At 36.4% G+C, this 72,089-nt stretch overlaps 2 protein-coding genes across 2 annotated transcripts; both read left to right on the forward strand.

Moving 5' to 3' along the window:
• Positions 1-5,299: 5,299 nt before the first annotated feature.
• LOC108217744 (inositol-3-phosphate synthase) lies at positions 5,300-59,171 on the forward strand. Its single transcript, XM_017390627.1, is given in 13 exon segments — positions 5,300-5,329; positions 5,511-5,571; positions 5,800-5,939; positions 6,057-6,087; positions 6,090-6,303; positions 56,609-56,835; positions 56,939-57,054; positions 57,156-57,332; positions 57,447-57,504; positions 57,507-57,634; positions 57,731-57,793; positions 58,111-58,178; positions 58,831-59,171. Coding segments are annotated over 13 exon segments (1,365 nt in total). The 3' UTR covers positions 58,883-59,171.
• A 2,636-nt stretch (positions 59,172-61,807) lies between these two features.
• LOC108195500 (type I inositol polyphosphate 5-phosphatase 5) lies at positions 61,808-64,829 on the forward strand. Its single transcript, XM_064091901.1, has 7 exons — positions 61,808-62,099; positions 62,238-62,342; positions 62,697-63,231; positions 63,343-63,536; positions 63,630-63,738; positions 64,183-64,331; positions 64,417-64,829. The coding sequence occupies exons 1-7, from the start codon at positions 62,068-62,070 to the stop codon at positions 64,637-64,639; spliced, it is 1,347 nt and encodes a 448-aa protein (XP_063947971.1). The 5' UTR covers positions 61,808-62,067; the 3' UTR covers positions 64,640-64,829.
• Positions 64,830-72,089: the final 7,260 nt, after the last annotated feature.

The raw sequence follows: 72,089 nt of genomic DNA on the forward strand, positions 1-72,089 counted from the left end.
ACACCGATCATAGGGTGTTTGTCTCCAGACATGCTACCTTCTTGGAAAAGCAGTTTATCCTTGAAGGGAACAGTGGGAGCAAAATTGAACTTAGTGAAGTTCAAGAAGCACAAACTACTACGGTTCAAGAGGAAACACCTGTTCAGACTGAACAGCCTTCTGTGGAACAGCCCCTTCGTAGGTCAGGGAGAGTGACTCGCCAACCTGAGAGGTATTATGGCCTTGTCATTGAGAATGACAATGGGTTGTCTTTCATTGATGATGACGACCCTATAACCTACAATGAGGCTATGAGTAGTGTCGACTCAGAGAAATGGCAAAGTGCCATGGAATCCGAAATGGAATCTATGTATACCAACCAAGTATGGACTTTGGTCGAAGCGCCTGAGGGCGTGAAGCCTATTGAGTGCAAATGGGTATACAAAAGAAAGATTGGAGCAGATGGCCAGGTGGAGACCTATAAGGCCAGGCTCGTGGCAAAAGGATTCAGACAAAGGCAAGGAATTGACTTTGATGAAACCTTTTCGCCTGTAGCCCTGTTAAAATCAATTCGGATTTTGCTTGCAATCGCTGCTTACTACGACTATGAGATCTGGCAAATGGACGTGAAAACGGCCTTCCTCAATGGGAAACTTGAAGAGGAAGTGTATATGACACAACCAGAGGGTTTTCTTTCCAAAGGAAATGAACACCTAGTGTGTAAGCTACTACAAACCATATATGGTTTGAGGCAAGCTTCTCGTAGATGGAACATCCGTTTTGATGAGACAATCAAAGAGTTTGATTTTATCAAAAACATAGATGAACCATGTGTCTACAAGAAGGTTAGTGGGAGCGCGGTAACATTTCTTGTATTGTATGTAGATGACATACTTCTTATAGGAAATGATATACCGATGCTGCAATCAGTCAAAGTGTGGCTATCAAAGAACTTCACTATGAAGGACTTGGGAGAAGCGTCCTACATTCTCGGTATGAAGATCTATAGGGATAGATCTAGAAGAATGATAGGTCTTACCCAGGGTACATACATCAAAAAGGTGCTTAAAAGGTTTAGCATGGAAAACTCCAAAAGAGGTCTCATACCGATGAGCCATGGAGTATCTCTTTCTGGAAAGATGTCTCCTAAGACACCTGAGGAAAGAGAGCGTATGAGTAAGATTCCTTATGCTTCAGCAATAGGATCTATCATGTACGCGATGTTGTGTACTAGGCCTGATGTTGCTTATTCAATTAGTGTGACGAGCAGATATCAGTCCGATCCAGGTGAAGACCACTGGAAAGCAGTGAAGAACATCCTTAAGTACTTGCGAAGGACTAAGGATATTTTTCTTGTTTTTGGTGGTGAATCTGAGTTGAAAATAGAGGGTTATACCGACTCTAGTTTTCAATCAGAAAGTGATGATAGTAAATCCATGTCAGGGTACGTGTTTACTCTAAATGGTGGTGCGATTAGTTGGAAGAGTTCCAAACAGTCTACTACAGCTGACTCCACAGCGGAAGCAGAATATATAGCTGCAAGTGAGGCTGCAAAAGAAGCCGTTTGGATGAGGAAATTTGTTTCTGAATTGGGAGTTGTTCCTAGCGTTGAGGAGCCTATTGTGTTGTATTGTGATAACAATGCAGCAATAGCACAAGCCAAGGAACCTAGGTCTCATAAAAATTCCAAACATGTTTTGCGACGCTTTCATTTGATTAGGGAAATCATTGAAAGAGGAGATGTCAAGATTGAGAGAGTTGACACACATAACAACGTAGCAGACCCACTCACAAAGTCATTATCTCAGATTCACTTTGATCGTCATAAAGAGAAGATGGGTATTAGATATCAGGGAGATTGGCTTTAGTTCAAGTGGGAGATTGAAAGTGTTTGTCCTAAATCCAATCATGTATGATGAGTTAGGAAATACTTTCTTGTATTCGTATTTGATTTCATTAATATTAATAAAAGACTAGTTTTGATTTTATTATGGGATTTATCTATTTAAAGTGTTTTAAATAAGATGTTCCATAGTTTGGAGTAAAGCTTCTAGAATTATAATGAGATTATAATAGTGAGATCTAGAAGATGATAACTCTGGACTTAAACAGTTCCTGATCATAGGATAACTAATCGGAAGTTAGTAAATCCGCAAAGATTGGTACATACTGTGCTTGCTCCCTTGAGGAGGATGTCTGTTCTCATAGGCATTTGTGTGGTGACACTATAGCCAGTATGTAGGTGCTTATTGGGGAATAAGTTCACTGAACATGACTCGATAAGTTGAATAACTAATGGAGATTACTCACGTGTCAATAGTTATTCACTGAGTGATAGTTGTACAAGTGTCCTAAGACTTGAGATCGTTAAAGTTATCTTATATATAAAGAACCGTGCTTTGGTTTAGTCCTTAGTCTCAAGGACAACCATTAGGACTATTCTGGGCATAGGGATTTATGTATAGAGATAGTTAACGTCAATAGAGGATCTACCCCTTCCAGTATAGGAAGAGAATATCCTATGTTATTCTTTCTATGCAAGTTCTGGAATCTCTGGCCAGAGTGTATGAAATTAGAAAGGAGTTTCTAATTTGCATTAATATGAACTTCGCATTAAGAACAAGAAATCATATGATTAAATTTGATAGGCTTGACACGAGATCCATGCCTTGTATTTAATCGGGATATTGTAAGGGTAGAAGGAATTAATTGTACGGTAACTAGTCACTGACAGGTTCTTGTTATTCTAAGCAGAGAATTCATATTATCCGGATAGTCGCGATATGTTGAGAAGCATCACTCACGATGTAGAATAAATATAATTAATCAGTTAATTATATTTAGTGAATTTTAGAATTCATATAAATAATTAATAAAAGGTTTATTATTATTTATTTCTACTACCGGCATAATATTGAACCTACAGGGTCACACCATAAAAAGATTAATTTATTGATGAAGGGATTTTTTGAGAGAGCAGGTTATTTTCTAAGGAGTTTAGAAAATAATAATAATTAAAATAGTTTTAATTATTATTTAAACATTTTATAAGATAAAGTGTGGGATTTATATATATTAATATATATTGATATAATAATTGTGTAAAACCTAGGAGGGCCCTATATAAAGAAAGAGATGAGAAGGCTTTAGATAACTGGGGTTTTGTGAAAACCTAGTAGCCTCCCTCACCTTCTTCATCTCTCTCTCTCTCTCAAAAGTAGAAGGGCTCCATCTTTATAAAAGCTTTATCGAAGGATTAATCTTGGTGGATACCGGTAGAGTGCTTCACGCATTGAGAAGCAACTGCTAGGACCTCTCTTTGTCTTCCTTGGATCGCTTTTAAAGGTTAGAATTCGATTCTAAAACTATTTCATAAATCGTATGTGTAATTTATGTGTCTTTCTATATGCGCGATTCATGATTTACGGATTGATAATTGTTATATCATGCTTCCGCTCTTCCGTAAATTCCTTCATGGACATCTTTTATTTCCTTGTGAATCTTTTCCCTTGAGTGCAAAATCGATAAATTTTTGCACACCGTCTTTGTATTCATCTGATATATTATTTCTTGCATCAAGCCTACGGTGCATCCAATTTTGATCCGATTCCATCTACAATACAAGAAATAGTTTAATAATCATCCCTAAATTTATAACTTGAGATGACTAAATTAATCAAGATATAATTAATACAAGATACAAAGGAGATATTACCTTTTTGGATGCTAAAGAACTGTAGCTTGAACAGAAAAAAGGAAGAGAGAATTTTAAAACAGGAGGCTTATAAAGAAAGAGTGGAAAAGGGGTATAGGGTTTTTAGGCCAATATATTATACTGTATTCCGTAATGACCAGCAATGGTCACAACTAATATTATAGTGTGACTGACTCTGGTCGCAATTACATAACCCAAGTGCAGTTGTTGTCACCGCATGCGGTTGTACTAATGCCCCAAAATGACTGATTATAGGTTTCAGTCGCATTTGCTTTAGTTGTGACTATAACCTGTTGCAATGAGAATTAATATAATTATTAAAAATTTATTTTATAAATGAAATTATTTTATCCTAAAATAAATATAATTATAATAATAAAATATCACGGATCAAAATTTTTAATATGTGATATTTTAAATCTTCTAATAATTGATTAGTTGAATAACTCATATTTTGTAAATATTTAAACTTGTAAAATGTCTTTAGAAATTATATTCGGGTTTGAACTGAATACGAATCATGGAGCCTAGAAGGATTCTATTACCAAAAATAATAATATCAAATGTAAATGTATGCGTGTATGTAAGTGTTCATATCCGGGTAGGATCATTTACAAAATATATATCATATTTTATATGAACAAGCTCACAGGCTCATAATTTATAATAATCATTCGTTACATTTTAACTGTTTTTGACTTTCTTACACGTATTTTAAAGTGTTAAAAAAATAACATCAACAATAATATCTATACTTCAATTTTTTTTAATTCTTATATCAAATAAAATTTTCTAATCTAAAATTTTATTTGATATAAGAATTAAAAAAATTTTGAAGTATAGATAATTTTTTTTTTATACTTTAATATGTGTGTTAAAAAATCAAACATCAGTCCCATTTTTAAAATGGGATTGAGGGAGTATTTAATTTTAAATTATATATATGGATTTTTGTTTTCATTTAAATCTTTTATAATATATTTGATTTTAATATATAATTTAAAAAATTTACGTAAGAGTTTTTCTTTATTTTGCCATATTTACATAATAGTTTTTTTAATTTAAAAATGAAAATATAATTTATTTGAAACTTTTGAGTAATAAACTAATTATAAAAAAATTCCCAAAACTTATATAACATTAAATAATAATTTCTCATAAAATATTAAACAAATAATACTCCCTCCGTCCCGTTGGATTGTTAACATCACTTTTTGGCACGCTTTTTAAGACCTCTATAAAATATAGTTGCATGAGGTTTTTTTTTATAAAAAAAATTCTGAATAAAAGTTTGATGTTTAAACTTTTATTCAGAAAAAAATAAATTAAAAAAACGTTATAGAACTATACTTTATAAGAGCCTCAAAATGCGTGCAAACAGTGAACGTTAACAACCCGGTGGGACGGAGGGAGTATTACTTTTTTTCAAAAGTAAATCAATATCTTATATGTAAAATTATCAATATCCCGCTATTATTCATATCCCGCCTTACTTTTTTATTATATCCCGCGCATAACTTGCAAATAACCTAATATTCACTCTCATAGTATCAGTGTATCACACCAAAGAGGCAAAAATTTTAGGGCTTGTTCTTGGAAGCTTGGATGGCTACGTTTCAACGTCCTTTCAAAAAGGTACCTTCCTTCTCCGTTTTATTTAGGATCCTGTGAGTTTGTATTTTAATTGAATTAGCACGTGGTTGTGGTTTTTGTAATCTGGGTTTTGTGTGTGCTGGGGTTATGTGTTGGGGTTTTGTGTGTTAAATTATATTCGGGTTTTGTATATGATTTGGGTTTATGTTTCATTTTGTTTCAGACTGTGGTGCCTGCTGCATTTGCGCAGCTTAGCAGCAAAGGAAATCGAGGCAAAGGAGATGGTAAGGGAATTTAAATTTGCATCAAGTATTTTTTATTACTAGCTAGGCCACAAATACAGCTCACACTTGTGCTTTGGTTATCAACAACGGTGTACGAGAATATTTGGTAAAATTTGTTCAATGGACGACTCCCTTAAAACCCTAAGATTTTAGAATTGTCGTTATGGATATGAGAATTTTTTGTGTTACTCGGGCATTGAATTTTTGACTTGTCTAGTTAAAATTTGTATAGAGGTATATCCTTGGCAACCAAGGACAAGGTTCAACAAGCAAACTATTTTGGATCACTTACCTAGGCTTCCACTATTCGAGTTGGATCGTTCAATGGGGAGGAGATTTATGCTCCTTTCAAGAGCTTACTTCCCATGGTAATTAATACTTGATATTTTGTAATTGTCTTTCTGTGTTTAAATCTGACTATACCAGTCATGCAATCTTACTTAACAGACTAACTTATGTTATTGGTGATTTGTTAACTGCGATAGGTGAACCCTGGAGACATTGTATTTGGAGGTTGGACATCAGTGACATGAATCTTGCAGATGCCATGACCAGGGGTAGGGTCTTGGACATTGATCTTCAGAAGCAACTGAGGTCCTTCATGGAATCCATGGTTCCACTACCTGCAATCTACGACCCTGATTTCATTGCTGCCAATCAAGGTTCTCGTGCTAACAATGTGATCAAAGGAACCAAGAAACAACAGCTTGAACATATCATCAAAGATATTAGGTCCCAAATATTAATACTATGCAAAGCTTTATTTATTAACTTAAAATAAATGGTTGGTCATTGTTAACGGAGGAATTTGGTAGTTAACAAAATTCGAAGTCCGTGGCCGGAATCAAGATTTATGACGGTGGTTGAGCGGTGGTGATGAAATTTTAGGGGTGGCTGAGATTAGGGCTTCGAGTTGCCTCTAGATGCTCCCAACTCGTGTCCCCCTAATTTGCCTACGTACCCCTATATTTATAGGGGATCAAACCAGTATGTAGTTCTTTTCTCCTAAGAAACCTAATAGGATTAGGTTTCCCCTTCTGTTGTCTTCCTCCTGAAAGGGGCCCAATACGATGAGGCCTAGTCTTGGGCCTTGTAGACTCTCGAGCACCCAAAACTTACCCCGAATGCAAGGACGCTTCTCTACTCCCCGACAGGGACAACCCGCCAGACTACAGAGATAGAGCCTTCCAGGGCATATCTTTGAGAAGGTTCCACAAGCTCCCCGACAAGGACAACTCGCCAGATACAGAGCAAGGCCTCCTCTAATCTTCATTCTCTATCTCCCAAGGAGGACATGTTAGGTCCCGATACGATTGTAGAAGGGGGGGGTTGAATACAATCGTCACAAAATTCGCGCGGAATAAATCTGTGTTAGGCCGAATAAACTCACTATATAAGATAATATAGTGAACACAATCAAAAACAGAACACCAGTATAAGAGAATAATTCAACTAAACTCTTATTCACAAATCACAGTAGCTTACAAATAATCTCTTAGTGATTTATATTTTATCACTAAGAGCTGCTAGGTTACACGAATGATATTCAATTGATAACTCATCTAGAGTAAACCCTAAGCTGTGTTTATATACACAGTTACATGATATCTACTGATTGATTTATAATTATCTGCTTCCTAAAATAATCTAATCAGTAGCTATCCTTCTGCTGTCCTGATCTGCACAATCTCTCTTGATCTTTATCTTCCTTACTTAGTCAGATACGCTCCTGAAAATCAGCCACCTGCAAACTCTGATTATTGTTTAAACTCTGATCCAGCTGGTAGTCGTTAAACTCTGATTTCTAGCTAAACTCTGATATTTGCTTCTGCACACTAAACAAGTTAGATACCTGTGCCATCATCAAATATGTAACAATCTCCCCCAACTTGTGCATTAGACAGAATGAACAAGTTCTAAATATATATTTACTGATGATGTCAAAAACAATCAAGGACAAATGCATGAAGTAACTAATCTGCACAAATTAATCATTACTTACAGAACAAGCAGAACTAATTACAACTTACAGAACTTAGCAAATGCTAACTAGCCAATCAGTCTATATCCATAGCTCTCCTTGACAAACTGAGTGATCAGATCTTCTTCAATTTGTCTCAGAGTCTGTATCATCTGAGCTTTGACAGTCTTTAGTTCTTCATTTTCTTCTCCTGTCTGGTATATAGCTGCTCTCAAGGCTCTTGCCTTGCATCTTTTCATGGCTTCCCCAAGTTGAATGGCTCCTGGTCTGTCAGCTTCATTATTATAACCCAGAATCCTGGTTCCATCTATAGTCTCCATGACAGAGCTATTTTTCTCCATGTTAATTTCTGAACCATCTTCTAGGGATATCTTAGGAACATACTCAGCATCAGAACTTATCCCATAAAATCTTCTCTTTTCTTGGATAGTTCTCTTGAACAGCTCAGACCATCTCCTGGTTGCTTCATTCTTTGTCTCAAGCATATAGTGAATATGCTCAAGTTCCCTCAGAGATTTTATCAATAGATCAGCTTCAGAAATTCTGTAAACTCTGCCAGATTCCAAATATATAGCAATTTTCTCTTTATCTTCTGGTCCATCATGAGTGTCCATCAGAATTTGTGCTGATTCTATTCTGTCAAGATCTTTCTGTGTAACAACTTCTCCAGCTTTTTCAGTAAAAGGATATGGATCTCTGAAGATAGTTGCTGCACTGGTCTGTATTTTCTCTTTTCTGTGTCCTAAACCAGTTGTGTCTCTTGCTTCTTTTCCTCTTGTTCCTTGAGCTCTGATTTGTGTGAATAAAAAGCTTTCCTTGTACTGTCTGTACCAAGGCTTCCAAATAAGCTCTTCTTCTTGGATCAACTGTATCAACTTTAGCCTTGTCAGAGGTTGACTTTATCCAGGTAGCTTTGACTTCAACTGGTTTCAGCTGTTCTTCCTTCATATCTTTAGCTTGAGCAATGTCAGAGGCTAAAGTCATGTCAGAGATTGATCTGTCATCACCCTTTCTTCTTCTGGTTAAACCAGCTTCCTTTTCTTCTGCTTGATCAGATACATCAGTAATTATATTTGCATTTCTGCTTAGCTTTAACATCCTCTGAGAAGGATTCTCTGATGCTATCTTGATCACTGATCTCTTTATCATAGGAGGAACTGAAGAAACTCCATCAACAGGTTTCTTCCCTTTGTCTGCTGCATCAGACTCAGATTGAGTTTGAGACCTGGTTCTTGGTCTGTCGATGTCAGTGTAGTTTACCTCACTGATTACTATTCCCTTTTGCTTTGGAATCTTCTGTTTTTGTGAGGGATCAGTAATCTGTATTTGCTCATCAGATTTTGTTTTGCTGATCTTCTTCTTCTCAGCAGCCAATCTTTCTTCTTCAAGTCTGATGGCCTCAATATCTACTCCTGGATTTTCTTTTTCAAATATTTTCCTTGCCATGGCTTCATCAATTGCTTGCAAGGAAGGAGATTTATAGAAAAGAGTTGTTTCTTTACCTCTGAATCTCAGAGTTTGGCAGAACTTCTGAGACTCAGGATCTCCAGCCTCAATTAGCTTGTCAGCTCCAGAAATTTGAACTTCTTTCTTCTTTTCAACCTCAGAATTTACAAGAGCTACTTCTTTGGATATGACATCTGAATCTCTGACTGCTTTACTTATGCTCTGAACTTGAGACATAACAGTCAGTTCCATAGACTTGTGTTTCTGAGATTCTCTGGGTTTCTCAGAGTTTGCATCCTTATTACTCCTTTGTTTTTCCTTGATTTGCAGCAGCTTTGGCTGTTTGTCAGTTATCTCCCCTTTCCCTTCTTCATCACCATCTGGCCTTTTCTTTTTCATTTGCTGATCAGGTTTGCATTTGTCTTTGGAAATTTTCTCCCCCTTTTTGACATTATCAGAGGTAAGAGCCTTAACCAGCTGAGCCACAGATGAACTCAAATCAGTCAGAATATGTTGCATAGACATCTGGGTGGCCTCAATAGAAGTGAGTCTGGCTTCAATTGTTGGAGGTGTAGCTCTGCACATCCTTGGATAATAAGATAAGCTGCAGACTTTCCTTCTGGCAGGCACAAAGGATGGAAGAGTAGAGTTTGGAACTGAGGGAGATCTGACAGGAGAAGATTCCCTAACTGGTGACAGTGCCTGAATTGGGGAATCAGCTTTTTCTGGTGTAATTGCCCTGACTGGCTCAGAGATTAGTAGATGAAGACCAGAAGGCTGAATGGGAGTGGATGTAACCTCTGCTGCATCTTCATCATCAATATCATCAGCAAAAATGCTCAGAGTATGGGACTCCAGAGCTTCAGTAGCTACATCAGAGTTTGCAGCTGTGGGAATCTCCTGAGCAGGATCTGCAACAAAAGCTTCAGGTTGAAACAAAGAGTCCTGAATCAGCTACAAGACCATCTCTATCTGTGCGTCTTCTGATTTACTTGGGTCATAAGAAGCTCTTTCTGAGACTTTAGCATCAGCTGCAAACATTTCTTCATGTTGAATCAGAGATTCCTGATTCAACTTCAACACTTCATCAGACTTAGTCCCTGCTGTTTGATTAGTGTGATCTGAGATTGCTTCTGACATTTGTTTGTCAGCTTCTGTTGTGTCAAGTGGCATTGCAGAAAGAGGTTCAATCAATATTGGCTTTGCAGATTGATCAGAGAATGTAATCAAGGCTTGTTCAGGATCCTCTAACTGAGGTGGCTCCACAGTCAGATCAGTAACAGTGGTTGGCTTGATTTTCTTTCTCAGTTTCTTTGCTGGTGGAGGAGGAGGAATTTCTTCATCTGATTCAGAGTCTGAAATTTTCTGTAGAAATCTTCTTTTTCTGGGAGGAGGTGAGGGTTTGGTTGGGGATTTGGTGGATCTGAGTATCCTTTTTGGTGAAGATTTTTCAACTGGTCCTTGTTTGGAAGAACCAGAGGTTGGTTTGGGGTCAGATTTTGCAACTGGTTCATGAGCGGGAGATGGAGGCTGTGGGATATTCTCATCAGAGAATAAAGCTTCATACTTGTCAGGTAAAGCTACTTTCAGTTTATCCTGTACAGTCACAGGAATAGCAAATACAGGTACATTGGTCTTCTTACTATCTTTCTTAATCAGATCAGTAAAAGCTCTTTTGGTGATCTTAAATGGGAGTTCATTTCCATTTTCAGGAATAGGCACATCAGGGAAGCAGTAAGAAAATATAAGCTGACAAAATCTTGCATAATAGACAATATTCATATTTTCATTTCTCCTATCACCAATAAATCTCAAGATAGATGTGGCAATATCAAATTTGAGATTGTGGATCAGAGAATACCCGATCTGCTGATTGAAGATGGGAATGGCATCAAAATTGCTGCACTTGTTACCAAAAGCCCTGGTTATGCAGTCATAGAAAAAGCTCCACTCCTTGCAGAGGTGTGGACGCTTAAGTTCCCCCATCTTGTCTGTGCTAGCAGAATACCCAAGAAAAATCATCATGTCTCGCAAAGTCTGAGTGGGTACTGAAGCATCATACTTCTTCTCTTCAGGAAGATGAAGAGCCTTCCTAACAGTCGCTGGTGAAACAACATACTCTTGGCCCTCATAATCGCAGGTCAGAGATGGAGAACCTTTTTCACCTCCATCATCGTAGTTTGCTGTCCTCCAGAAGGTGAGAACCTGAGAAGGAGAGATTAGCTCTGGCTGGGTTAGAGCATACATCAGTTCACTGTGAGCCAAGAAATCTTGAATAAGATGAAACTCTTTTGGGGCTTCATCGTTATCCAGAATAGCTGAGTAATTGTTGGTGACAAACTTTGCTCCATCAAAATCAAAAGCAGTTGTCGACATGATTTCTGAAAAGAAAATGAGAGTTTTAGGTAATGCAGGTAAGGTGTTCGACAGAATGCTGGTGAGAAAATGAGAAGAGGGTTTTAGAGAGAGAGAGTAAAAATCGTGTGTGAAAAGTGAAGAGTTAAAAATTCAAAATCGATATATATGAGTGTAAACACGAAATTCTGATCTCGGTGTTAGTGGGGCACGTGGCAGATGCACAGTGGTCAGAGTAAGCGGTAGTGGAGTGTAATCATGATAAGCGTGATAGTGGAGTGTAAGCGTGTATTACTGTGCACCAATTACCGAGAAAACACAATTATTCACCGTGTTTTTCTCCACTCAGGAATTCAAACGGATTTTGTACCGTTTGACAATTAAATCTAATATTCACCTGACCAAAATTCATTTATTTTAAACTCCGACTTGAATCAGAAGTTTGACTATTGACCAGAGTTTAAATAAATGGCAGATTATGAGACAAAACAACGATTAGTCATAAAATTTTGCACTGATTAGAGATAAGGAAAATCTGGCAACCAAATTTTCCTCAGAGTTTGCAAACAATTATTTGAACTTAATCAAAAATCACTCAATGTCATAAATTTTTGTTAATCACAGATATGGAATGTGAGGTGTGTGTTGTCATGATTATTCTAATTGTAACAGAGATTGACAAATTTCTTGAGAAAAATTAGAAAGAACCAGTTGTACAGAAGATGCTTTAACCATCTCATAAGCCGAGTGTCTCACATATCAGATCAGAGTTTAAAGTTTTTCTCGTTTGTAAGACAAGTATCTTCTGAAAGGAAACTTCTCAGGGTAAGTGAGTCATAACCTTCATCAGATTTTTGTTTCAGTGTATTTCTCCAGTAATCAGAGAATGTGAAGGGTCACCAAGAAAAATACAATTTTCTGATGCATTTTGCTTAATACCAGCAGTGCACATGGATCTTCCCTTTCACAGAATTTCTAAGATCTCAAAGGAGTACCTGAAATATCTTTCTTTTCTTTTCTTTTCTTTTCTCTTCTTTTCTTTTCTTTTCTTTTCTTTTCTTTTTCTTTTCTGAGAGGAACCAAATTTGTGATCCATGTCTAAGACCTAATTACTCTTAGCTCATGAGGGGAGTAAAGCAGATTCTTCACTGAGTACTTATCTAATTTTCAAGAAGTGAGGCAGTCTAAGTAACAAATTTAATCATGTTTTGTGTAACAAGGATTTCCACATATGTAATGTCCAAAAATTAGACTCCAGAGTTTTTCATGATCTAATTCAGGTATTTGCAACATATTATACACAGGAATATCCTTCATCAGTGAAAATTTAAGACATCAGAGTTTGTCGGGTCAGAGTTTAAATATCAGAGTTTGTCATATCAGTGCATAATCATCAGAATTTAGATCAGAGAGTAACAGATGCAGTTTCAGATCAAGTTTATAACAACAAATACTAACAGATATAATATCATGCAATGTATCAGAGTTTAGAGAGGACCAGAGATCATCCCTAATTCGTTTACAAGCCTTGTAAATGTTGCTTCAGCCAGTGGTTTGGTGAAGATATCTGCCAACTGCTGATCTGTTGGAACAAAGTGAAGCTCTACTGTTCCTTCCATCACATGTTCTCTGATAAAATGATATCTTATGCTGATATGCTTGGTCATGGAATGCTGTACTGGATTTCCTGTCATAGCAATAGCACTTTGGTTATCACAATAAATAGGAATTTTAGTCATAGTTAACCCATAGTCCAGTAGTTGATTCTTCATCCATAAAATCTGAGCACAGCAGCTTCCTGCATCAATATCCTCTGCTTCTGCAGTGGATGTGGAGATAGATTTTTGTTTCTTACTGAACCAAGAAACTAATCTTCCTCCTAGAAATTGACAGCTCCCATTTGTACTTTTTCTGTCTATTTTGCATCCTGCAAAATCTGCATCAGAGTAACCAATCAGTGTAAAGTCTGATTCTCTGGGATACCAGAGTCCCATCTCAACTGTTCCTTTGAGATATTTGAAAATCCTTTTGACTGCTACAAGGTGTGGTTCTCTTGGATCTGCTTGAAATCTTGCACAGAGACAGGTTGCAAACATGATATCAGGTCTACTAGCAGTCAGATATAGTAGTGAGCCTATTATACCTCTGTAGTTAGTAATTTCTACTGGTGAACCAGTATCTTTATCTAACTTAGTGGCAGTTGCCATTGGAGTGGTAGCAGCTGAGCTATCCTGCATGCCAAATTTCTTTAGCAGGTTCCTGGTATATTTAGACTGATTAATGAAAATACCCTCATCAGTCTGTTTGACTTGAAGTCCCAGAAAATAGCTCATTTCTCCCATCATGCTCATCTGATATCTGGACTGCATAAGCTTTGAGAATCTCTCACAGAGTTTAGGATTAGTAGATCCAAAAATGATATCATCTACATAAACTTGAACTAAAAGCAGATCATTACCATGGTTGAGATTGAATAAAGTTTTGTCAATTGTACCTCTGTTGAAACCACTGTCCAAAAGAAATTGAGCCAGAGTTTCATACCATGCTCTTGGTGCTTGCTTTAGTCCATACAGTGCTTTATCCAATCTGTAGACATGATCTGGAAATTTTGTGTCCACAAATCCTGGAGGTTGTTCAACATATACCTCTTCCTCCAGCTCCCCATTCAGAAAAGCACTCTTTACATCCATCTGAAAAACTTTGAATTTCTTGTGTGCTGCATAAGCCAAGAAAATTCTGATTGCTTCTAATCTATCAACTGGGGCAAAGGTCTCATCATAGTCAATTCCTTCTTGTTGAGAATATCCCTTAGCTACTAGTCTTGCTTTATTTCTTGTGATTACACCATCATTGTCTGTTTTGTTTCTGAAGACCCACTTAGTACCAACTATTGATCTGTTCTTTGGTCTTGGTACCAGTGTCCAGACTTTATTTCTCTCAAATTCATTTAACTCCTCCTGCATTGCTGTTACCCAATCAGCATCCTTCAATGCTTCTTCCACTTTCTTTGGTTCTGTCTGAGATAAGAATGAGTGGAATAAACATTCATTTGCTGTTGCAGTTCTGGTCTGTACTCCAGCATCTGGATCTCCAATAATCAAGTCTGGTGTGTGAGACTTTGTCCATTTTCTTTCATGTGGCAGTTGATTTCTGGAACTAGATCCTCCCCCATAATCCATGCCAGTTTCATTCTGATTCTCTGATGCCTCTCCCCCATTATTCATGCTATCTCCATGAGCATTCTGAGTTTCTGATGCTCCCCCTGAAGATGTGTTCTCATGATTCTCTGATGCAGAATGATCAGAGTTTGAGGAGTCAGAATCAGAGTTTATGGAATCGGAGAATGCATCTTCAAATCTCAGTTGCTCATGATCTTCAAAATCTTCCATTCCAGTAATTTTCTTATCATCAAAGGACACATGAATGGATTCCATGATTACCCTTGTTCTCAGATTGTAAACTCTGAAGGCTTTTGTTGATAAAGGATAACCAACAAAAATTCCTTCATCAGCTTTTAAATCAAATTTGGTTAGCTGTTCAGGATGATTTTTCAGAACAAAACATTTACATCCAAAAATATGGAAGTATTTGAGATTTGGTTTTCTGCCTTTGACCATTTCAAATGGAGTTTTTCCATGCTTGTTAATCAGAGTTGCATTCTGTGTGAAACAAGCAGATTGCACAGCTTCAGCCCAGAAGTAGGTTGGTAACTTTGCTTCCTCCAACATGGTTCTAGCAGCTTCAATCAGAGTTCTGTTCTTCCTTTCTACAACACCATTTTGTTGAGGTGTTCCAGGTGCTGAAAATTCCTGTTTAATGCCATTTTCTTTACAGAACTCCTCCATTTTAAAATTCTTGAACTCAGTGCCATTATCACTTCTGATGATCTTTACTGCATCTTTAGAGATTTTATTCAGCTGTCTGACATGCTCAATCAATAAAGATGGTGTCTCATCCTTGCTGTGTAGAAAATATACCCATGTATATCTGGTAAATTCATCAACAATGACCAGAGTATATCTCTTCTTTGCAATGGACATTATATTTACTGGTCCAAAAAGATCAACATGAAGCAGATGATATGGCTCAAGAATTGAGGACTCAGTTTTACTTTTAAATGAAGACTTCCTCTGTTTTGCTTTCTGACAGGAATCACAGAGTCCATCTGGAGTAAAAACTGATTTTGGAAGTCCTTTCACAAGATCTTTCTTCACAAGCTCATTTATATTATTGAAGTTCAGGTGAGATAATTTCTTGTGCCAGTTCCAGCTTTCTTCAATACTGGCTCTGCCAAGTAGACAGATTGCAGAGCTTTCAGAGTTTAAAGATAGCTTGGCTTCATAGATGTTCCCATGTCTATATCCTTTTAGAACAACTTTTCCAGTGGTTTTACTGATAACCTCACAGTGTTCCTCCAGGAAATCAACATGATATCCTCTGTCACAGATTTGACATATGCTCAGCAGATTGTGCTTAAGTCCTGAGACCAGAGCTACAGATTGAATGATGACATTTCCAAGATTGATATTGCCATATCCCAAAGTTTTCCCTATGTTGCCATCTCCATAAGAAACATTTGGGCCAGCCTTCTCCACAAAGTCTGATAGCAGGGCTTTATTTCCTGTCATATGTCCTGAGCATCCACTGTCCAGAACTAGGATGTTCTTCCTGTTGCCCTGCAATCACATACACAACTAATGATTAGTTTTAAGGACCCAGACTTGCTTGGATCCTTTGTTCTTGTTAAGTTTGTTAACACTAGCAGCGGAAGATTTATCAGAGTTTAAATCAGAGTTTGTGCTAACAGACTTTTTAACAGATGTTGAACTAAGAGAATCAATCTTTTTCTTCAAAGAAGGTTTCAATTCATAATAATCATAATATAAACTATGGTATTCCTTACAAGTGTAAATGGAATGCCATAAACTACCACAATGAAAACAAGGATTCTCTGGTCTAAATCTAGTATTCCTAGTCTTAACTTCTGATTTTGGAGACATAGCATTTATGTCCTTATTTTTCCTGCAAAAAGAAGCAAGATAGTTAGGATTACCACAATTATGACAAGTTTTCCTAGGAGCATTTGGAATAGGCATGTAACTGTTGCTTTTGTTTATTCCAACCTTTCCATTCCTATTTTTCCTAGGTTCCTTAACCCTGTTTTCTTTCTTAACCTCCTTTAGCTTATGCTTAAGCTGTTTCTGAGTCATCAAACCAATGTTAACCTGTTTAGGTATATCAGTCTTTGATTTGTCCTGAGTCTTTGATTCTGCAACAAATCTTACTGGAGCTACCCTAGGTTTTTCAATTTTAATGGTTTCTTGTTTATATGACTCAGCTTCATTTTTATCAGAGTAACCTAACCCTTTCTTCCAGTTTCCACTTTCTAAGATATTCTGAGTGGTCTTCCCTGAGTTAGTCCAAGTTCTGATTATCTCTCTTTCCTTAACAAGTTCTGATTCAAGAGAAGCATTTTTCTTTAAGAGTTCATTTCTAACAAAGATAGAATCATCTCTTTCCTTCTGAACTTCTAGCATTTGAACTAGTTCCTTTTCAAGATAATCATTCCTTTTCTTGACATCTAAGATCTCAGATTTTAGTCTGTCATTTTCTAAAGTCTGATCTCTATAACTAACATGCAGAGTTTTAAGAAACAATCTTAACTCAGTTATATCCTCAGTATCAAAAGCAAGAGTGGAATGAGGTACCTTAGTTTCAACAGTCTCAGTGCTGTTGTCCATGTTTGCCATCAAGGCATAGTTGACTTCTTCCTCTGATTCTGATGAGTCTGCCCAGCTTCCTTTCTTTGTGATAAAGGCCTGTTCCTTTTCTTTCTTAGCTTTCTCGCACTCAGTTGCAAAATGGCCTTTCTCTCCACAATTGAAGCAGGTGTATTTAGACTTATCAGATTTTCCAGATTTTTCTTCTTTGCCTTCATTCCTTTTGAAGACCTTCCTATCAGAGTTTCTGTCTTTCCTTGAGAACTTCTTCCCTTTGTTGAAGTTCTTGTAAGCCATCTTCTTGAAGCTTTTTACCATCAGTGCTGCCAGCTGCATCATCTCAATATCACTATCATCAGAGTCTGAAGATATATCAGAGTCTGAGTCATCATCAGAGTTTGATGACTCAGTATCAGACTTTTTGACATGAGCTTTTCCCTTGCTTTTCACAACTGTTTCTTCTTGAACTTTTAGAGCAACTGGTTTGGGTTTGCCACCATGTCGTTTGCTTCTTTGCTCCATTTCAAGTTCATGAGTTTTCAACCTACCAAAGATGTCATCCAGAGACATTTCTTCAAGGTCATGGTTGTCTCTTATAGTGGTTACCTTCAAATCCCACTTTTCAGGAAGAGCAAGTAGAAATTTGAGATTTGAATCTTCCAAATCATATTCTTTATCCACAAGAGACAAGTCATTCAGCAGCTTGACAAACCTGTCATACAGATCAGTCAGTGATTCACCAGATTTTGAATCAAAGTGTTCATACTCTTGAGTAAGTATGGTTCTTCTGTTCTTTTTGATGGCTTTGGTTCCTTGACATCTGACTTCCAAAGCATCCCATATCTCCTTTGCAGTTTTGCATCCAATCACCCTGTTAGACATGGCATTGTCTAGAGCACTATGCAACAGATGCTTCACCTTTGCATCCTTACTAATTGATGAGATGTCCTCTGGAGTATAGTCCTTCTTTTCTTTAGGGATCATCTTCTGGGGTTCATCTCCCACTGCAACAGAGAGCTTTGTTGGCATGTGTGGACCATCATAAATTCTGTCCAGATATTCTGGATCTGTAGATTCCAGAAACATGATCATTCTTACTCTCCAGACAGAGTATTCAGATGCCCTGAGGACCGGAACCCTAAGAGACTCATATCTACTGTTTTGTGATTTCTCAGACATGATTGTGTGATTAAGATCTCACTGTAGGTATATCAACAAACCTGGCTCTGATACCACTTGTTAGGCCGAATAAACTCACTATATAAGATAATATAGTGAACACAATCAAAAACAGAACACCAGTATAAGAGAATAATTCAACTAAACTCTTATTCACAAATCACAGTAGCTTACAAATAATCTCTTAGTGATTTATATTTTATCACTAAGAGCTGCTAGGTTACACGAATGATATTCAATTGATAACTCATCTAGAGTAAACCCTAAGCTGTGTTTATATACACAGTTACATGATATCTACTGATTGATTTATAATTATCTGCTTCCTAAAATAATCTAATCAGTAGCTATCCTTCTGCTGTCCCGATCTGCACAATCTCTCTTGATCTTTATCTTCCTTACTTAGTCAGATACGCTCATGAAAATCAGCCGCCTGCAAACTCTGATTATTGTTTAAACTCTGATCCAGCTGGCAGTCGTTAAACTCTGATTTCCAGCTAAACTCTGATATTTGCTTCTGCACACTAAACAAGTTAGATACCTGTGACATCATCAAATATGTAACAATCTGATTTAAATATAACTGGATAATCAGATTTTAATTAAATAAATAAACAAGGTTCAAGTAAAAAGTAATTTAAACTTGAAAGTCGTTATTAAATTAATTAAGGTTCAGTTTTAATGTCCACTAAATATTCTAGAATAAATTTGACAGGAAGTATTCTAATTTAGGGATTAAAACAATCGAGTGATCAAAGCACAGAAAACTGTGGATATAACAAGCAAGTTACGAACAACTTGAAAGCTTAACAATGCTTTGAAATCAAAGAGAATGAACACCTAAAAATGAAGAAACTAAGCCATATTTATAGGCAAAGCTTTGTACATGAAAGACAATCACTAGACAAGACAAATACAAGCTAGGAAAGACAAATACAAAGAGGGTATGACAATCTAGGCTTGGGCAAGACAATTCAAGGCAAGGAAAGACAATTTCAGATTGTCTACCAAGCCTTAAACAAGCCAGAATGACAATTTCTTGAAGGGCAAGACAATTTGAGGAAAGGAATGACAATTACATAAGCCAGCAAGACAAACTAGGACAGAAAGACAATCCATCCAAGGGCAAGACAATCCTGTCACAAGGTAAGACAATCTGATTGTCTTACAAACATTGTCTTGTCCACACATGAAGGAAACGGCAACACAATTAAATTGTCTTGCTGACCACCCTTGATTCGGTCAAACAATTTCCAAGGGATTGTCTGGGCAGTGGAGTGTAGCTTCGGTAGGACAATTCATTTGAATTGTCTTGCTGCTTCATTCAACATTCGGCAGTACGCTAGTTTATAAACTTTCGTCCTTTAGCCAGCCCTTAGAACTGCTTTTAATCCTGCACAGCTTATAATCTTTAATTAATAAATATTTAATTTAATCCAGAAATTATATAAATAAATATCTAATATTATTAGACATTTATAAATATAATTTTCTAATTAATTAAAATATTTATTAATATATATAAATCTTTACGGTCCAAGCTGCGGTCTCTAGAGGGCCAGGACCCGGACTCCTTTTGCCTTGCAAATAATATTTTAATTCCATCCGGGGTTCCAGCTTTAAGATTATATCACTTTCCATAGCGTTGGTGATAATTCTTTTTCCTTATAGTCAGACAAGTCTAAGATTCGGTCTCCTGTGGGTCTGGAACCGGATCCCTTTTGCTTTGAAAAATATAAATCAATTCCAACCGGGTTTCCAGCATTAAGAATATATCACACTCCATTGCGTTGGTGATAATTCTTTTTCCCATAGCTAGACAGGTCTGAGCGGCGGTCTCCTTGTCCTTCCTTTTGGCCTTCTTTCTTTTGCTTTCTTTTTGTAAATTAATTCTAAATCAATTAACTTATTAATAAACTTAATTATCAAATTAATTCTAATTGAATTAATTTAATAACTAAATAAATTAATAGAGATTAATTATTTAACAAAGAATTAATTAAAAACTCTATATTCCAGAAAGCAAATGTCTTGAGCCTTCATCTTGATTATCACTCGGCTTGAACGACCACCTTCCTTTGATGTTAAATATTTAATATAAATAGCTGACACACAAATGTACTGTCTGGTTCATCTGTGCCTAACTAAATTGAATATTCTCCATCAGTTAAACATTTGAGCTGTGGTCAGGTCTTCGAATCTTTGTCTTCTAGTTCTTCTTCATTTAAGTACACATATGGAATCTATGATGAAATAAATACTTGAATCTTTGTACCTTCTGAACTCCTTGAACTGCTACACAATTTATTTGACACCGAGGCTTGATCATATTAAATGAACTTCTTCCAGTGGCTTGTAGCTGATATCTTGGAATTCTTCTAACATTCTGATTCTTGTATCTACTAGACTTTCTTGAACTGATTCCAACTAAACTATCTACTATCTACTGACATAACTTATCAGAGACGATTCCAGGTTGAGTTACAAGTTGAGTGGTTATCAGACACTAGTTGAGTTATCACTGGTTGTACAAAATAAGATTAGAAATATACCTTTGAATAAGGCCTTTCAATCTCCCCCTATTTGTTTGTTGAACATTAACACACAAATTCTGATGAGGATAACTCAACTAACAACAACTAACAACTTTCTATGACTCAATAAACATTAATACGAACTCAACCTATTAGGAAACAATCCCAATTGATAAGAGAAACATAAAACATTAAAATGTACATAGTAGATGGTTTCTGGTAATACATATAACATTGTACCAGTCTCCATTTTTCTTCGGACAGCTACTTCTTCTAGAATGCCTTTCAATCATTCAAGACCTTTCAACCTCTCTAGAGGCCTTGCAATTTTCTTCCAAGATATAACATGTAATTCTCCCTCAATCTTCTCCCTCATAGGTTCATAATATTCTCCCTCTTAGATGATAGATTAGAATATGAATATTCTCCCCCTATGTGATTCTACACTCCCCCTAAGTGAGGCATAGAACATTCGTCCCTTAAGAGTTCTGACAATACTTTTCCCCCTTAGTTGAGGAATCCTCAATTGTTATCAATAATGATACCAACTGATTAGTTAAAACATTGAATGACAGAATCCAGTATGAAGAAGACAGGGCTTCGTAGAAGGTGCATCCAGTAGAAAAGTAACCATAGTAAGCATCCACTTTGATAAAACATTATAGATACCAATTTTGAACAATAAGGTTTAAATTTGGTAAACAGTGGGTGTCTCACAAAAACATTCTGTAGGTGTATCACTCGACACTTCAAATATCTCTCAGTTTACAGGTAAAGGTGTCACTCACAAGTTCTGTAAGTGTTTCACTCCACACAAATCCTGAGCTTCCATAGATGCTGTGATGTACCTGCAATTAAGATCACCTTTGCCTCCTCATGGAAGGTAATTGGTGGTGCAATGGGAGTTCATAATTCCCGGTCCTCGTAGACTCGTCGGATAAATCCAAGTCATAGTCCACAAGTTGCCTACTACTTTCAGAGAGTAGTAAATCCTTTAAAGGATCCAGAGTTTGATTCTGGGAGGGTAGACAATAGGCCTTTCAATGGCATGAAACCTATGTTTCCCTCAGATACCTATTAAGGCACTTGATCCTTAGAAGAATCCTGTACCGGAGTAGATTGCCTTTCACCTTCAAGGATGAAAGATCCCTTAGGGGATCCAGAAATGTTCCTTCCGGGAGGGTAGACAAGGACGTTTTTAGATGGCAACGTGTCCAAGTTTCCCTCGGATACCTATGAAGGCACTTGGTTCAATAAAGAACCAGCAATTCCAATGTCTATCCCTGATATGGACGACAAAGTTATTGCAACCATCAATTACTTGAATATTTACCAACCACAGAAATATTCACAATATTAGTATTCAAAACATAGATACCAATAAGAAATACTTTACAAGCATGCAACAAAATTAAAATGGAATTAAACATAAACATAAAAACTATTTACAAGAGCTCATGTCATGTTTAACATTCCAAGTCCATAAACCAATCTTGAGAAAGTGGATTCATCAAGTGGTTTAGTGAAGATGTCAGCAATCTGATTAGTTGATGGTACAAAAAGTAGCACCACAGTTCCATTCATGACATGTTCTCTAATAAAATGATACCTGATATTATGTGCTTGGTTCATGAATGTTGTACAAGATTGTTGGAAATGGCTATCGCACTTGTATCATCACAAAATATAGGGAATTTTGTTTAATACAAGTCCATAGTCATTAAGCTGATTCCTAATCCATAAGATCTGAGCACAACAGCTACCTGCCGCAATATATTCTGCTTCCGCTGTCGAGGTAGATACTGAGTGTTGTTTCTTGCTGTACCAGGAAACCAACCATCGTCCTAGAAACTGACAGCTTCCAGAAGTGCTTTTCCTATCAATCCTGCATCCTCTAATGCTTGAAATATCAACCTTCTTACCAGATATGTCCTGTTCAAGCTTAGTGGTAGTGGTCATGGGTGTCTTTGCCGGTGAAGAGTCTTCTAGATATTATTTCTTCAGAAGATCTCTGACATATTTTTATTGGCAAATGAAGATTCCATCATCTTTATGACTTACTTGAAGACCAAGAAAGAATGACAATTCACCCATCATACTCATCTCATAGTTACTCTGCATTAACTTAGCAAATCTCTTGCACGAGTTATCGTTAGTAGAACAAAATATAATATCATCAACATATACTTGAAAAAATATCATATTATTATCATGCAATTTGTGAAAGAGAGTTTTGTCTATGACACCACTAATGAAATTGTTTCCAACTAAAAACTCAGAGAGTGTGTCATACCAGGTTCTTGGCGACTACTTGAGGCCATAAACAGCTTTAAACAAGAAGTACGCAAAATCAGCAAATTTTGGATTTTAAAAGCCAGGGGCTGTTCTAGATATACTTCTTCTTCAAGCTTTCCATTCAGAAATGCACTTTTCACATCCATCTGATAGAATTTAAAGTTGGAATGTGCAACAAATGCAAGAAAAAAAATTCTGATCGCCTCAAGACGTGCAACTGGAGCATAGGTTTCATCATAATCAATTCCCTCTTCTTGGGAGTAACCTTTAGCAACCAGTCTGGCTTTGTTCCGTACAACAATGCCATCACCATCAAGCATATTCTGGTAGACCCATCCAATTCCAATAACAGACTTTATCTTTGGTCTTGGAACCATGGCCCAGACTTCTAGTCTCTCAAAATGATTGAGCTCTTCTTGCATGGAAAGAACCCATTCCGGATCGGCTAGTGCATCTTCAATTTTCTTCGGTTTTTCCTGATATAGAAAACCCAAATATAGACATTCATTCTGAGTTGCACTCCTAGTCTAAACACCAACATCTGGATCACCAATGATTAGTTCAAAGGGATGATCTCTACTCCAGATCATCTCCCTTGGAAGATATAATCTTGATGATTCGCCAGAATTATCATTGTGATGTTGTGTTTGTAGTTGATCCACCATCTCCCCCTGAGTTGCTGCCAGGTTGACTAGATGATCCACCACTGGCATTAGTAGAGTCCACAGTGTTTCCATTGTTTTCTCCACCAATACCTGGATCATTATCCGCATTGTTAGTCTCATTACTAGTTGCAGCATCAGGTTATTCATCGTCATCATCCGAGTCTGAGTCAGGATAATTATCAAACTTTAGTGACTCAGATGGATCTTCAATTTGGATACTTGGGAGTTTAGTGTCATCAAAAGTAACGTTGACACTTTCCTTGACTTGTAATTGATCAATGATAAACACCTTATATGCTTGATGAGAATAACCAACAAATAATTGCTTAAAGTGCTTTGGGTTCAAACTTGCCACGATGTACATTTCCATCCTTAAGCACAAAGCATTTAGCTCAAATACATGAAAGTACTTGACCGTTGGTTTCTTTTCGTTCATAAGTTCATAAGGAGTTTTCATGTGTTCCTTGTTGATCAGAGTTCGATTCTGAGTATAACAAGAAGTATTCACAGCTTCAGCCCAAAAGTAGATGAGCAACCTTGATTTGCTTAGCATTGTCCTTGTAGCTTTAATCAAGGTACGATTCTTCCTTTCTACTACTCCATTCTGTTGCGGAGTCCCTGGCGCTGAATATTGTCTTGTTATCCCTTGTCGGAGCAAAATATGTTGAGAGTTTCATTCTTAAACTCGGTTCTATTTTTTGACCTTATTTCTCTGACACAAAGTTTTTCACTCGAATCCAACTCGATCTCCTTGATAAGATCAATTACCAATTACGGAGTTTCATCCTTAAAATGTAGGAATAAAACCCATGTGAACTTAGAGAAGTCATTAACAATCACCAAGGCATATCTCTTTCTTGATAAAGACATCACATTGACTGGACCAAATAAATCCATTTGTAATAGTTGCAGTGGTTCAGTAATGTTACTGGTGTCTGTGCCTTTGTATGATGCTAACTTAGCCTTCCTATTCTGACATGCCTCACAAAGTCCTTGTAGAGTGAATTCCAAAAGAGGCAGTCCTCTCACTAAATCCCTCTTGACAAAAGAGTTTACAATTTTAAAATTAAGGTGAGACAGCTTCTTATGCCATAGCCAACTATCTTTAGGTGAAGCCTTTGAATAGAAACAATTATCTTCATCATTGGCACCTGAATTGAGATCAGCTTGTCACAGAAGATTGTGCTTGAGTCCTTCAACCAAAGAAACTTTTTCATTGATAACATTTCCAGCAAATAAATTGCCATATCCCGTAGTACGACCTTTGCTGTTATCTCCAAAGGTGACAATCGGGCCAGCTCTCTCAATCACATTTGATAGCAGGGCTCTATCACCGGTCACATGTCTAGAAGATCCACTATCGAGGATCCATACAACCTTTTCAACCTTGTTTGGCTCCCTGCACATATCAAACGAATTAAACCTTCTTCGGAACCCAAACTTGGTTGGGCCCGGCATACTTAAAGAATTGACCTTTGTCAGCTTTGACAATAGATCCTGTTCGAATAACATCAGCATCCACCTTGACTGTACTTACTTTCCTACAAACAGCCTTTAACACTTTAGGTTTAGGCTTGGGAACATAAGTATCCTTCTTGATAGGAGAAGGACCGGCAGTCTTGGTTTTTGCAAACTTACTATTCGTGTGCTTTCTAGGTGTTGTGTTTTCTTTGTTAGCATGCATACTTTTAAAATAAGCAGACATTACATTAAACGCACACAACATGCAATTATCAACACCACAAGGTTTATGACACATATCAACTAAAGGAACAGTAGGCATGTTATTCAGAACAACAGGGGGTTTAATAATTTCTACATTAACATTTTCAGAAGTTCTAATGTTATTAGTAGATGAGCATGTATTGTTACCATTCCTGCATTTAACAAACTTATTAGGCTTGTTGAAATTATTCTTTAAGCCATTGGCACCTATGCCAGCTTTGGGCGAACTGAATGTGCCCTCAACTTGCATTGGCTCTACAGATGCCAAAATCTTCCTCTCATTCTCAATATCCTCTAAATTCATTTCATATTGAATAATCACGGGCATATCAAGTAATGGTTCTGCGACAGGGGTTTTGAATAAAGGTTTGGGAGCATCCTTTAAAACATGTGGGATACCCCCGTCTTCAGCACTCTTAACAAAAGGAGTTATATTACTAGCCTTACCTACCGACTTGTTGGAATCGAAACCTATACCAACTTTCCTTTTAATCACTTGTTGGTCCACTAGGTTCTTAACAATATTAGTCGACTCCTTATAAGCAAGGCACCTAACCTTTTCTTCAGCTAGTTGCTCATTCAGTTTGTTCTCCCTAAATTCTAACACTTTGACTTTGTTAGACTGAGTCAACAAGTCACTAGTTAATTGTTCAATTTTAGGGGTGAGCACTAGTTTTTCTTTTAACTTTAACTCATTGATAAGTGCATATTTTTGTATATTTTAAATGCCTAATTATTGCTTGTTCTCACTTATTTATTTGTTTATTTGTCTTTTTTGTAGGAATATTGCAAATGCTTGAAGAAATAAAAGAATAAAGCAAAAAAGAGAAAAAAGATGGAAGAAAAGGATCATAGGGGAATATTCTCAAGGAAGCATCTAGATGGGACACCTACACCCCCCCTTTACCCTAATTTCCCCCTATAAATACACACCTCCTCATCATGTTTCAAGCTACCTAGGAGTTCATATTTTTAGTAGCCTCTCTTTTATGTAGTAGATCTAGTAGTAGCACTTTAAATTTGTAAACACTTTTATTATATCAATACAAGTATTCATTTTTGTTCTTAAATCTTGCTCTTTACTTTTACTTCTAGGCTAAGAAATCTTTCTCTAACCACATGAGACTCTAAATTACTTGTGGATTGAAAGGAGCCTAATTATATGTTTTAAGCTTGCATTTTTTAGTATTTAGATTGAGCCCCTTTTAATTCTCAATATTATTAGTGGGTTCAATGGTTTAGTATTCTAGATTTTGATTTTAGCTTGTAGTTTGATGGGGTTTTGTTAGATACATGGGAGATAAGTTAGTTTTGAAGTTTTGTTTGATTTGGAGGTAGTTTGGGTTTTTGGTGTTGTTTTTGGTTTTGATTTTGGTAGTCTTTGGGGGTTTTTTTTGGGGTAAATTTTAGTTTATGATTTTGACTTGAGGTTAGTGGGTTTTGGTTAGTTATATTTTATATAGGCTAGAGTTGAAGTTTGGTATAATTTGGAGTTGTTTTGGTTTGATTTGAATCTTGTTTTGATCAAGAAATGGGTAATTTAGGGGCTATTTAGTGTAGAAATTAGTGTCGAATTTGGTTTAGAGTATAGTGGGGTTTGATTATATAAATTTGGAATGGCTAGATTTTCTGGTTAAATTAATTTTCCGGCGAGATTTAAGCTATTCCGGGCACCTCCATATATTCCGGTGAGCTAGTGTAGTGAATGCGGCGGCTCGGTAATCTTCTGTTTGTTTTGTTTAATCACTACGGCTTCTTCATGTTTCGACCGCGTGCTCTTTTTATATTATTATTAATAATTTTGTTTTCGATCTGTTGTGTTGCTGGGTAGTCACGTCTTTTCGTCTTTGTTTTTGTTTCATTTCACGTACTGTACACACACGTATAACCTCCGCTTGTTATTTTGTTTTTCTTTTCTTCCGGTTATTAGTTACCTTAAGTTAATATTTTCAATTACGTTGATATTAATAATCGAAATTCTCCACAAAATTAATTTGGTCTAATTCGATTAAGTTAGAAATTAAGTTTTCGCGAAAATTATTCTAGTCCTTGTGGTTCGAATCTAAAAGTATTAAAACGAGATCGTGCACTTGCGATTAAAATCTTATTTTTAGCACATCAAGTTTTTGGCGGCGCTGCCGGGGACTAAAATTAATTTTCGCGCCTTAATTTTTAATTTTTCGGATTAGTTTTTTTATATATTTTCTCACTTATTTTTGGTTGAATTTTAGGATATTGGAGGAATATGAGCTAGCTTGGAATAAGTGGAGAATATTCTTGGAGTATTGGAAGCTTGCTTGGGTAACTTGTATCTCTCTCCTATTTCATTTTTTTTATTTAGAAAATCACAAACAAATTTGAAAATTAAAAAATCACAAAAAAATCGAAATAATTAAAATCCAAAAATATTAGTTTGCACTACATAATTGTTGCATCATGCATTTTAACACTTAGGAGCACATCATCTAGATTTTAATTTTTGTTTTTAAATTTTCGTACCTTAAATTGTGGTGATCGCTGGAGGACCCTAAGGTGCGTTAATTTTCTTTCTTTCTTTAGATAAAACACGTAGTGTAGAGCATCCATAGTTGTTTACCGCTTTAATTATCTCGTTGTGTGGAGCATCATTTTAAATAAATCTTAAGGGCAAAACCCAATCACAAGATAAGGGGAGGGATTTCATCACTCTTTCCTTGGCCCACAACAACTTAATTTCTTCATTTTCATTTCCCTAGCCTTTTAATAAAATTTGAATTAGACATTAGCCCCTAGGTTTCACGCTCAACTAGGAAGGTACCTAAAAGACGAGGTAATCTTTAATTATTCCGACTTTTCGGTGTCTAAGGCAAGCGAAAGCTTACCTGGCCGATTAAGGTTTGGTGTCTAAGCGCGGAGATTGGCCTCTTGGCAATGCCTGCTCCAAACTGGCCAGACCGGTCCGGATAATTTTGGATTTATCGAGTTTTTGGTGGTCCTTAACGTTAGGAGCAAGGTCTAGCTCGTTTTTATTAGGGAACCTTAGAAATTAAGTTTTTCTTTCGCTTTTACACCCTTTCTTTTGTTTGTTTTATTTCTTCGCACTTATTTGCTACGTGTTTACTATCTAGTTTATGCGAACTACTTGGGTTAGGAACGAATCGTCTAGATTAGTAAGACCTATAATCGAGATTCCCTCGTTCTCTTCGGATTCCGAAACCCTAGAAGTTCTAAAACCGATAGTAAACATGGCCCTTTCACTCAAGGATCGTTGTTATCCATCTCGTTCAAGTCAACCTTCGTGCATCACCCTTCCTCCCGTTAATGGGAACAATTTTGAAATCAAAGCTCACCACATTAGCATGTTACCTAAATTTACCGGGAGTGAGGGTGAAGATCCTTATCTTTTTATCCAAGAATTCGAGGAAGTTTGTTCCCTCCAAAAGCTCCACCAATTAACGGAAGATTCGATTAGACTTAGGCTCATTAATTTTGCGCTTAAGGAGAATGCGAAAAAATGGTTATATAGTCTTCCCGTTAATTCTATTTCCACGTGGGAGGGGTTCGTTGTGGTGTTTCTTAAAAAGTATTTTCCAAATCATAAGACTACTCGAATTACAAATGAAATAAATCAATTTCATCAAAAGGAAAATGAGTCTTTTTGGATTTTCTTTGACCGTTTCAAAAATCTTCTCTTACAATGTCCCCACCACGGAATAGAAAAATGGAGACTTTGCAAGATAGTTTACGAGGCCTTAGATAGTCAAACCACCGCGTTATTAGAGTCTATGTGCCAAGGTAAATTCATGGAAAAAGATGAGGATCAAGAGTGGGAATTTTTCGAGGATTTAGCGGAAAAGACTATGATGTGGGAGTCAACTAGGGAGCCCAAAAAGTCAATTCAGTCATCTAGCGCTAGGGGCTTGCATTCGATAGGAAATAATATGGCAACCGATGCCAAACTAGCCACCCTAACTAGGAGACTTGAAGTTTTAGAAACTAGTAAATCTCCCACACAAATGTCGATGCTCCCCAATTACAATTTTCCTAATCCCGGAACCCAACCTTCGCACGAACTTGAACAAATAAATGAGATGTTCCAAAATTCTAGGAATGATGCGTTTGCACCCACTTATAATCCCGGGTGGAGAAATCACCCAAATTTCTCATGGACCCAAGGTCAAAATTATCAAGTTCCTCAACCCAATTTTCAAATGAATCAAGGGCCAAATTCTTTTCCAACTCCTCAACAAAATTTTCAACAAAGGCCCAACCCAAACTCTTACCCAAATCAAGGTCCAAATTCATGTCATAACCCACTTCAAACTCCTTTGAATCCTCCCGGTTTCAATGATTCGGATAAACGCCTCAATTCTTTAGAAAAGAGTTTGGAAGCCTTAGTTAAATCGCAAACTAATTTGACCCAATCACAACAAACCTTCATGACAACCCTAACCCAAGATAGGCAAATTTTGCATTCTAATGTGCAAGCCGTGTCTAAGTTAGAGGCCCAATTGAGTCAATTAGCTAGCGCATTGTGTGAGCGAGAGAAGAACAAGTTGCCAAGTCAACCCAAGGTCAATCCTAAGTTTCCTCTTAATCAAAGACCTCCAGAGAATGTTAATGCGATTATTTCTCTAAGGTCGGGAAACCAAGTGGATAACAAAGTTAGTGAGAACGTTAATGAAAATGAGAAATCGATGCCTAAATCGAACCCTTCTTTGTCTAGCACTATTTTTGATAAGCCCGAATGTTCTAGAATCCGTGAGTCTATGAGTGAACCTAGTCCTGGGCCCATTTCTCAAAAGCCCAACGAAGAAGTTTACAAGCCAAGGGTTCCTTACCCACAAAGACTCATTCCTCTTAAACAATCGGCCCAAATGGAACAAATTCTAGAGGTTTTCAAACAAGTCAAGATAAACATTCCTCTTTTAGATGCCATTCAACAAGTTCCTTCCTATGCCAAGTGTCTAAAATATTTGTGTACCCATAAGAGAACCACTCATGTTCCAAAGAAAGCCTTTTTGACCTCACAAGTTAGCTCGATTCTCTCGAATCAAATTCCTGTGAAATATAAGGACCCCGGTTGTCCTACAATTTCTTGTGTCATAGGCAATACTTTTGTGGATAAAGCTCTACTTGATTTAGGAGCGAGTGTGAATCTTCTTCCTTTCTCGGTCTACCAAGCCCTAGGTTTAGGGGATCTCTAGACCACCAATATGACCCTTCAACTTGCCGATCGTTCTATTAAAATGCCAAAGGGGATTATTGAGGATGTGTTGATAAAAATCGGTGATTTTATCTTTCCCGTTGACTTTGTTGTTCTCGAGACTCAACCCGTCTCGAATCCTAAGAACCAAATTCCTATCATTTTAGGACGACCTTTTCTTGCCACATCCAATGCCTTAATCAATTGTAGGAATGGTTCTATGAAGCTCACTTTTGGAAACATGACCATAGACTTAAACATTTTCAATGTAGGAAAAGAACCCAATGAGCTTTATGAGCAACCTATAGGGGTTAATGTGGTCAACAAATTTGTCACATGGTCTAGTTTTGAGGATAGTGAGATTGAGTCGCTTCTCAACGAGGAGTTCAAAGTCAACCACGAGAATCATAGGGAGTATCACGAGTCTTTGAAAGAGTTGACCTCGGAGGAGTTGTTAGGAGAATTGAACGACATTTGTTCAAAATGGGAAACTCCACCCGAGATTGTTAGTGTTTGCCCTAGGCCCGCTTTAGAGAGTCACGTAGGTGAATCACCTACATTTGACTCATTGTTCCATCATTCGCATAGTGCCTTAGGAAAAGATGACAATGTTTCCTACATCATTCCTAATGATTCATACCATGACCAACATTTCATAGTCTCTAATTTGCTTGATAATAAAGAAGCATTAAGTTGGTTTAGGGGGAACATTAGTGATACTTGTCCTATAGGGGTAAACGATGGTCACATGCTAGAGAAAGTCTTTGTACCTAAAAATTTTCATACACATTTTGACTCTTTCTCGAAGCTTCCTCCCATTTTTCCTTCCGGAATTGGCTAATTCGCTTCAGTTTTCGAACCTTCCCCCGTGAAGTTCAGGTATGGGGAAGGAAATGTATGCGTGTGTGGGTTGTTTAAGTGTTTCGTTCGTTAATAAAAATCCCCTTCATATCCATTTCAGGTATTTTTCTCTTTACTCTCTCATTTTAATTCTCTCTTTTGCATACATTGAGGACAATGCATGATTTAGGTATGGGGAGGGCTTTAGTGTAATTCTAAAAAATAAAAACCCTAAAAAATGAAAAATTAGAAAATTTCAAAAATAGAGATTCTTTTAGCTAAGTTGTCTTTCCCTCACTCGAACTTTAGGAGTAGTTGGTGTTCAACATGTTTTCAAAAAGTATATATATGTAGTGTCTTTTAGATAATTTGAACGTATTTGAGTAAGGTTGTCTTTTGAAGCTTGTATCGACCGATTTGTACTTTAAATTCCAAGATGGCACACACTTTGCACAAGACCTTTGATGGAGAGATTGTCTAGTGATATTATTCAATACCTGAGAGAGAACCCACATGTTGAAACAATGTCAAATCGAACCTTTGCGAATAAAAAAAAAAGAGAAAAAAAAAAGAGATAGAAAAAAAAGGAATAACTACTTCAATACCCATTGTTCTTTATAGATAAAATCTTTAGATAAATGGGCAAAAGTAGATTGGCTAGTCTCGTTTTGTGGCCTTTGTTACTCGAGCAATTAAGTCCGTAGGGGGATTTCAAACCCTAGTGCCCTAAGACCGTTTGGTTTGGGAGTCACTGACCCAAAGCTCGCTACATGGGTAACACTGTTTGCCTAAGAAAACGGACAAAATAAAGTCAATGCAAAAAAAAAAAGAAAAAAAAGAGAGAAGAATAAGAGTTTGTGAAGTTTGGCTAGATATTTGTTTCGATAGAGATTGGGTCAGTTCAAAATTGGTTGAAAAAGAGAAAGTGTTCTTAGACAATTAGGATCCATCAAAGGCCTTAAATTCATTACACTCCTTGGATTTCTAGTAAATTTTTGTGTCGATTCAAGTAGATTAGAGACAACTGTATCTTGATTATTAGTAGATGAGTCTTTAAGTCGTATTTTTCCTTAATAACGCTTTTTGTTAACACCGGCGAAATTAGAGTAGAGTCGAGTAGACACTTGTTAGAATGTCTCACAGATTTTATGGGTATATCTTCTGTAAACCCTTAGGAGACAAAACTCCTCTTGTAGAGATCGTCTACGAGTTTAACGGGTTGGTGAACCTAAAATCACCCGTCACGCCTACGAAAAGGAGCCTAGGAATCGCATCTAGTTTTCATAGTTTATTTTCTTTTCTTTTGATTTTACTCGAGGACGAGCAAAATATAGGTATGGGGAAGTTTGATAAGTGCATATTTTTGTATATTTTAAATGCCTAATTATTGCTTGTTCTCACTTATTTATTTGTTTATTTGTCTTTTTTGTAGGAATATTGCAAATGCTTGAAGAAATAAAAGAATAAAGCAAAAAAGAGAAAAAAGATGGAAGAAAAGGATCATAGGGGAATATTCTCAAGGAAGCATCTAGATGGGACACCTACACCCCCCCTTTACCCTAATTTCCCCCTATAAATACACACCTCCTCATCATGTTTCAAGCTACCTAGGAGTTCATATTTTTAGTAGCCTCTCTTTTATGTAGTAGATCTAGTAGTAGCACTTTAAATTTGTAAACACTTTTATTATATCAATACAAGTATTCATTTTTGTTCTTAAATCTTGCTCTTTACCTTTACTTCTAGGCTATGAAATCTTTCTCTAACCACATGAGACTCTAAATTACTTGTGGATTGAAAGGAGCCTAATTATATGTTTTAAGCTTGCATTTTTTAGTATTTAGATTGAGCCCCTTTTAATTCTCAATATTATTAGTGGGTTCAATGGTTTAGTATTCTAGATTTTGATTTTAGCTTGTAGTTTGATGGGGTTTTGTTAGATACATGGGAGATAAGTTAGTTTTGAAGTTTTGTTTGATTTGGAGGTAGTTTGGGTTTTTGGTGTTGTTTTTGGTTTTGATTTTGGTAGTCTTGGGGGCTTTTTTTTGGGGTAAATTTTAGTTTATGATTTTGACTTGAGGTTAGTGGGTTTTGGTTAGTTATATTTTATATAGGCTAGAGTTGAAGTTTGGTATAATTTGGAGTTGTTTTGGTTTGATTTGAATCTTGTTTTGATCAAGAAATGGGTAATTTAGGGGCTATTTAGTGTAGAAATTAGTGTCGAATTTGGTATAGAGTATAGTGGGGTTTGATTATATAAATTTGGAATGGCTAGATTTTCCGGTTAAATTAATTTTCCGGCGAGATTTAAGCTATTCCGGGCACCTCCATAAATTCCGGTGAGCTAGTGTAGTGAATGCGGCGGCTCGGTAATCTTCTGTTTGTTTTGTTTAATCACTACGGCTTCTTCATGTTTCGACCGCGTGCTCTTTTTATATTATTATTAATAATTTTGTTTTCGATCTGTTGTGTTGCTGGGTAGTCACGTCTTTTCGTCTTTGTTTTTGTTTCATTTCACGTACTGTACACACACGTATAACCTCCGCTTGTTATTTTGTTTTTCTTTTCTTCCGGTTATTAGTTACTTTAAGTTAATATTTTCAATTACGTTGATATTAATAATCGAAATTCTCCACAAAATTAATTTGGTCTAATTCGATTAAGTTAGAAATTAAGTTTTCGCGAAAATTATTCTAGTCCTTGTGGTTCGAATCTAAAAGTATTAAAACGAGATCGTGCACTTGCGATTAAAATCTTATTTTTAGCACATCACTCATGAACCTCCAGCTTTAAAGCTTTGTGTTCTAGAGTTAAAACTTTCAGCTTATTAAGAGCATCATTACGTTCAAGTCCTAATTGCATAAAAAGTTTAGGGCAAGTAGGATCTACCGGAAATCCGCCAGTGCGATGTGGAGGTGTAGAAGGTTTCATGAAAGCCATTAGAGCAACATTCCCCCGCTCTTCCTCCTCATCACTATCTGTGTCATCCTAGCTTTTTCCTTTTGCCACACAGGACTTCCCTTGGCTGCTTTGGCCTTGATGCTTCTTTAGCAGAGCCTCATACTTCTGCTTTAGCTCGTCATAAGATTCTTTCTTCTTTGCCAGCTGATTGGGCTTCTTGCACTCCGATGCAAAGTGACCAGGCTCATCACAGTTGAAACATTTAAACTTGCTTCGATCAACCATCCCAGTCTTGTAAGCCCCTTTTGATGTTGTGGACGAAGATCCCCCTTTCTGAAATTTACTACCAGAAGATTTAAACTTGTAGGAGGGATTCTTCCTAAATCTCATGTTACCAAACTTCCTGGCAAACATAGCAAGAGATTCGTCCTCCAGCTGATCTAACTCTTCCATCGAGTAAAATTCATCATCTCCCGTACTTACTGAAGTATGTCCCATTTCCGGCACAACATACTCTTGGGAGCTTCTTGAAGGTACAACAACCTTCCTTTCTTTCTCAAGAGGTGATTGTATTATGAGGGCAGTAGAATTGCTGACAGACGTAGACGTGTTCAGTGTCTTTCCCCATCCGTATCTCTGTTTAGTTTGAGCCTGTTCCAATTCATAGGTTTTCAGAACCCCATACAGCTGTTCCAATGAGATCTCTGTCAAATCTCTGCTTTCTCTGATGGCGGTTATCCTATGCTCCAGATGCTCAGGGAGTGTCAGCAAAAACTTCAGGTTCATCTCTTTGTTGTCGTAGTATTTCCCGTTCAGATTCAGATTGTTTATCAAATTGTTGAATCTGATGAATACTTCAGAAATTTCTTCTCCGGGATTAGAACCAAATTGCTCATATTGAGCCACAAGAATTTCCTTCTTGTTTTCCCGTACTTGCTCAGATCCTTCATTGATAATTTGCAGAGTGTCCCATATATGCTTAGCACTTGTACAATTGACAACATTATTGTACATTACTGGATCCAATGATTCGATCAGAATGAGCTGTAGAGTTACATCTAGATTTATCAGCTCATTATCCTCATCCGAGAACTCAGTAGGTGTTTTCAGATAGGTTCTGTGAGGAATAGTAACTCCATCTTCAGTATGTTCCAAGATAATATTCATTGGGGGCGAAAGACCCTTCGTCAAAATATTTATGTATTTTTTATTCGCCGCCCGGAGGAACAAAAGCATGTGTCTCGTCCAAAGACCAAAATTAGCCTTGTCAAAAGGTGGAATTTTAATTCTGCTAATTTTTGCGGTAGACATGGTAGAAGATTGGGTGTTTGAGTGTTTGGGAAAAGATTTGGATTTTGACAGAAAAAATAATTTTCAATCAAAAATAATTTTTGGAATAAAATTATCTCGAATTAAAAATCATTTGAAAGAAAAATAATTTTCGATCAGAAATAATTTTTGGAATAAAATTATTTCGAATTACAAATTATTTGGAAAAAGATTTGAAAGAAAAATAATTTTCGATCAGAAATAATTTTTGGAATAAAATTATTTCGAATTAAAAATTATTTGGAAAAAGATTTGAAATAAAAATATTTTTCGATCAGAAATAATTTTAGAATAAAATTATTTCGAATAAAAAATTATTTGGGAAAAGATTGGATTTTTGAAGGAAAAATAATTTTCGGTCAGAAATAATTTTTGGAATAAAATTATTTCGAATAAAAAATTATTTGGAATTTTTAAAAATTTTCAGAGTGAGTGTAGGATCTGATAAGGTAGATTATATCAACCGCTCTGATACCAATTGCTAGGTCCCGATACGATTGTAGAGGGGGGGTTGAATACAATCGTCACAAAATTCGCGCGGAATAAATCTGATTTAAATATAACTGGATAATCAGATTTTAATTAAATAAATAAACAAGGTTCAAGTAAAAAGTAATTTAAACTTGAAAGTCGTTATTAAATTAATTAAGGTTCAGTTTTAATGTCCACTAAATATTCTAGAATAAATTTGACAGGAAGTATTCTAATTTAGGGATTAAAACAATCGAGTGATCAAAGCACAGAAAACTGTGGATATAACAAGCAAGTTACGAACAACTTGAAAGCTTAACAATGCTTTAAAATCAAAGAGAATGAACACCTAAAAATGAAGAAACTAAACCATATTTATAGGCAAAGCTTTGTACATGAAAGACAATCACTAGACAAGACAAATACAAGCTAGGGAAGACAAATACAAAGAGGGTATGACAATCTAGGCTTGGGCAAGACAATTCAAGGCAAGGAAAGACAATTTCAGATTGTCTACCAAGCCTTAAACAAGCCAGAATGACAATTTCTTGAAGGGCAAGACAATTTGAGGGAAGGAATGACAATTACATAAGCCAGCAAGACAAACTAGGACAGAAAGACAATCCATCCAAGGGCAAGACAATCCTGTCACAAGGTACGACAATCTGATTGTCTTACAAACATTGTCTTGTCCAAACATGAAGGAAACGGCAAGACAATTAAATTGTCTTGCTGACCACCCTTGATTCGGTCAAACAATTTCCAAGGGATTGTTTGGGCAGTGGAGTGTAGCTTCGGTAGGACAATTCATTTGAATTGTCTTGCTGCTTCATTCAACATTTGGCAGTACGCTAGTTTATAAACTTTCGTCCTTTAGCCAGCCCTTAGAACTGCTTTTAATCCCGCACAGCTTATAATCTTTAATTAATAAATATTTAATTTAATCCAGAAATTATATGTTAGGTCCTATAAACTCACTATATAATATGATATAGTGATCACAATCTGTAACACAGTAAGACAATATGAGAGATTGAAATCAATAAACTCTTATATTCACAAAGCTTTAATGGTTACAAAAACTCTCTCAGTGATTTATATTGTATCACTAAGAGCTGCTAGGGTTCTAAACAATGTACTCGATAACTCAACTCATCTAGAGTAACCCTAATCTGTGTTTATATAGACACAGTTACAAAATCAATCTCTGATTTGATATCCTATAAATCTGCTATAAATTCTATCAATCAAAGATTGCTCCAGTTTTCTGTTTAGTTTCCATAGCCAGTAAATCACTCCTCCGCTTCTATCCTTCCTTGAAGTATATCCGCTTCTGAGCTCTTTCCACGTGTAAACTCTGACGAATCTTGACTATGTAAACTCTGGTCAGACTTTATCAAACTCTGTCAGACTTTATCAAACTCTGTCAGACTTTATCAAACTCTGTCAGACTTTACTAAACTCTGATCAGCTTCCAGATTAAACTCTGATGATTCCTGTTCTAAAACAAACTTTAAGAACATTAGTAATCATCAATTATATCTAACAATCTCCCCCAACTTGTGCATAAATACATTATGTGCAAGTTAACAGATAATTGATGATGTCAAAACATTTAAGTCAAATGCAACAGAGTTTAACTATATAACAGAAAACTTTTAAAACTTACAGATACTTTACTCCTTAGCTTCATAGACACCATTTGCTGTCTGTAGATACCCTCTGAGGAGTTCTTTTTCAGCTTCTTCAAGTACTGTAATCATTTGTCTCTTGATCTCTCTCAGCTCTGGATCTGAAACTCCAGTTTGGTAAATTGCAGCTCTGAGATCATAAATCTTGTTCTTCTTCAAGTCTCTATCCAGCCTGATATTGTAAGCTTTATCAGACTCTTCATTAAATGCAAGAGTTCTGATTCCAGCTATTGTCACTATTTTTGCTGAATTTTTCTTCATCTCCACCAGCTGTCCTTTATGATTGAGGTATTTAGGAATGAAAGGTCCAGCATTTTTGTTTCCTGTAATTCCCATCTTTCTTCTGATTTGATCCTTGAGCAGGTTGGAGATGTGTTGGCATGACTTGTTCTTTACAAGAAATATGTGTGAGACATATCTCAATTCCTCCCAGTGTTTAGCATAGAGATCTGCTTCAAGAACTCTAAACACTGTTCCATCAGACATGAAGTAGATAAGAACATTATCTCCTCTGTCATTCTTCACCAGCTGGACTGAATCAAGTTTGTCCATTTTGTCTTGCAATACTCCAGTCTTGGGAGCACAGAGAGATGAGGGGTCATCTGGTCTTGATCCTATACTCTGATCAAATTTTTCATATTTGGATCCCAGCCCTCCTTTATCTCTTCCTGCCTTACGATGAGAGATTGGTTGAATTGAGCCCTTTTCAAAGCTTATCTCAGTCATCAGAGTAGGCTTTGCAAATCCAGCCAGTGGAGTAGTTGTTGGTTTAAACACAGCTTGAGCCTTGTCAGAGGTTGTGTCCTTCTTTGCATCCTTATTAACTTGAGCTATGTCAGAGGTTAATCTTTCTTTTTGATGTTCTGCAACATGAGCTTTGTCAGAGATTGCAGCTTCTGATTTCTTTTCCTTTACAACTTGATCCTTGTCAGAGGTTGTAGACTTCTTCTTTTCCCAACCTTTTTCCAGATGTTCATCTACTTTGCTTTTTCCCTTGGAAGTATATTCATCTTCAGAGTATACCTTTTTGAAAGGTAAACTCTGATCAGCAACAGTAGCTTCCTTGATCAATATCCCTTTTTCTTTTGGTTTGGCTGTTGATTTTGCAGGTTTCTGGATTTTTCCTGACTTTATTGCTTCAGCATGTTCTTTCTTTGGTTCTTCTTCTTCTGCAGCAATCAACTCCAAATCCAAATTGGCTTCTGGATTTTCTTGTTCAAAAATCAATCTAGCAAGCTCTTCATCAGTCATGGGTTTGTCTGATCCAGTCACTGGTCTTTGCTTAGATCCAGATGTGAAGTTATGTGTTGGAGCAGACTTTGTGCTTTGCTTAGATTGTTTCTGACTGTCAGAGTTTGAAACTCTTCCACCAGTCCCTGATTGAAATCTCTTGTGCTTTGTGAAATCATCAATATCATCATCATCATCCTTCTTCTTTCTCTTCAGAGTTTGAGTAGTAGACTTGCATTTGACTTGAGCTACTCTCTCCCCCTTTTTGACATCATCCTCATCAGGAATCAGTATTGATGTGATCAGAGAAAGTGAAGATTGGATGGCTTCAAGCTGCTTGGACATCTTTTCTTGATTTGATTCAATCATGGTCATCCGTTTGTCCAGAGATTCATTGGCAGTCACCAGCTTCTGTACATTCTCTTTCAGATGTAGCATGGTCCTTTTCTTTTCCAGATCATTTGTCTCCTTGATATTTGCCACCTCTGTTCTTAGACTATCTATTGATTTAGATGTCTGAGCATGAGCAGGATGAAATGTCTTCAGATAGAGAATTGTGCCTTTGAGGCCTGACATAACATCAGAGTTTGTGATTCTATTCTCTGCCATAGATAAAAATTCTTCAGCTTTAGTTGGCTCCAGAGAATGTTGATGGCTCAGCCAGAGTTTATCCCATACTTCATTGGGTGAATCAACCTGAAGATCCCTGGGAAGTGGCTCAGAGTCTGTATTCAGAGTTTGTAGCCTTGCATTGTACTGGCTAGTGGACTCCCACTTTTGTTGTGTCAGAGGGACTCCATCATCTTCATCCTTGTCAGTATCTGAACTGTCATCATCATCAGTATCAGCATCAGAGTTTGCTTTATCAGTTTCAGGAATAGGATCAGCAACTTTCTCCACAGTATCTTGAGCAGATTTTTCTTGAGCTTCAGACTGTGATTTGATAGGCTCTTCACCAGTCTGAGCAAGAGACTGTAGAGCTTCCATAGCTACTCTGTCAGATTCATCAACTACATCAGACTTGTAGTTTTCTGGAGCTGTATCATGAACAATGGCATCCTCAGGAATCTTCATTGGAGATTGAGGAATTGGACCATGATCAGATAATGGAGTTTGAGGATCAGACATATGTGCTCCAGCTTCAGCTGTGGGTTGCTCCTTGCAAACAATTTCTTCATCTACTTCAGATGAAGTTGAAGATGCTGTAGGAGATGTCAGAGGAACAGCTTTGATAGGAAGCACCATCAGAGCTTGAGAATTTTCAGCTACTGGAGTTGATGATGTTTGTTCTTCCTCAACTGTGAAGTCTGTTATTTCAGTGATTGGAACTTTTGCCCTTGCAGGCTTTTGAGCCCTTCTTTTGAATCGAGCTGGCTTTTGAGGACTGGGACTGGCTTGAACAGGATCAGAGTTTGGTGTAGGAATAGGTTCAAAGTTGACAGCATGGGCAGGTTCAAGATCATCATAATCATAAGCTGCAACCAGTCTTCTTCTTTTCTGCTTTTGAGGAGAAGCAGCTTCAGAGTTTACTGGAAAATCAGAGTTTGGAGCCTCAGAGTTTAAATGAGCCTCAGAGTTTACTGGCTCATTAGTGTTTGTCGGCACTGCAGAGTTTGCTTTCAGAACATGTGTAGCAACAGAGGTTCTTGTTCTTTTGGCAGTGGAGGGGGCTGCTTCAGACTTTGCAGCCCTTTTGGACTTGGATGCAGGTGTCCTGGCTGCTTGAGAAGAGACTGGAGAGTGTTGATTTTCTGGAAGTATGTTCAGTCTTTCCCTTATTTGTGCTGGAACCTGTAATGGCCTGAGAACTGGCCTCTTTTCATCTTTAGAGATGAGATCTTTGAAAGCCCTTTTATGCAGCTTAAAAGGTTTGATCTCATCATCAAATGCTACCTCTCCAACAGATGCATTGAACAATAATTGGCAAAAGCGAGAAAAATAGACAACTTGACGATTTTCATGCATTCTTTCACCAATATTTTTAATAACTAATCTACCATAATCGAAATTAGTAGGATAGATCAGAGAATACCCAATTTGTAGCATGTCCATGGGTATTGCATCCCAGTTGGTAGATTTCTTCTGGAAGGCTCTTGTTATGCAATCGAAGAAGAAACTCCACTCCTTCCTGAGTCCAGGACGCTTCAATTGACCCAATTTGTCCAGAGAATCATAGCAGCCCAAGTCAGTCATCATGGCCCTTAGATTTGCATCGCCATTAGTGACATAAGCAGTGTCAATCTCTGGTAGGTTGAATGCTGTCCTGACTGTGGCTGGAGTAACAAAATACTCCTCCCCTTCAAATGAAAACACAATTGATGGTGATCCATTTTCACCACCATTGTCGTACTTACCCGTCCTCCAAAAACTGATGATTTGGCTTCCCGAGAGTCTGGCAGGAGCGGTAAGAGCTGTAGCAATAGCACTCTGAGCAAGAAATTGCTGTATGGGATGAAAATCCCTTGGAGCTTCGGCAGTGTCAAGAATGGCTGTATAGTTATTGGGGACAAAGTCCACACCTGCATGGGTGAATGTAGTAGTTGCCATTATATCAGAGATTGTGAGTAGAGAAAAGTGTTTGAGAAAATGTGTGTAAGAAGATTTGAATTTCAGAGAGAAGAGAGTAAGAGTTTGTTTAGAGAGTGTGTGTGAAGATTAGGTGTAAAAGTGAAGAATAAAATCTGATGATAAACTCTTCAGATTTTGTGTAGCTGTACACGCTTGGGCTCTTTGTTCACTTGGACACCTGTCAGATTTTAACTGGTAGTTGAATGTTAGTGGGATAGAGAAGCGAGAGTAATAATCATGAGCGCAGTAAAACATGTGCAGTAATAAATGCTGATTACACGTTCTCCTATTAAAATGTTTTTCATGTAAACCCACTAACAATACATCCGTTTGAAATACTCCCTTCATATTCTCTGAATATTTTGTACTCCTGAAATGTACAAGATTTAAAAATCAAGATTAAATCTCTCGAATTTTAAACTCTGAGATTTACATCAAAGAAAATAAATTTCTAAGTACCTCAGAATAAAGACATGATTTTTAGAAAATTCATCAGAAAATCAGAGTTTGTCACAAAATCCATAGCTCAATAATGTGCTTGTGAAATAATGGGTGTGATTGAACATATGAGATCAGAGACTGAAGAATTTCACAATTTCGTAATTATAAGGTAGACAAGAATAATTTATTTAAACTCTCAAGACATAGACAAAAGACATACTCTGATGGAGAAATATATAAAATAAACTAAACCCTTTTTTTTTTTTTTTTCAAAAGGACGCTTTTCAGTGTAGATGAATCACGACCTTTTAAGGATAATTTTGCCACAGTATTTCTCCAGTAATCATAGATTGTGACTGGTCACCATAGATTTTAAAATCTTGGCAATTACTTAATACCAGTAAGTGTTTGGGTCTTCCCAGTCACTGTCATATAGACATCTAAGATCTCAAAGGAGTACCATGCTTATTTGCAGGGGTGTATATATCATCAGAGTTTATAATCACTGTCTAATTTACTGAGAGAAAATGCAAATTAGTCAGTCTCACTTATAATTAAGATATGTGAAGTAATAGAGTCTCAATGATATCAATATGCATATAGTGTTAAGTAGTAGCACAAAATTGAGATCAAGATTAAAGAACTGAACTGAGATTCATGATTACTAATTCATATCATGCTTCATAGTATCTTCACAGGTTTGTTTTCTCAGAGAAATAAAAATGAAATCATTAATCAAGATTCAGAGTTTACAAACATCAGAGAATATCGTCAGAGAATGACGATCAGAGAATATCATCAGAGTATAACACACAGAGTATATCATCAGAGAATGTCATCAGATTTTAACAATGAGAGTATATCATGGCAAGTTTTGTGAGCAATACATATGGTAATTTGACAATTGTAATTTGAAAGATCTGACCAATATGTTTACTCAGTTCCTGATATCATTCCTAGCTCATTCACCAGTCTAGTGAAGGTTGCTTCACTTAGTGGTTTGGTGAATATGTCTGCTAGCTGCTGTTCTGTGGAAACAAAGTGAAGTTCAATGGTTCCTTCCTCCACATGCTCCCTTATAAAATGATATCTTATACTGATGTGCTTTGTCAGAGAATGTTGAACTGGGTTTCCTGTCATAGCAATAGCACTTTGGTTATCACAATAAATAGGAATTTTAGAAAAGGATAACCCATAGTCCAACAGTTGATTCTTCATCCAAAGAATTTGAGCACAGCAGCTGCCTGCAGCTATATACTCTGATTCTGCTGTTGATGTTGAAATGGACTTTTGCTTCTTGCTGTACCAAGAAACAAGTCTTCCACCCAGAAATTGACAACTCCCACTTGTGCTTTTCCTGTCAATTTTGCAACCTGCAAAATCTGCATCAGAGTATCCAATTAGACTAAAATCTGATTCTCTAGGATACCATAATCCCAATGATGTGGTTCCCTTGAGATATCTGAATATCCTCTTTACTGCAATCAGATGAGGCTCTCTTGGATCTGCCTGGAATCTTGCACATAGACATGTGGCATACATGATGTCTGGTCTACTTGCAGTCAGATAAAGCAAAGATCCAATCATTCCTCTATAGTTTGTGATATCCACTGATGCACCAGTGTCTTTGTCTAGTTTGGTTGCTGTTGCCATAGGAGTAGTTGCAGCTGAACTGTCTTGCATACCAAATTTCTTCAAAAGATTTCTGGTATACTTGGCTTGATTTAGAAAAATCCCATCTTCAGTCTGTTTAACTTGTAAACCCAGAAAATAACTGAGTTCCCCCATCATGCTCATTTGGTACCTAGACTGCATGAGCTTGGCAAATCTTTGACAGAGTTTAGCATTAGTGGAGCCAAAAATAATGTCATCAACATAGATTTGGACTAAAAGCAGATCATTACCATGATTCAAATAAAACAGGGTTTTATCTATGGTACCTCTAGTAAATCCACTTTCAAGAAGAAATTGAGCCAGAGTTTCATACCATGCCCTTGGAGCCTGCTTTAGTCCATAAAGTGCTTTGTCCAACCTGTAGACATAGTCTGGATGTTTTGGATCCACAAATCCTGGAGGTTGTTCAACATATACCTCTTCATCCAGTTTTCCATTCAGAAAAGCACTTTTGACATCCATCTGAAATACCTTGAATCTCTTGTGAGCAGCATAGGCCAGAAAGATTCTGATTGCCTCCAATCTTGCAACTGGGGCAAATGTCTCATCATAGTCAATACCTTCCTGTTGTGAGTACCCTTTTGCCACAAGCCTTGCTTTATTCCTTGTAATGACACCCTCACTGTCAGTTTTGTTTCTGAACACCCATTTTGTACCAACTATGGATCTGTCTTTAGGTCTTGGTACTAGGGTCCATACTTTGTTTCTCTCAAATTCATTTAGCTCCTCTTGCATTGCTTGAATCCAGTCAGCATCTTGAAGAGCTTCCTCCACCTTTTTAGGTTCTGTTTGTGACAGAAAGCAATGATGTAAACACTCATTTGCTGTAGCTGTCCTTGTTTGCACACCTGCTTCTGGATCTCCAATTATTAAATCAGGTGTGTGAGATTTTGTCCACTTCCTAGCATGTGGAAGTTGACTATTTTCATCATTGGATCCTCCCCCTTGATCCATGCTCTCCTGATTCTGTTGATTATTCTCTGTAGCTCCCCCTGCATTTGTGCTATCAGAGATTGAATCAGTATTCTCTGATGAGTTTGAGTTAGCATTCTCTGATGAGTCTTGGGTAGAGTCTGAAACATTCTGATGCTCCCCCTCAGCAAGTGCTTCATCATCATGAACTTGTAAATTTTCATCAGAGTTTGCTGTATCTTGTTCACAGTCAGAGTTTGACTGTTCATCAGAGTTTATCGAATCAGAGAATATTTCTTCATTCTCAAAATGCAGTTTTTCATGATCATCCATATCTGTTAAGCCCATGATTTTCTTGTCATCAAATGACACATGTATGGATTCCATGATCACCTTGGTTTTTAGATTGTAGACTCTGAAGGCCTTTGTTATCAGAGGATAACCTACAAAGATGCCTTCATCAGCTTTTAAATCAAACTTGGTAAGCTGTTCTGGATGAGTCTTTAAGACAAAGCATTTGCACCCAAATATATGAAAGTACTTCAGATTTGGCTTCTTTTTCTTCACCATCTCATATGGGGTCTTGCCATGCTTATTAATCAGTGTTGCATTTTGAGTGAAACAAGCTGTTTGAACAGCTTCTGCCCAGAAATAAGTAGGCAATTTAGCCTCATCAAGCATAGTTCTGACAGCTTCTATAAGAGTCCTATTTTTCCTTTCAACTACACCAGTTTGCTGTGGTGTACCAGGTGCAGAGAATTGTTGCACTACACCTCTTTCTTTGCAGAACTCTTCCATTGTTGAATTTCTGAACTCAGTTCCATTATCACTTCTAATGATCTTCACTTTGTCTTCAGATCCATGATCCAGTTGTTTCACATGATCCATCAGATGCAAGGCTGTTTCATCTTTAGAGTGAAGAAAATATACCCAAGTGTATCTGGTATACTCATCAACAATGACAAGAGCATATTTCTTCCTTGCAATGGATGGTACATTAACTGGTCCAAATAGATCAACATGTAGAAGATGATATGGTTTGTTTATTGAGAATTCAGTCTTACTCTTGAAAGATGTCTTTCTCTGCTTGGGTTTTTGACATGAATCACATAATCCATCAGATGTAAGTAGTGATTCAGGGAGTCCTCTCAGAAGCTTTTTCTTTATAAGCTCATTTATGGAGTTGAAATTCAGGTGTGAGAGCTTCTTGTGCCACTTCCAACTTTCTTCTGCAGAGATCCTTGTAGACAAGCAAATTGCTTTTCCTTCAGAGTTTGTAGGCAAGTGGATTTCATAAATATTCCCATGTCTGTGAGCAGTCACTGCCACTGTGTTCTTCATAGAAATCAACATGATATCCTCTGTCACAGATCTGACTGACAGAGAGTAAATTGTGTTTCAGCCCTTGAACAAGAGCTACATTTGATATGATGACATTTCCAAGATTGATGTTGCCATATCCCAGAGTCCTTCCTATGTTGCCATCTCCATAAGAAACACTTGGGCCAGCCTTCTCCACAAACTCTGATAGCAGGGCCTTATTTCCAGTCATGTGTCCTGAACATCCACTGTCCAAGACTAGAATGTTCTTCCTGTTGCCCTGCAATCACAAAGACCACTAATTGTTAGTTTTAAGGACCCAGACTTGCTTGGATCCTTTGGCCTTATTAAGTTTGTTAGCTTTTGCAGCGGAATTATTTTTATCAGAGTTTGAGCTAACAGACTTTGCAACAGAGTTTGTACTGGAAACAGATTTTGTACTTGCAGAGCTTTTATTAAACTTCTTCAAAGAAGGTTTCAATTGATAATAATCATAATACAAACTATGATATTCTTTGCAAGTATAAATAGAATGCCATAAACTACCACAATGAAAACATGGATCTTGTGGTTTATATCTAATACTACTTTTTCTAACTCCAGACTTTGTAGGTAAAGAGTTAATGTCCTTGTTCTTCCTGCAAAAATTAGCAAGATGATTAGTATTCCCACAGTTATGGCATGTCTTCCTAGGTGCATTTGGAATAGGCATATAGTTATTACTCTTGTCTATTCCAACCTTGCCATTTCTATTTTTCCTAGGCTCCTTGTCTTTGCTATCAGACTTTACCTCTTTAAGCTTATGTTTAAGCTGTTTCTGAGTCATCAGTCCTATGTTAACCTGTTTGGGCTTATCAGATTTTAAATTGTTGTTAATCTCTGATTTTGGTCTATTCTGTTTAGACTTAGAGGATTCAGCAACAAATTTAACAGGTTTAACCTTAGGTTTTTGAGTTTTAACAAACTCTGTTTTTGATGACTCAGCTTCTGAGTTATCAGTGTAACCTAGTCCCTTCTTCCAGTTTCCACTACCTAAGATATCCTGAGTAGTTTTGCCTGAATTAGTCCATGTCTTAATGATTTCCCTTTCCTTAGCAAGTTCTGATTGAAGAGATGCATACCTCTTTAATAATTCATCTTTGACAATGACAGCATCATCTCTTTCTTTCTGAACTTCCAACATCTGAACTAATTCTTTTTCTAGATAATCACTCCTTTTCTTTACACTTAGAGTTTCAGATTTTAATCTTTCATTTTCTAAAGTCTGATCTCTAAAGCTGGTATGCAAAGTTTTAAGAAACAATCTTAACTCAGTTATATCTTCAGTATCAAAGGCAAGAGTAGAATGAGGTACCTTTGCAGTAGATTCAGAGTTGTTGTCAGTGTTTGCCATCAGAGCATAATTGACTTCTTCTTCTGAATCAGATGTATCTGTCCAGTTTCCTTTCTTGGTGATAAAGGCTTTTTCTTTTTCCTTCTTGGCTTTCTTGCATTCAGATGCAAAGTGACCCTTTTCACCACAGTTGAAACAGGTATACTTGTCAGCTTTTCCAGCTTTCCCTTCCTTGCCCTCATTCTTCTTGAAGTTCTTCTTATCATAAACTCTGTCAGAGTTTCTGTCTTTCCTTGAAAAACTTTTGCCTTTGTTGAACTTTTTGTAGGCCAATTTCTTGAAGCTTTTCACCATCAATGCTGCTAACTGCATCATTTCATCATCACTGTCATCAGAGTCTGAGACATCAGAGTTTGAGTCATCAGAGTTTGATGACTCAATGTCAGACTTTGTGACATGAGCTTTTCCTTTGTTCTTAGCATCTTCCTCTTGTACTTTCAGAGCAACAGACTTTGATTTGCCTCCATGACGTTTGCTTCTTTGCTCCATCTCAAGTTCATGTGTCTTCAGTCTTCCAAAAACATCATCAAGAGACATTTCTCCAAGATCAAGATTGTCTCTTATTGTGGTAACTTTCAAATCCCACTTTTCAGGAAGAGCCAGAAGAAATTTGAGGTTTGAGTCTTCAAGATCATATTCCTTGTTCACCAGAGATAAGTCATTCAGCAGTTTGACAAATCTGTCATACAGATCTGTCAAGGACTCACCAGACTTTGAGTCAAAGTGTTCATACTCCTGTGTAAGGATTGTTTTTCTATTTTTCTTTATGGCCTGAGTTCCTTGACATCTGGTTTCCAGAGCATCCCAGATTTGTTTAGCAGTTTTGCACCCAATCACCCTATTAGACATTGCATTGTCAAGGGCACTGTGCAGAAGGTGTTTCACCTTGGAGTCTTTACCAATTGACAGGATGTCCTCAGGGGTATAATCTTTCTTTTCTTTTGGAACCATCTTCTGAGGTTCATCAACAAGCCCAACAGAGAGCTTGGTGGGCATATGTGGTCCATCAAAGATCCTGTCAAGGTATTCTGGATCAACAGAGTCTAAGAATATTATCATTCTCTCTTTCCAGACTGGATATTCAGATGCCTTAATAACTGGAACTCTAAAGGATGAAGCTTGTGATTTTTCAGACATGATTGTGATTAAGATCTCACTGTAGTAATCTTAACAGAGCTAGCTCTGATACCACTTGTTAGGTCCTATAAACTCACTATATAATATGATATAGTGATCACAATATGTAACACAGTAAGACAATATGAGAGATTGAAATCAATAAACTCTTATATTCACAAAGCTTTAATGGTTACAAAAACTCTCTCAGTGATTTATATTGTATCACTAAGAGCTGCTAGGGTTCTAAACAATGTACTCGATAACTCAACTCATCTAGAGTAACCCTAATCTGTGTTTATATAGACACAGTTACAAAATCAATCTCTGATTTGATATCCTATAAATCTGCTATAAATTCTATCAATCAAAGATTGCTCCAGTTTTCTGTTTAGTTTCCATAGCCAGTAAATCACTCCTCCGCTTCTATCCTTCCTTGAAGTATATCCGCTTCTGAGCTCTTTCCACGTGTAAACTCTGACGAATCTTGACTATGTAAACTCTGGTCAGACTTTATCAAACTCTGTCAGACTTTATCAAACTCTGTCAGACTTTACTAAACTCTGATCAGCTTCCAGATTAAACTCTGATGATTCCTGTTCTAAAACAAACTTTAAGAACATTAGTAATCATCAATTATATCTAACATTATATAAATAAATATCTAATATTATTAGACATTTATAAATATAATTTTCTAATTAATTAAAATATTTATTAATATATATAAATCTTTACGGTCCAAGCTGCGGTCTCTAGATGGCCAGGAACCGGACTCCTTTTGCCTTGCAAATAATATTTTAATTCCATCCGGGGTTCCAGCTTTAAGATTATATCACTTTCCATAGCGTTGGTGATAATTCTTTTTCCTTATAGTCAGACAAGTCTAAGATTCGGTCTCCTGTGGGTCTGGAACCGGATCCCTTTTGCTTTGAAAAATATAAATCAATTCCAACCGGGTTTCCAGCATTAAGAATATATCACACTCCATTGCGTTGGTGATAATTCTTTTTCCCATAGCTAGACAGGTCTGAGCGGCGGTCTCCTTGTCCTTCCTTTTGGCCTTCTTTCTTTTGCTTTCTTTTTGTAAATTAATTCTAAATCAATTAACTTATTAATAAACTTAATTATCAAATTAATTCTAACTGAATTAATTTAATAACTAAATAAATTAATAGAGATTAATTATTTAACAAAGAATTAATTAAAAACTCTATATTCCAGAAAGCAAATGTCTTGAGCCTTCATCTTGATTATCACTTGGCTTGAACGACCACCTTCCTTTGATGTTAAATATTCAATATAAATAGCTGACACACAAATGTACTGTCTGGTTCATCTGTGCCTAACTAAATTGAATATTCTCCATCAGTTAAACATTTGAGCTGTGGTCGGGTCTTCGAATCTTTGTCTTCTAGTTCTTCTTCATTTAAGTACACATATGGAATCTATGATGAAATAAATACGTGAATCTTTGTACCTTCTGAACTCCTTGAACTGCTACACAATTTATTTGACACCGAGGCTTGATCATATGAATTGAACTTCTTCCAGTGGCTTGTAGCTGATATCTTGGAATTCTTCTAACATTCTGATTCTTGTATCTACTAGACTTTCTTGAACTGATTCCAACTAAACTATCTACTATCTACTGACATAACTTATCAGAGACGATTCCAGGTTGAGTTACAAGTTGAGTGGTTATCAGACACTAGTTGAGTTACTGGTTGTACAAAATAGGATTAGAAGTATACCTTTGAATAAGGCCTTTCAGGACAACTCGTCAGACTACAAGGTTGAGCCTTCGACAAGTTAGCAGTAGAGCCCATATACACCTAAGGGCGTCCCCCTAGGTAAAATATGTCTCCTCCTGCCCTTCAAATAACGATCTTTGTCTGTAAGCTACAACTTGGCGCGCCCTGAGATAAAGCGCGCCCAATCTTCTTGAAGTGGGTTCTTCTGATTGACATAGCTAGTTTGGGTTTGGTCCAATCTTGAGCCTATCATAGTCTTCTTCTATGGGCCAGGTCTTCATGGTGATTTTTGCGTATAACAACTACCCCCCAGATCTTGGTGGCATTGCATATGTCGACGAGATCTTGATGTCCTTTATCCCCTGAGATGTCCTATCTTGGTTGTTCTTCGTTGATGCAGAAGATGTTGACTTTCTTTAACTTGGCGCGCCATATGTTGCCGTATAATAGCTAAGTCTGAAAAGTGCAAATGAGTCGAATGAAGGAGATTCCTCTGAAGTCGATGTTGAAGAAGTTGTTTGAAGATGAAGATGATTCTGCTTGACGGTGGTGAAGATGATGTTCTCTTGACGGAGATGAAGGCAACATTTGCTTGATGGATGTGAAGGTAGTGCTTGCCTGATGGAGACGATGACGAGGTTGCTGAGGATGAGGTGGCGGAAGTCGAGGCTGAGTCGATGAAGATGAAGCCGCGGAAGCCGAGGCTAAAGGAGAGATGAGGCTGCGGAAGCCAAGGCTCAAGATGAGGCCGCGGAAGCCAAGGCTGGAGGAGAGATTAAGCTGAGGCCGCGGAAGCCGAGGCTGAAGGAGAGGCTGCGGAAGCCGAGGCTGAAGGAGACGAGGCCGCGGAAGCCGGGGCTGAAGGAGAGATGAAGCCGAGGCCGCGGAATCCGAGGCTGAAGGAGAGATGAAGCTGAGGCCGCGGAAGCCGAGGCTGAAGGAGACGAGGCCGAGGCCGCGGAAGTCGAGGCTGAAGGAGACGAGGCCAGGGAAGCCGAGGCTGAAGGAGACGAGCGTGCCTTCTACAGTTCTACCACGTCTTAGATGAGTATGTGGCGCGCCCTGATGGTGAAGCAAATTCTTCCAATTGTTTTTGACTAGGATCTCAGTTCTGGACACCTGATCGTGCGCCTACTGTTGGATTTTTGGTTTAACAACTACTACCCCCCGGTTCCGACTTGTCTTAAAGATGCAGGTTGGAGAAGACAGTCTCTGTATACAATTATATATACACAATTATATTTAGAAAAATAATAAGGTTAGTATTTACCTCATGGCGCACCCTGTTAGGGGAAGGCGCCCCCCGTTTTCTCTCTTTCACATTATCCCTAGCTCCTTCCTTTAGTTTCAGCCAAGGATTTTGTTCCATCTCCTTATATGCTTCACCCGTGAGACCTGCAATTAAGAAATTATAGTGTCTTACCTGTCACCCCTTTGATGTATGAAGATTATGTACGTGAAGCGTTTGGAGTAAGTGTGGAGAGCCATGGTACTTCTGATCTGATGTTGCGTTCTTGGCGCATGAAGGAGTCTTGATTACTTTGGCAAAGAATGGTGAGAGGTTTTGATTGGGAATGATGTGTCAAGATCCTCATGAGATTTGTCGATGTTGATTGTACCTGATCCTTGTTGGGTTGAAGGATCGTTGTAGACGGAGTGTTCCTCGGAGCAAGAAGATTCATTGATGAAGAGGCGAGAAGAGTTGACGATGTCGGAGCAAGAGGATTTGCTGATGTCTGCTGTCGAGTTGTGTATTTGATCTGAGCATCCATGAAATTGAAGTGAAACACGCCTGTGCCTAAGGTTTGTCTTGTTAGAAGGAAGGCGCGCCTCTCGAGAATTTCAGGAGAACACTGTTAGGAGGAGACACATCTTGTAAATATCCTAATCCTTCTCCATTCACATTACTTTCATCCTGAGCTCACCTTACGAAATTCTCGGAATTTTTTTTTCTTTTCCCTTCTAAAAATAGCTCACTAAACAAAATATTAGGTTAGAGATACACAATATTTATTATATAAACACCACACATAAATATATCAATATATTTGTGGTGTTATAATAATAATCCATACTCCATAAGAGAAATATATAATTTGATTATGCATAAGATATTCAAATTTAAAACATATACATCCAAGAATAAATGTATGCATGACAAAAAAATTATATACTAAATAAGAATAAAAATGAAAAATACTTATCTTTTTGTTGAACATCTAAATCATAACTGCACTTATATCAATTTTAACTCTAAAATAATACTATATATATATAGAGACATTGCATCAACTTTCTTTCTTGTTAGGGTACCCGGCAAACACTGCGTTGCACATATCTAACATCCACTATTTTGTTAATAAAAATAATATAATTTAATATGACACGAGTTAAGAATTTCATAACTTAATTACTTTAATATAAAAAGCTACTAATGACAATTTCGTGTTTAACAAGCAAAAATGCATGCAATATTTTATTTACATGAAAATCACAAAAACAAACTGAGAAGTAATTACTTATCTCAAGACATGTTGTAGTCTCTTCCGATGTGTTCGCATGCACCATCATCAAGTTCATGTTGTTTTTTCATATTGAGTACTACAGACAACAAACTCCAAAATAATAATAATATATATATATATCCTTAACATGTACACAATCACAATCCTACATGTTAAAATAAGAAATAATCCATGCATCTATATACATCTAAGATTTTTAATTAAAAAGGAAATAATATATTGTATAAAAGAAAAGAAAGTCTTATCTTTATTTTTGGGGGCTGCCACTGGTGTCACCTCATGACTCATAGTAATTTCTTTTTGATTTTGTGAAGTCAAAGCCCGTCCAAGCTCCTGAAACATGCCTCTGCGTTGATCCTGAACCAAAAATTATACCTCCAAGCATGTATATATATATTACAATGCGTGTGTTTTCTTTTACAAACAAAATATCATATATAAAGTATTAATATTATAATGCAAGAATTTATGTTAATATTACTAAAAGATGAAACCATTATCATAAGAAGAACTTATACATCTTTTTAACCGGCCATCACAAGCTCCGACGATGTGTTTTTTTTTTTTAGTGCCAGGCTTCCATTCCATCTTTCTTCCTCTTTTCTTTACATGAATTTCTTGATAAGACATGAATAAATATCAATTTATAAATAGGTAAAGAGAACTTATCTCTTTAAGGAGTCGATCAACATAAATTTTGAAGGTGCTCCAAGGTTTAGGATCCTGCTATCCTGCACAAAAATATATATGCCGGTGTGCGCAAGAGTAGGGGGAAAATAAGAACAAAAGGACTCATCTCGATCGGATTTAAAATTTCTCTCCACTGAGAGCTTCATATCTTTGATCTTCCTACTATTTCACAAGCAAGTGCAGCTTCTTGAAATTATTTTGCTATTTTTGTGCCCCTGCCACTTACATTCTCTAAATAATACAAAAGTCATGTCCTTCAAATATATCGTAATAAATACTTTAAACATGAAATTTAAGAGCGTTAGTGCATATAATATATTCAAAAATAATATAAAATATGTATACTTAACAAAAAACAAATATATGATACGAGAGATTATTTTAAGTAGGTGCGGCAAATAATCGAGGCAGAAAACTTATCTTAAGTATGTTCAACGCAAAGGTTGTCCTTATCACTCAGGTATATCTGCTGCTATAACCGCAACCTCAGCTACCAACCATAAATAGTATTCTACATGTAAAGGATATTCAGCTTTGCATAAATCTGAAAGTTGCACTCTGGTTGTGACTCCAAGATTCGCGGCAAGGGATTGTATAATGAGAGCGAATATATGGCTGACAAGGATGATCCAGTGTAAAGAAGCATTGGTGTCTGTTACTAGCCATCGAACAAGCTTCCTGGCTGCTATGCGGACACATACATCACGATGTTGATAATGATCGGGAAATTAGTAACATATATGTATTCTGATCTCCTGAACTGATCCGAAGTATATATGCCATCGAAGATGAAAGACAGGGGGAGCAACACCAAGTTTGCCGTAGCGGAACCAACTCACAAATTGATGCATGAGTCTAAATATATATTAAAAGATAACTGCATAGAATGTATTAATATTAAACCATGCATCCAAAATACTAAATAATTGTATCTTGCTTGGGATCTTGCATGATAAAAAATATATTTAGCACCTAGCATAATTATTTCAACAATTGTGAGAATTATAATAATAGACTATAATAGATAAGAAAAGACACACTTATCTTAGTTTTGTACCAAGACTAAACCTTTCCGAGCAAAACTGGAATAGTTGTCAGGCTTCTGCTGTGTACCCCCAGTCATCACTTCTTTAATTTCATACACCCTGTTGTTATGCTCATAATATACATGTATCTTGTATATGAAAATTGATGCTTAATTAATAATGGCATATGTGACACAAATATTAAAACAAATGGAAGAGGAAGGAAAGGAAACTTATCGAAGCTTCTAAACCCAGGTAGCTAGTCCATGTCTTGAAACCAGCCCTGCTTTTCTACTTGTTATTTGTTTCCTGACTTGTTACCTCCTATCTTTACTTTTGTATCGGATATATGTTGCTCTTTTGGCGTGTGTTTGTGATGCCTCCAGCCATGCGTATAAGCTTTTGCTCTATGCTTCAAGCCATGTCATCTTTTACAGATCCTCAAGCCATCTTCATGTTGTTTGAACGTCTCAAACCTGTAGATTCTGCCATAGCCAGACCCCTCTCCAATTAGCGGGATTATAACACGCATAACATGTGAATGATGACCCATGAAGAGATCCGAGTGTCCTCTCCCAACACACGTAACTATAGCATGATAGAATTTGACTTCATCAGATTGTTGAAAGATATACAGCTGCATGGTTGTTAACAGCAGTAGTGCAGAATCAAGTGGTTATCCTGTCCCATGTCTCGGTCTTTGTTTTCTTGTTTCTTCGCCATTGGCAGTAAGATCATATCGCAAGTATTTTCTAAAATCATATATCATCATGTATAAAGATTTAAGACATAATCTATATAAACATCAATGAATACGATGATCTAAAAATACAAGATATATGATACATACAAACAACCGCAAAAAATTAATTAACTAGTAGATTAATAAAGAAAAGAAAGATCTTATCTCTTTGACGAGCCAAAACGGTGGAAGACGAGGCTGATATACACTCGTCGGTTCCTGTTATCTTTGCTGCTTCTTTAGGCTCGGAAGACAACATCATGCCAGACGCATGACTGATAACCGCACGCAACCTAACATTAAGATGATGTGTGATTCCTGTTAATTTTCTGGTGGTCATATACGCCTGGTATGGATACGAGTTTAAAACCACCGAAACACAGCCGCCACTCACGCTTGTATTTAAGTTTTAGGTATATAAAACATCACCATTTTTGTTTACGTCCTCGGATAATCGTTTGTCCTCCACAAACGAAAGAACTAAAGCCCCTCCTTCCAGCGCCAATTTGTTAACGGGGGAATTTGATAGTTAACAAAATTCGAGGTTCGTGACCGGAATCAAGATCTATGACGGTGGCTGAGCGGTGGTGATGAAATTTTAGGGGTGACTGAGATTAGGGCTTTGAGTTGCTTTCAGATGCTCCCAACTCGTGTCCTCCTAATTTGCTTACGTACCCCTGTATTTATAGGGGATCAAGCCAGTACGTAGTTCTTTTCTCCTAAGAAACCTAATAGGATTAGGTTCCCCTTCTGCTGTCTTCCTCCTGAAAGGGGCCCAATACGATGAGGCCTAGTCTTGGGCCTTGTAGACTCTCGAGCACCCAAAACTTACCCCAAATGCAAGGACGCTTCTCTACTCCCCGACAGGGACAACCCGCCAGACTACAGAGATAGAGCCTTCCAGGGCATATCTTCGAGAAGATTCCACAAGCTCCCCGACAAGGACAACTCGCCAGACTATAGAGCAAGGCCTCCTCTAATCTTCATTCTCTATCTCCCAAGGAGGACAACTCCTCAGACTACAAGATAGAGTCTTCGACAAGTTAACAGTAGAGCCCATATACACCTAAGGGTGTCCCCCTGGGTAAAATATGTCTCCTCCTGCCCTTCAAATAACGATCTTTGTCTGTAAGCTACAACTTGGCGCGCCCTGAAGATAAGGCACGCCCAATCTTCTTGAAGTGGGTTCTTCTGATTGACATAGCTAGTTTGGGCTTGGTCCAATCTTGAGCCTATCATAGTCTTATTTTATGCGTCGGGTCTTCATGGTGATTTTTGCGTTTAACAGTCATTTTTTTTAAACATATATTTGTTTCTCAAAATGAAATAGGGAGTTTAAGGAGGCCAAAAATGTAGATAAGGTAGTGGTTCTATGGACTACAAACACTGAGAGATACAATATTGTAATTGTGGGGCTAAATGACACAGAGGAGAACCTTTTTGCTTAAGTGGAGAATAATGAAGCAGAGTTTTCTCCATCCACTCTATTTTCCTTAGCTTGTGTTCTTGAAAATGTGCCTTTTATCAACGGAAGCCCACAAAACACTTTTGTTCCAGGTACGACAATAAAAGTTAGATGTTAATTGAGACTTTATCCAGAGAAAAATAATTTTTTTCCCCGAAGGGATTATTTTTTCTTCTACAAATTAAAATGTTGCAGGGTTGATTGATTTGGCCATAAGGAGGAACAGTCTGATTGGCGGGGATGACTTTAAGAGTGGCCAGACAAAAATGAAGTCTGTGCTTGTTGATTTTCTTGTTGGTGCTAGTATTAAGGTATTTATATATGTTGGCTAACAAACTAATGAGATGTACTATTATGTATTTATGTGTTTAAACGGTCTAGTATATGCTAATATTGAGTAATATAATTGCAGCCAACATCTATAGTGAGCTACAATCATCTCGGTAACAATGATGGCATGAATCTCTCAGCTCCTCAAACTTTCCGCTCAAAAGAGATATCCAAGAGCAACGTGGTCGATGACATGGTCTCTAGTAATGCAATTCTTTATGAGCCTGGAGAGCACCCTGATCACGTTGTTGTGATCAAGGTAATTTTATTTTACTAGATAAAGTCCGTTTTAATATTTACTGATTAAATGTATCTGAAAAAATGAACTTGTTGTTCATTGATGAATATTGATCATCTGTTGATTGTGGTGCAGTATGTTCCATATATGGGCGATAGCAAAAGGGCGATGGATTAGTATACTTCAGAGATATTTATGGGGGAACCAACACCATTGTGATGCACAACATGTGTGAGGATTCCCTCTTGGCTGCTCCAATTATCTTGGACTTGGTCCTTCTTGCTGAGCTCAGTACTCGCATACAGCTTAAAGTTGAGGGAGAGGTTCATGTCTCTTAAACATCAACAATCCGGTATTCATCGTTTTGAATTTGTGTTGTAGTTAAAAATTCACTTTACATATTTTTAAGATATTTGCAGAGAAAATATCACTCCTCCCACCCCGTGGCCACCATTCTGAGCTACCTCACCAAGGCTCCTCTTGTAAGTTACCTTGATTTTAACCTAATTTTCACATGTTCACATTGGTTGCGGTGCTAGTGCAATCATACAAACTTTTTGAGTACAAGCTAAAGAAAAGTGTAACTTTAGTCAGCATTAAACTTGAGTTATAGACCAAGGACACTGATATATGTTCATGTTCTTATAAAAATTACAAGCAAACATCAAATTAATATTTTTTGCACCCTTATTTTTCAGCAACTACTCAATGACAAACACAAATTAATGCTGATATATTGAAAATATAATTTTAGCAGTGAGTGAATTGTTATGTATTTGTTTGATCATAATACAAACAGGTGCCACCGGGCACACCAGTGGTGAATGCTCTTGCAAAGCAGCGGGCAATGCTTGAGAATATTTTGAGGTAGGGGTGATCGCGGTCCGGTTTGGTTCGGGTTGGAGGTAGAACCGGAACCAAACCATATATTAGCGGTTTTTTATAATCTCAAACCAACCCGCGACCCGCAAACCAATTAACCCGGACCAAGCGGTTCGGTTTTTAATGGTTCGGTTAAGCGGATTGATCGGTTTATGACTAAGGCTTATAATCAGAAATGAGAATTCATGAATAATACTAGAAAATAGAGGATCATTTTGTCTCAATTTACATAATTTCACATAGTTAAATTAAATACAAATTTTAGTCTAATAAAATGCATAAAGTTGAACCGAAGTCGTGGAATACCGAATTGATATGACTTGTAGTTGGTATTGATAAGGTAAGCAACTAGACAACCTAGCAAGTATAAACTAAAAAATTAATATATTTATGTAAAACTAATATTTTGTATATATATAATATTAAATATTTATATTATATGTATACACATGCGGTTCGGTTTTATAACGGGTTGGTTTAATATAAAACCAAAACCAACCCACAAACCACGGTTTTTTAAATTAGTCGAACCGAAACCGTAAACCTCATTTCGGTTTCGGTTTGGATCGGATTAATATCGGATTGGTTTATGCGGATTCTGCGGTTTAAACCAGACCGTGATCACCCCTATTTTGAGGGCTTGTATTGGATTAGCACCTGAGAACAATATGATACTGGAATACAAATGAAGAAACATTGTGGCAAGAGGACTTTATCGAAGATGCATTAGTCGATCTAATACTAAGACTGCCTGCAATTTTCTTCCCGTTCTACTGTTATTATCCGTTTAGTGACGAGAAATCTACTGAATTTGGCATGCCTATATTTGGCTGTTGTTCTGCTTCTTTGGTAATTTTTCTGTTCTGTTATTTGAAGTAGTGTCATGTCTGGTTTGTTCCTGCAAAATCAGAGCAGCTGTTGTTCTATCTGTCAGAGATTGTATGATTGTATCATAATGATTGTGTATATAAGATTGTTTTATTGGGTAAATTTTCGAAATTTACAAATTTTGTTCCATTTACATGAGTTTTCTTGCATCTCTTGTGGTTTATAGTTTGTTTAGCTATATGGGTGAGTCATAAATGGATTTTGGTAACTAGTAAGCAGCTATATTCCAAAGAAAAGTTCTTCATTATAAAACTCTCTCAGTTGGATAAAGAATCCCACCCTTCAAATTTTTGAAAGAGCTTTTATTTCATAATTTTATGTTATTTATCTCTTGTTTCTCAATTTCGAATACAAGTTACAAAAAATAAAAAATCTCAAAAATTATATTCAACCCCTTCTACCATCATCAATCATTCTACTATAAAATAATGACTCAAGCACATACCTGTACAAAAAATTGATGTAAATTCGATGATAATTCAACAAAAAGCCATAAACATAAGGTTCTAGATCGATATCAATTAAAATTAAAATGAAAAACTACATAAATGAAATATGATAATCTGTTTACGACATGATCAAGCGGAAATGCAGAAACAGCGACAAGAGTGATAATGAATTGATTGATTGACCAGAAGCGAAACAACTTCAATATGCTCTCATACTCATACCATGATAGAATTGCAATGTTATGCATATTGTATTATAATTACTCTATTGTAGTATAAATCCGAGCTATTATTAGTACGGGCTTGGCATGATTTTCAAGACTAGATAATTCTTTTACAAACTTGCAATTTTGATAAAAGTAATAAATGATACTAATTTTATATTATTTTAAATGAAAACATAAATAATATTAAACAAAATAAATTAGAAACACCCAAAATTTTAAACGCCAAAAACAATTAAAAACATAAATAAACACCAGAAGAGGACACATTAAAATATCTTTCAACACACAACAAAAATCAAGGAATGCAAAAGGGTTTAATTTGTTATTTATCTAGGTTCTTGTGTAACGATAACATGTTTTATAGCTTTTTTGTTAAAACTCAATATGTTTTGTAGTTTTATTATTTTAATATGTATTTAGAAAATAATCAGCTAAACTGAAGTGAACGTGCCATGTATTCCGAAAGCTATGGCGGGAGAATCTCATTTTGTTAAACAGACCACTAAGGATCATCATCAGAACACCATTACCTAACAACATAACTTGTTCCTGCAAAATCTCGAAAAAAAAATATCTGGAAAAGAATTGCAGACCGAGAAAACAAGGGGATTCGAAACTTGAAAAAGCAATCAAAAGTATTGGATAAGAGACTGAATAACATATATAAAATTTTGTGTGTTCTGAAAATCTACGGAATATATTGGTGGGTATAAAATAGATGAAAACATCGGTGGCCGTAAAATAATATGACAACCTCTGCACCCACCACCACCCCTATTGCTAACAGTCCGACCGGTGGTAGCCCCCCCTCTCCCGACGATTGGTCCTGCAAGGGAGAGAAGAAAAAGAAGGTATGTTCAATTTCTCCGATTTAACGTTCAGTCGAAATTAGCCGTTTTTCGTGTATTTAAATATATATCGATTTGTATATGGGTATGTGTGTGCATGATAATAACATTTAGTTGTATTTGTTTTGTGGCATCATGAAAAATTGAAGTTCACCATTCCGAAGATTTTTAGTTCCAAGAGGCTTTCCAGGGAAAATTCAGATGAAGAGTCAAACCAACCGAATGTATCTCCTTTAGGTATGATTTAATTATGCATTTTGTTATTTGTATATGTAGTTCATAAAATTTCAGCAGGTGCATTATATAGTTGTAGTGCTTATATTTGTGGTGGTTACATTAATGAAACAGATTCTGATCAAGATATTTTTCCGTCAAGGAAGCCTGCTTTTGCTGGAACCTATAGAAGCATGAAGAATCATACTCCAAGTAAAAACTCTGCATGCATGCATACAGAAAGTCCGGTAGTTTCGAAAATTAGCGAAAAGGTTTTCGATTTCGACAATTACCGAAAATTCGATAAAATTTAAAAGTTAATTTTTGGTTCAGAAATATTTCATAATCAAGCCTTTGAAAAGTTCAAATAACATATGCAGCGTAAACTTAAATAAAGTGTTTTTTACTTAAAATAAAGAAAGTGAACTAAAAATAAGAAGTAAATTAAAACTTATAGGTGATTAAACTGTTTGGGAAAAAAACAGAAGTCGTGATACAAAAATTAGTATTCTCAGTGTTATAAGTGCTTTTGGTTTTTTACACAAAATTCGATTCTTTATCGGATCATAAAAACCTACGTTCCGAAGATCTCTTCCTTCTCTTCGGGATCGAACATCAATTGCAACGATTCGATAGACGGCTCATTGGGATAGATCTAAGTAAATGAACAAGACCCCCCCTAGAAACGTATAGGAAGTTTTCTCCTCGTACGGCTCGAGAAAAAATGATTTGGACACCAGAATTGGGAATGCCCGGGCATGCAGTTTAGTGTTTAATATGTAATCCATACATCAAATCTTACATAAGATTATGTTTCCTCATGATTAGACATCACCTTAGATACTATTACGTGTACGGAGTCGTGTCCACGTATATGAGACCCAAAGCTATAAATCTTGTTTATCTGCTTGTGTCTTTTGGTAGCTCACCTAAAAGAAGACTAAAACTACATCTGATTTTCCAGATGCAGATTATTACTCAGAAATAAACAAGTGGATAGGATCGCAAGGAGACTCATTACAAGTCTTGCGATTGACATTTCTACATGTCTCTGTCTAGTTTCGTACTTTCTTAGTCTTTGATTACCTCATTGAGTGTCTCCATCTGCGTGTACTGTATATTTTCAAACCTGCAACTCGAAAAACTAACGATATCTAGAGCTATAAAGTTCTGATTTCTTACCTTGCTCTCAGGAAGGCAGAATAGCGTGGGAATAGAAGGCCTTAACCTTTCGAATTTTGATCAACCAATGACACCGCAAACCATCGTTCAAGATTTTCGGTATGAATTACAGATTTACTATTATTCCAATGCTAAGACTAGGAATATTGTTGTTAAATTAACGATTCTGCTAAAACCTCAAGGAGTTAAGTGGGCTTTACATGATCGTAAATTATCTATAACTTGATGACATTTCAGGGTTTTCGTTGCAACGTGGAACGTAGGAGGAAAGACTCCGGATATTGATCTCCGGCTAGAAGAATTTCTCCAGGTGGAGGGATCCTCTGATATATATGTATTAGGGTATGTTGGTTTACATTTAACACTGGTGTTTGATGGTTTTTAGCTCCAAAATCATGAATTTTATAGGAAAAGCTAAAATCTGTACTCCCTCCATTCCGATAGGATGTATACGTTTACTGTTTGCACGCAACCGAGGCAGTTATAAAAATAGTTTCATAATGTATTTTTAGATTTTCTCTTTTCTGAACAAAAGTTTTAATACAAATTAAGTAATTATACTTGAAAAGAGTCATAAAAAGCGTTGTCCAAAAGTAATGTAGACAATTGGATGGGACAGAGGGAGTATGATTTAGATTAATGCAACAGTTAAAGATATTCGCAGCAGCTTCTTGCCTAATATTTACCAAATTTCAGATTTCAGGAAATTGTTCCCTTGAGCGCAGGAAATGTTCTAGTGGTTGAAGATAATGAGCCAGCAGCAAAATGGCTAGCTCTCATTAGCCATGCACTTAACAAACCATACCATGACTCGGTCTCTTTTGATTCAGGATCTACGTCGAAATCCAACAGTATCAAGGACCCATCGAGGTCTTACTTTTTTCACAAACCTTCTCTCAAAGTACTAAGCAAAAATCTCAGGGCGGATAATACTCTTCTCAAGGCCTGCAATTGCCCTCTGGAATCACCAGCGCCTCAGAAGCGGAGGCCAAGAAATCTATCTGACCCCAGCACTTCCCCTGGTCCAAGTCGACAATCGAGTGCTAGTGACTTGGATTCAGTTGTAGGATTGACTGCTTCGTTTAGTCAGTTGAATTACTGCCTTGTAGCAAGCAAGAAAATGGTAGGCTTATTTTTATCCGTTTGGGTTCGAAGGGACTTAGTGAAACATATTGGCCATCTTAGAGTTGATAGCGTTAGCAGAGGAATAATGGGATATCTAGGTAACAAGGTACGGGCTGCTAGTTTCTTTCAATTTAAAAATTATAAAGATATTCTGTTTTAAGACTTCAGATTTTCAGAGATTTTTTTATATATAAATGTAGATGCCATTATGTTGCAGGGTTGCATATCAATTAGTTTGTCACTACACCGTACAAGCTTTTGCTTCATTTGTAGTCACTTAGCTTCTGGTGAGAAGGAAGGAGATGAGTTGAAGAGAAACAACGATGTTTTTGAAATTCTAAAGAGTGTGCAATTTCCTAGAATTTGCAAAAACACATATCGTCAAATGCCAGAAAAGATTATTGATCATGAGTAAGTTCATCTCAATTTTACGGCCTTTGTAATGCCAGATATTCTAACTTTTGGCTTTTTAATTGACCTGATATGTACTATCCAACATTGCAGCCGATTAATTTGGCTTGGGGACTTGAATTACCGCGTGTCTTTGAGCTATGAAGAAGCGGCGACTCTGTTGGAGGATAATGACTGGGATTCCCTCTTACAAAAAGATCAGGTAGGCTCTTGCAATTTTTATGTTAATTTAGTTTTATTCGATTGTATCAACTCTTTGTTATGATCCTGCACAAGAGAACAGACCCCAAAAGTCACTATTTTAAAATAAATGGACCTCAATGTCATTTTCTGAAAAATGGCCTCAACTGTCGTCTCAAAATGCAACTTTCTGTTGTGTTTTAATTTTCTGAGAAAAACATGATCTTAAGTTGCGTTTTCAGCTGAAAACACGATTTCAAGTTGCGTTTTCAACTGAAACCACAACTTAAAGCTGTGTTTTTGTCCGATATTGTAAGCACGATATGAAGTTGCGTTTTTTAGTGACATTTTGGGGCATTTTTTCAGAAAATGACGACAGAGGTCTTTATCTGCTAAATAGTGACATTTGGGGCCAACACCCCCGAACTATGACTTGGTTGACTGGTTTTTTATTTTGGGAGCATAGTTGAATCTCGAAAGAGAAGCTGGGAGAGTGTTTGAAGGATGGCACGAAGGCAAAATCTTATTCGCCCCCACATACAAGTACACACATAACTCCGATTCCTATGCTGGAGAGACCTGTAAATCAAAGAAAAAACGGCGAACCCCTGCATGGTCTGTTTGTATTCCTGAGATTGTAATGTGCTAAAATCTGAAACATTTCTCAGAGACTTTATCTTAACTTGAAATTTTGTTGCAGGTGTGACAGAATACTATGGCGTGGAAGCGGCATTGAACAATTATCTTATATACGGGGAGAATCAAGATTCTCCGATCACAGGCCAGTTTGTGCAGTATTTTCCGTTGAAGTGGAGATGAAAAACAACAAAGCTGGAAAGTTCAGAAAGGGTAATTCTTGTACGGTTGCCAGAGTTGAAATTGAAGATGGCATACCTCATAGGCGCAGCTTTTATGGATATTAAGTTGGTTTAAACAACTTAAATGGTGTAAAATGTTTTAGGGATTATAGGAGAAGAAATATTAGGGATATATTTTCCTACTGAATTTGTAACTAGTTGTCGTAAACTAATTGTGTATAAGAATGAGAGGATAAAGGTCCTTCAGTTTTTGCTGCATGATACTACAACGTAGAGAAATATTGATTATCAACAAGTATTATTTTCGATCCAGAGATTTTAAACAAATTATTAAAAACGACATAAAAACGAAGACATTCCGAATATATTATGATCATTGTAATCAGATGAAGATTACAAGCAAGTATCAGCATTCAGCACAGCTCGAGAACGTGCATCAGGACAGCTAGAAGCACAGGTTTCGTGGTCGCTTGTTAGAGGTCGTTTGGTCTATGGAGTGGTATCGGGTTGGAGGTTTGGAGTGGTATGAGGTTAAGATATCATTCCTGATATTGATTAAGTGTTGGAATGAATCTATTTAATTAAAAATATAATCATGTTATTGATTAAATTAAATTATTCTATTAAATAAAAAATTATAAATATTTTTATTATCAATAGTAACATTTATTTGTATATATAAATATTTTATTTATTATTATTAATATTTTTTCTAAATATAAGAAAAGAATATTAATACTAATACTCATACCAACATCTCATACTCACCTCTCCACTTGGGTTTTAAAAAGTCATAATATGAGAGTTTGAGGTATAGGTATGAAGATAAAATAAATCCAATCAAACACTGTGTATGGGTTTGACTGCTTTCATACCCATCCAACCAAACCACTCGTTAGTGTGTTTAACTTTAACGGGTTAAATGGCTAATTCATAACTAAGCTAGTTAAAAACTTGCAGTTTGGTCATGTTGTTGAAAAAGCTCTCAGTCAACTAATGAAGTATTTAAAAACTTGCATATCAGTAATCCGCGTGAACTCCGTTAAAAACATTAACGGAAAATAACCATCTTTCAAAAAGATCACTGGAACAAGAAATATAATGCAAAAACATCACCCAAACATAATAAGCATCACCCCCTATAGTTACACTAATAAAGAGAAGCAGTTACACTAATTAGGAGTCCGGATCCTCTGTCCCCTCTTTGTGTCTCCTTCCATGTCCCTTCATTCTTATTGGTCAGTTCTTTACCTAGCACGTGATCTACAGTTTTTATTTATTCTTTCATGGACAGTTTTACATCAGAGCTATTTAACTTTTCAAATTTGTATACGTATAATCTTAATTATTTAAATATCTTTTTCATGTAGTACATAATCAACTAAAAATACTTCTTACATGATATAAATATAATATTATATAATAATTTTATTTTTACAATTTTTATATTAAATTATTATTTTTTTTGAAAACTTTGATATTATTAAATTTAAAGGCAAAAAATACTTTATTTACGTATATATTAATTATTTAAATGTCCTTTTCATATAGTACATAATCAACTAAAAATATTTTTCACATGATATAAATATAATATTATATAGTAATTTAATTTTTATATTTTTTTTATTAAATGATTAATTAAATCTTTGAGAACTTTAATATTATTAAATTTAAAAGAAAAATTGTATTATTTATGACTAAAATTATATTAAAATATTGAGATGTTTTTTTATATAATATCTAATCTACTAAAATTAAATTCTATCTAATAATCGTCGAAATCCAAGTGACGTGATGCTTGAGGAACAGTAGTCATACCTGTGGAGTATTAGGGTTCTTGATAATCAGGATGGAGCTTGTTGCAAAATTAAAACCTCTTAATATGCCAGAGTTGGACTGATATACGTCCTGTAAGTAGTTTATCTGTATTCTGTAACAATATTTTAAATATATATTAATTAAAACAAATAAATTTTTGAAAGAGAAAGATCACGTGAGAGATTAAAAAAATGACCAATGAGAGAGAGGGGACATATAAGAAGACACAGGGAGGGGATAGAGGATCCAGACTCCTCACACTAATTAGGGTAGGTTTAATAAGGTGCAGTTACAAGAATGAGTTAATTTATAAGTAGTAGTTCTAAGGTTATGGAGGAATATCAATCCAAAATTCACAACAATAGAAGTGTTTGAGGGTGGTCTTATGCACCAACCGTTGTAGCCTTATCTGCATATGCCATTGCTTTGCCAATTAAATGTGCTCTAAATTCAAGGTTATGAATTGTGAAGACGACACGAGCTTTACTAAGACCATAGTGCACATAATGCATGATCCTTAAGCAATCACGCAACTGGAGCACAACTGGGTTTATAGATACAACTGAGTAAAAAGGTTTTTTTTGAATCAAGAGGATTTATGTAATTAGGATTGGGTCGGGTCGGGTAAACGAGTATTTTAACGGAGAATGTTAAAATTCAAATGACTTTAACGTGTGTAAGTTTCTGTTAGCATGATCATTTGATTGAAAATTATATGAAGCAAAGTTATGTGTTTGAAAGTTTTTTCAACAACATGACCAAACTGCAAGTTTTTAACCAGCTTAGTTATGTATTAGCTATTTAACCCTAACTTTAACCGGTTCTAAAGGTTTCAATCGTCAGACTCAGAGGGTACCTCTTTATATCACAGTTCATTTTTCAAAGATCATTAAATGATAAAAATTACAAAATTTAAGGAACCTATTCCTAATTATTTTGTACTCCCTCCGTTTCAAAATAGATGTCACTTTAAAAAAAATTACACAGTTTAAGAAAAGTGAATGTTGACAAATTAGTTGCATTAAATAACTATAATATGTGGAATGAGATTGATATAGGAAATATAAATAAGAGATATGTGAAGTAGAATTGATTTTGGAAATATATGATTTTGTATTAAAAGTTGAAGTAGACAACTAATTTGAAACAAAGAAATTTCTTCAAAGTGGATATGTAAATTGAAACGGATGGAGTACTATTTTTTTATTGACACGTGTCTTTTATAGTTTTCGTTATAAATTAGGATACTGCATTGACATCTATGCATGTGAATATGATACACGCATAAAAAGTTGCTAAAGAAATATTATAAATGAATTTGAACTTTGAAGACTCAGCAATAAACAGCTGAGACAACTGCCTTTTGTTTACAATTACACACCACATCAATACAAAAGTCCAAGTTTGCCTCTCAAATGCTATTAGGTAAGATGATTAGTTCATACTTCATAATAAAATATTATATGTATTATATATTATATATATTATAAATGATCATAAAATAATTTTATTTCAGTATCTTAATCATTTTCTAAAGAAAATATTTTATTAGTATAAATTTTGCGGGAATATGAGTTTGCTATTCACTATATATAAAATTATAAATATCAGATTGGAGGGAGATAAGATGGATAGCAACAAATATAAAATAATTAAAATGATTATGTGAAATACATATTATTAAGAGTTTATCCTCTGTTGGCCCAGGTCCTAAGTTCGACTCTGACTCAACTCGAGAATATCTCAAAACAAATATTCAATGAATAGCTATAAGTCATATTACTCAAAAATAATAATAATAATGACGGAAGAAGATACTAAGATTTAGCCAATAAAGAGGTAATTGCATATCGCACCCCCTAATATTCGTTCAAAAACGATATTTTACCCATACTTTGAGAAACTCAACTCGCACCCCCTAACTTTACGTTTCATAAACGATACGCACCCCTTCCGTTAACTCGCCGCAAACACTAACGTTAACGTTAAAAAAGCAAGGGCAACGTAGTCTTTTCACATGCTTTACACTTTTCTACAGCTCGAGACTTGTCTCTACACACTCTTCTTTCCACCCTTTCGTCATCATTGCTCATTATGGACGGAATTTAGCACCAGAATCTAGAGGCGGGTACCAAAACTATGTGGAAACTTTCCCTCCTTCAAGGTCCCATGATGCTTATGGTGACTATCAACGACAGAGGCATGAAGAGTTTGGAAAGACATATAATCGATACTAAATCAGTATATTGGATTTAAGTTAGGTGAGTTGTCTCGTATTTCAAGCTATGGTATTTGGATTGTTCTGGTATTTGTTCACCTTAAGCATCAGGTATGCTGTATTTAAATTATCTCAGTTAGCAGGCAAAATCTATGCCCCATGATATGTTTTTTTAGAGTAGTGTTTAGGAAGAGGCCGAAAATGCATAGGGAAATTTTTGAATGCCATGTGCAATATAAAGATGCATTGCATCATAGCAGTGCTACTGCTTTTAATTAAGCCATTTTATTTTTGTAGTGGTAACTAGCAGAGATTATTTTGTGGGTTTTGTTTTAATTTGGTGTTGGTGATTTGTTTAGTGTTGCTGGTGCTGAAGTTGTTTAGTGTTGTTGCAGATCGTTTAGAGAAATGCATTGCAAGTAGGTTAGGCTGTTTTAAAGTGATATACATGTCACTTTAACGGGAATTTAACGGCAGTTGCAATGTGTTAACGGAAGGGGTGCGTATCGTTTTTGAAACGTAAAGTTAGGAGGTGCGAGTTGAGTTTTCCAAAATATGGGTACAATATTGTTTTTAAACGGAACTTAAGGGGTGCTATAAGCAATTATCTCTAAATTTTATGGGTCGCTAAAAATTACTTCAACAAGAACAACTTTCACAACTTCACCAACTCGGACAAGAAATTCTCACGAGATTTCGACCCTGTATACAAGACTCGCGAACTAATGCAATCAAACAAGATCATATAACCAAACAACACACCAAATCTGATGTCTCATACTTAATCCAATCTCAACTCCAACAACACGAAAACTACTCGGCTTCTAAATTCTTTACAACCCGAAAAATCTATCAACTTTCTTGAGCCTAGACCTTTTTAAATGAAGCAAACTAAACCTGTTCCAAAGCCGAATAGACTTTCACTAAATGGTATGGGAGTAAGACAACGATTGGGGCCAATTGGGTTTTTGAAATTAGTTCACCGAAAAACAAAATAAGGCTTCGGCAGTTCAGCTAGGCACATTTGATCCATCTGTAGAAGCAGTAGCCCATGACAGAGCTGTTTATATATTGTGGGGTGATTTTGCTTGCTTTTTATTTCCCAAATTTTAAGTAATGGGCCAAGAAGGAAGGTTGAACAAAGCCCAATATATCTAAACCCAACTGAAGTTATGATTTTATCCGGAAAGCCCAATAAATATCTAATATGTTTTCTTTGAAACAAAAGGTATTCATCTGGTAACAAAACACCACACAGCATCTACACCGATGATCGAGTCGAACAAACACTAAATTGCAATTGTCTGTTCTCATGAAGAGACGGTTCCCATGAAGAGACAATTAAATAATATTTTGAAGATAATGTATATACAAATACAAGTACCCGTTTCATGTATTCTCGTTGAATTACCGGTACCCTCTATCTTGCCGTGATAGAGCTATCGATTGATCTATCGACCAGAACTGCGATTCCATACGAAAATTCATCATCAAAGCAAGGCCCTCGCTTATAATTAAGAAGCGAAAACAAAACTAACACTAGGGAGAGAAGACAACCTGAAAATACAAGTCAAAATTTGAAATAAAAGCAAATTGAAAGCAAATCGGAATTAAAAAAATAAATCTAATAGTCGAAGCCACAAAATAGACGATTAACTCTCCAATCCGATAAACTTTGCTTGAATCGAATAAAAAAGGGAACTGACATCTCCGATGATTTAAATCTAGAAAAACAAACCAAACGCAACTAAAAGGATAGAAATCGTTCCCCAAAGAGGAAGATTATTAAAGGAAACAAACCAGAAAAAACAAATAAAAGAGCTGGGGGCTTTCCACCAGTGAAAGCCGATGGAAGCCCCTTAGATAATGGAGACAACTACTCAAGGGCAGAGAGAATTTTAGGGTTTGCGATCGAGGTTAAGCATTTTAGAGATATAATATCTAATATTTTTGTTTTGTCGAAGATAAATTATCTATAAATACTAGTCGCGCTTGATACTTATGCTTGTCTGACTTGACCTTAACTCATTTAACTCTTGATCAGCTTATTCATTTAACTTGTTTGAAAGGCCTTATTGCAAGGTACATGTCTAAGCCTATTTGTACAACCGGTGACAACTCAACTTGTGTTTGATGACCTAACAACTTCTAACTCAACCTGGATTAGTCTCTGATAAGTTATGATAGTAGATAGTTTAGCTGGAATCAGATCAAGAAAGTAAAGTGGATACAAGAATCAGAATGTCAGAAGAATTCCAAAATATCCGCTACAAGCCACTGGAAGAAGTTCATTTCATATGATCAAGCCTCGGTGCTAAATAAATTGTGTAGCAGTTCAAGGAGTTTAGAAGGTACGAAGATTCAAGTATTTATTTCATCAGAGATTCCATATGTGTACTAAAATGAAGTTGAACTAGAAGACGAAGATTCGAAGACCCGACCACAGCTCAAATGTTTAATTGATGGAGAATATTCAATTTAGTTAGGCACAGATGAACCAGACAGTACATTTGTGTGTCAGCTATTTATATTGAATATTTAACATCAAAGGAAGGTGGTCGTTCAAACCGAGTGATGATCAAGACGAAGGCTCAAGACATTTGCTTTATGGGATATACACTTTTTTATTAATTCTTTGTTAAATAATTAATCTCTATTAATTTTTTTAGTCGTTAAATTAATTCAATTTGAATTAATTTGATAATTAAGTTTATTAATAAGTTAATTGATTTAGAATTAATTTACAAAAGAAAGCAAAAGAAAGAAGGCTAAAAGGAAGGACAAGGAGACCGCCGCTCAGACCTGTCTAGCTATGGGAAAAAGAATTATCACCAACGCAATGGAGAGTGATATATTCTTAATGCTGGAAACCCGGTTGGAATTGATTTATAATTTTCAAAGCAAAAGGAATCCGGTTCTAGACCCACATGAGACCGAATCTTAGTCCTGTCTGACTATGAGGGAAAAGAATTATCACCAGCACAATGGAAATTGATATAATCTTAAAGTTGGAACCCCGGATGGAATTAAAATATTATTTGCAAGGCAAAAGGAGTCTGGTTCCCGGCCCTCTAGAGACCGAAGCATGGACCGTAAGGATTTATTTATATTAATAAATATTTTAATTAATTAGAAAATTATATTTATAAATGTCTAATAATATTAGATATTTATTTATATAATTTCTGGATTAAATTAAATATTTATTAACTAAAGATTATAAGCTGTGCGGGATTAAAAGCATTTCTAAGGAGCTGGCTAAAGAACGAAAGTTTATAAACTTTCGTTCACTGATGACAGCAGGCGTACATCCGAATTAACAGTGGGCATGACATTCTTAGAGAATGTCATACCGTGTGCCTCTCCATGACATTTCCATATGTCATACCTTATATGGCTTGCATGACTTAAAATGTCATGCCAAGTGTTGCTTGAAGGCCAAGCTCATGAATGTCATGCCATGCTTAGCTTGGAGGACAAGCTCAAAGAAAGTCATTCCTTCTTCCTTTTCAGCAT

This window comes from Daucus carota, chromosome 1 (assembly GCF_001625215.2).
Source record: "Daucus carota subsp. sativus chromosome 1, DH1 v3.0, whole genome shotgun sequence".
Lineage (NCBI taxonomy): Eukaryota > Viridiplantae > Streptophyta > Magnoliopsida > Apiales > Apiaceae > Daucus > Daucus carota.

Excerpts from the sequence above, each read along its gene's own strand:
- LOC108195500 (XM_064091901.1), top strand. The coding sequence starts at position 62,068 with ATGACACCGCAAACCATCGTTCAAGATTTTCG. Across the intron at positions 63,537-63,629 it reads GAAAAGATTATTGATCATGA|CCGATTAATTTGGCTTGGGG; the intron begins GTAAGTTCATCT and ends CCAACATTGCAG. Across the intron at positions 63,739-64,182 it reads CCCTCTTACAAAAAGATCAG|TTGAATCTCGAAAGAGAAGC; the intron begins GTAGGCTCTTGC and ends TTGGGAGCATAG.